The 63818-nt window shown below is 41.1% G+C and overlaps 2 protein-coding genes across 3 annotated transcripts; one reads left to right on the plus strand and one right to left on the minus strand.

The window, feature by feature from the left end:
- Positions 1–15761: 15761 nt before the first annotated feature.
- On the plus strand, positions 15762–39667 carry LOC139652457 (14-3-3 protein beta/alpha-1). 2 transcript variants are annotated; one of them, XM_071529542.1, is made up of 8 exons: positions 15762–15897; positions 22601–22761; positions 26702–26842; positions 30885–31008; positions 33381–33544; positions 34101–34196; positions 35887–35915; positions 38889–39667. In XM_071529542.1, the coding sequence occupies exons 2-8, from the start codon at positions 22609–22611 to the stop codon at positions 38932–38934; spliced, it is 753 nt and encodes a 250-aa protein (XP_071385643.1). In that variant the 5' UTR covers positions 15762–15897; positions 22601–22608; the 3' UTR covers positions 38935–39667. The 2 variants fall into 2 exon arrangements, with proteins under 2 accessions (XP_071385643.1, XP_071385642.1); XM_071529541.1 differs by lacking the exon at positions 38889–39667 and having other exon boundaries at positions 35887–38664.
- Positions 39668–46541: 6874 nt separating this feature from the next.
- tomm34 (translocase of outer mitochondrial membrane 34) lies at positions 46542–56612 on the minus strand. Its single transcript, XM_071529539.1, has 8 exons — positions 56355–56612; positions 55279–55427; positions 54519–54618; positions 53244–53396; positions 50826–50998; positions 48972–49119; positions 47513–47639; positions 46542–46657 (listed from the first exon to the last, which is right to left on the minus strand). Exons 2-8 carry the CDS (start codon positions 55406–55408, stop codon positions 46556–46558), a joined length of 933 nt encoding a protein of 310 aa, XP_071385640.1. The 5' UTR covers positions 55409–55427; positions 56355–56612; the 3' UTR covers positions 46542–46555.
- Positions 56613–63818: the final 7206 nt, after the last annotated feature.

The following is a 63818-nucleotide window of genomic DNA, read 5'->3' on the forward strand; positions in this document are numbered from 1 at the left end:
TGACACGTTCATTTTCCAGCATCTCTCTGAGCCTTACCAAGAACAGGCTGTTTCTGTCACTGTGTCTTTAAGGCCACATCCACACTGATACGTTTTTTGGTTTTAAAACGCATAGCTTTTACCCCTAGCGTCCGCACTACTCCGGTGTTTTCGGACCACTGAAACGGAGACTTTTGAAAAGGCTGCTGACCCCGTTTTAGTTCGACAACTGCATGATTGCGTTTTAGTCGGAAATGGAGCCTTTAGCAGAAATGGAGACTTTTGAAAACGATGAGGCAGACGCCCACGTGCGCTTCCTGATTGGCTCTTATCAGTCACGACGTGTCCTTCCCTGATTCGTCACGCCCCCTTCATCACGTGACCCTTTTCCGGAAGAAAACAAACGACATCAGCCTTGACTACTAGCGGTTAATTCAACATGGAGAACGAATTACAGGCGTTGCTGACCTTGTTGTCTATGCTAGCAGCTGTTGCGCAGTTAAATTCTGCATTTTATAAAGCTACTACTGCCTATATGCGCAGGAGGAAAGCTATTATTCGAGCGATTTGCGACAATTCCCGTGTCCAGCGGCGTCATCGGCCCTACATGGAGCGCCGGTGTTTTGGGTGAGGCCGGGAAGAACCAGTGCCTGGTGGGATAATTTTATCAGTGAAGTTGTGGTTCCTGAGGAATGCCGAGAAAACTTCTGAATGTCCAGATCGGCCCTGATCAACCTCAGCGAAAGACTATATATTATTATTATTATTGCTGTTCTTCCTCCGTAGTATTTTCTGCAACTAAGCAACCAACCGCAGAGTAGACAATCTGCTTCCTGTTTACACCGGCACGCACATGCCCAGTGTATGTGAATGGTCATGTGATATAAGCTTTCAGGCGTGTTAGTATGGACGGAGATTATTTCTGAAACGCTCATGTGGACGGAGATCGTTTTCGTTTTAAAACGGCAACGTATTAGTGTGGATGTGGCCTAAGGCTCATTAATATTAACGACCTCTCTGTTCTGATTGGCTAACCGTTTCAAGAGTGAAACGTGAGACACCGCGGCCCGGCAGCTACAGGTAGGGAAAACTCTCCGGTAATAAACAATGACAACCGCTCAACCGCTTTGAAAAAAACACTTTGTTAGTCTATTATTTCTTACAAAAATGATAATGAGCGAACCTTTGTGACGCCACAAAGTTACGGAAGTCCAAACGGCTCGTTTAGAGGCTCGCTTTTCTAATGTGGATTGTGTGGATTTAGTTGGCGACCGTGCGTTTTGATACTTTCACCATGTTTAGATAGACCATCCAACTCCTTTATCATCACAGAGGCAAGAGGAGTCCTGCTTGGAACTGGAAATAACTGTCATTCAACGGTAAGAAAACACTTCCATACACATCAGGGTTTCCGTTATCCAGTAATTACCGTTTTTTTACCGGTAAAATCTGTTGAAGTCCGACATTTAAATCTCTCCGGTCATAATGTCCGGTGAAAATAATTCCTTCTAAGCACAATTATTGGAACATTGGGCTCCTTGTTTTACTGAGACTGAGGGTGCTTTCACACCTATAGTCCGTTTGCTTTGGTCTGAATCAGTGGATGAGTTCCTACTTTGTTGCATTTTTCATTAGGTCCGGTTAGTGTTCACACGGTCCTGTTTTAAGCGAACCAACATTTGTAAACAAATGACACGCGGTCCTACATGCCGTTCATCTATTGGACAGAACATTTCCGAGAGAAAATCACTTCCTGTCAATCACATTGTCACGGACAACAATGGAGCAACAGCAGCGTATTGCGATTGCGACAGTAGCTTTGATTGAGCGCTTTCTGTGAGGAGAAATGATAACGTCACCTGATGTTAGCTGAGCAGCTGCTAGCTCAGTAATCAGCTGGTTAGCTCTTCTAGCAGACAATGTTGTGGAACAAGCAAAGGCTTACCAGATGTTTCCAATACATGTCCGGTATAATCCATACTGCCTTTATGATCGCTGTTACAGTAACGTAAATTCACTGATTACAACGTCCTATTTCTCCACCGGCACTTTCACTTTCTCCATATTTGTTGTTGCTAGGGGAAACGGCCAGCGTCAACGGATGTCAACATCCGTTTTCAGCCCACAATGCACTGTATTTTGGTTTGCTGCCTATATTAGGTCCTATAAGTCCGATTACGTTCTCACCTAAAGCGAACCGAACCGTGGTTCACTTGGAAACGGACCGAGTCCCGACTTTTCAGGAGGACCATGGTTCGCTTGTTTGGTCCGCACCAGAGTTCGAATGTGTGTTCTCACCTCTCCAAACGAACCGGACTTACAGAGTAAACGCACCATGGTTCGATTAAAACGGACCAAACAGGGTAGGTGTGAAAACCCCCTGAGTTACAGCAACAGGTTGAGTTCTACTCCCAGTCTGTCTCCAGACCTGCTCCCGATGAGTAGCTTTGAGTCTCTTTCAGTAAAGTAATAATACATATTGCACTACGTGAGTTGATTTAAGTGACATGAGACACAACTGGGGAGGATTTACTAAATTGTTTTGAATGTAGTGGAATGTATTAACCAATCAAGGGTGATGTGTGTGTGTCAGGTAGGCCTGCATTGTGTGTTGGGTGAAGGGAAGATGTCTTTACAGTTTATTTTCATGACTTTTTGCTGGGCTTTGCTTTTTACATATTTACTGCGTTGTTTTTCTGTGTTGTAGGTTGTGTATTTAGCAGTTGGCAATGTGTGATGATGGTTAACGGGACATGCACATTGCACTTTTGCCATTGCGTAATGGTGAGAGGGACACATAGTTTTTGGCATTTGGCATTGTGTAATGGTGAAAGCATATGGCTATTTGGCAACAAAATACATGTCAGGAACTTAGTAAAGTGCACATTTTCACAGTAGATGATCCTATTTTTCTATTTTGCATGGTAACATTGTGTGTGTGTTAGAGAGAGATAGCGTTATGCACGTGAGTCTATTGACGGGACTTATTTTATTTGGAATATAATATATAAGCAAAAGTAGCCTACTTTTCAATAAAAAATATTATAAATCTACATGCCTTGATGATGTCATGCTTTATATAGCCTGCCTTTAAGCTCAATAAACACAGATAATATTTGACCGGAATTTCTCCCATTTGTCCGGGACATTGAAATCTTCCAGGACACGTGGACCGGCACCAACCAGAAACCCTGATCCACATGCAGGTTTATTACACCTCTGTAGTTCGCCAGACTAACCCTCATAACTAACATTAAGCTGCAGGACGCTCATGTTTGTCTTCAAAGTCACTGAAAAGGTTTGATTCCTGCCACAGAAAGAGAAAGTGTGAAAATCTCTCTTGCAGCAGCCTCCCCTCCCCTCCGAGCACACACACACACACACACACACACACACACACACACACACACACTAAGCCAATATTTTCCGATTGTCATTTGTTATTGATGTACTTCAATCAGCACTTATTGGAGGCACAAAAAATGAGCAGCAAAGACTTCTGGGTAGCGTGAGATTAATAGTGTGTGTGTGTGTGTGGAGGGAGGGCTGTGAGTATGACTCACACACCTGGAATGAGTGATAGAGAGTTGAATGAGGAACCGAAATAGCTGGTCACACACACACACACACACACACACACATATATCCCAATATACTTGTGCATATATACACAAAATACACAGACATACACATACACGCAAACATGCTCACACCATCATACACACACACACACACACACACACACACACATCTACATATGTACACGCGTACACAAACACACATACACAATGAAACACAATCACCCATAATGCCTGTTTTTCTGCCTGTCTCTCTCTCTCTCCCTCTCTCTCTCTCTCTCTCTGTCCCTCTCTCTCTCTCTCTCTCTCTCTCTCTCTCCCACTCTCTCTCTCTCTCTCTCTCTCCCTCCCCCCTCTCTCTCTCTCCCCCCCCTCTCTCTCCCTCTCTCTCTCTCTCTCTCTCCTCAGAGTGAGTGATAGAGCGGAGGAACGGCTGGAATGAAGAATTGAACCAGCGCTCTCCTGGGAGACTCCAACATGTGATTGGGATTCAATCTGCAGCACACAGAGACCAGAGCCATTAACTAACATGTTACACACACACACACACACACACACACACACACACACACACACACACACACACACACACACACACACACACACACAGGCACAATCCCTGTAGAATCTGAATCCGATAGATTGATTTTACGCAGAATTGGATAAGAAAACAACAAACAGCTGATTGGTTGGTTTCCCGTCAGACTGTGGAACCTTTTGCACACTTGACCCAGGAACCTGACCGCTTATGTTCATACTATTAACCTTTAACCTTTAACCTTTATTCATCCAGGTCGGCCTCACTGAGATGAAGAATCATTGACAGTTTTGACAATCATTGACAGTTCGATCTTTCAAGAGGGAACTGGCCGAAAAAGATGCAACAACAAACATTTCATTACAGCGTCACACAAGTAGGGCTGCAACTAACGATTATTTTTTATTATCGATTAATCTGTTGATTATTTTCTCGATTAATCGATTAGTTGTTTGGTCTATAAAATGTCAGAAAATGGTGAAAAATGTGGATCAGTGTTTCCCAAAGCCCAAGATGACGTCCTCAAATGTCTTGTTTTGTCCACAACCCAAAGATATTCAGTTTACTGTCATAGAGGAGTAAAGAAACCAGAAAATATTCACATTTAAGAAGCTGGAATCAGAGAATTTTGACTTATTTTTCTTAAAAAATTACTCAAACCGATTAATCGATTATCAAAATAGTTGGTGATTCATTTAATAGTTGACAACTAATCGATTAATCGATTAATCGTTGCAGCTCTACACACAAGATTAACAAACAACAAACATTCAACGTTTCATTATAAGAGAAGGAGAAGAGTACTGTTCTGTCTGTCTGCCTTTCTGTCTCTCTCTCTGTGTTCCTGTCTTTCTGCTACTCTCTCTGTCCTCTGACTTGTCTCTCTGTCTTAGGCTGATGGCCCACTGAACACGAATTGGCTTGTGACCAATTCCGCCTCCGTTCATTTTCTATGGGATGCGAGGAATTCGCTGCGCTGAGCATGCTGGGATTGCTTGCGGCACGGACCAAGCTCGCGGCGCGGTGAAAAGAGCGGGACAAAAGTTGAGCTCAAGTTAACTTTATGCAAATTTACGCAGGGTTCGCATCTCGAGAGCCAATCACTTTCAAGGCTGCAGCACCGACACCTTGTCTGTACCAGGAAATTCGAAAGTGAAACTCGTGAAGAGTGTGAAACTTGTATCTCAGTTGATAATCTATCCATGTAAAAAAATATTTTTTTCAGCGACTCTCTTAGTTACACTAACATTGTTCTTGTGAAGCTGCTGTTTCCATTTGGGCAAAGGAGACAAGCCTACTGTAAACCGACGGACCTAGACCTACAGGACAATACAATCAGGGTCCAAAATTTACTTTTGGGCCCATCTGCCAATGGCAGGTAAACAGAGAAAATTTACCAGCCATACATATTTTTTACCAGCCATAAAACTGCAATGCAATATTTCATTTAAAGTGATTACTTTAAGTTCTTGGTATGCAAATTCATCTTTGGCCTCACAACTTTTATTCAAATCTTTTTCAATGAAAAATCAACACTAAATAAACAGGCATTACTTTGCTGCACCTTTTACTCATAGTGGCCTACTTTTCGTAGCCTGCTGTAGGAGCCAGGTAGAAGCAGTCTGCTAATCGCACTACAGAACAGCAGCCAGTTAATAGTAGACTGTTTTTACTCTTTGATTTGATTGGCTCATGTTATGATAGGTACGGTACAGTGAGTCTACGGCAAGTTTATGGTTTCTGCGGTGTGCCCGGTGTTCGCGGTGTGGAAGGCCCGCGCACGCCGCAGTCAGTTCCGAGGCTATGATTGGTTAATGGTTGCTATGTTAGTTGGTTACTAGGGAAGTAGTCCATTCGAGCAAACCGACAGCTGACAACCAGCAAAAATGGACAACTGGAGGAGATTCTGCGCTCTTCGTGAACACCACACTGCTACCACATTTACCATAAAATGCCGTGCCTCCTAGGAGAGAACGCAGAACACAGAAACCATAACTTTGCCCTCGCCGTCTAAGCACACAGACACAGCGATGTAAACATGGCAGTGCGTTGTGATTCCAAAATAATTTACCAGCCAACTGGCCTTTGACCCCATTTTATGTTTCCCCCAAACCCAAAATGTACCCACATTTGGTGCTTGGCGGGTGTTAATTTTGGACCGTGAATACAATGCAATTCAATGCAGTACAATACAACTTTATTAAGTAAATAAAGGGCTCTTGGGGGCTGGGGGAGGGGGAGGGGGAGGGGTCTCTCCCTCACCACACCAGTCATCACGCCCACATGTGGCCGGCAAGACGCGAGCCCATACAACTCCATCAGGTTAGGAGGTATCACCGTTACTCTCTCCACTGCCTGTCTCCCTCTCTTCATGTTTTCCTGTCTGTCCTCCTCCGTGTCTCTCTGTCTTTCAGCCGACTCTTCACCCTGTCCGCCTGTCTTCCTCTCTGCCTGTCTCTCCCTCCCTCCGTCTGGCTGTCTGTCTGTCTCTCCCTCCAGTCGGTCAATTTCCAATCCTGTCACCTTCGGACCAAACGGCCGCGCGGGGAGAAGGAGCCTCCATTGATTTTCGGTAGATCTCTCTCCCGCTGCGCTGCGAGCCCCCAGCAGGCCCTGAGTTATCGGACTTCATAAGCTATTGATTAAAACGCCTTCAGACGGATCGAGGACCGGAGTGGCTGGACTCTGCGTCACGGCCAGGCAGCTTTCAATCACTCTTATGGATGACGCCCGATTCAGATCCAGTTTACAGTCTGCAACTGCAGCCAAAGATGACTTAACCTCAAGAGGATCACGTGTTTCTGTTCAATTTACCGTCTTAAAGTTGCAGTGAATGATCTGTGACCTCTACTGGTGATCAGTAGGAATTGCAACAACATTGGCAGAACTTATCTCCTCCTACACAAGTCTCTGAAACAATAAAGTTGCATTTTCACAACAGAGCAATGTGTGCGTGTGTGTGTGAGAGAGAGAGAGAGAGAGAGAGGCTACATAATCTAAAACTTCAGTTGAGATTTTGTTTGGTTTTATTGTATTGTAGCTTTTGTTTTAGATTTCAGTTCGGTTTTTATTATTGTTTGAGTTTTCATGTCAGTTGTTGCATTTGTTTGGTCCCCTTTAGTATTTGTTTTTTATTTGGAATTGTCTTTCTGGTTTGTGCTTTTATTTTGAGTTGTCATTTAGTTGATATATTGTGCGATATAGGATGTCATTGTGGTTGGTGCTTTTATTTTGAAGGTATCAGGTATGGTGGCTATCAGTGTTTTCTTTTGTGTTTTTTCAGTTGCCACCTTGTCTCTTGACCAAGGTTATTATCATTAATGAAAACTAACGAAATAACGAAAACTAGGTGTGAAAGTTTTTTTTCGTTAACTGAAATAGAAATAAAAACGAGGCTTTACAAAAAAATGCCTTTAGATTTCGTCTTTGTCAATTTATTTCATACATAAGCCTAGTATTTTGGGTGGATATGAAATCTATCTTCTAATTTTTTTTTTCAATTTTTTTTTACCTTTTTGAATCTCGCCCCTGACAAATACCCCATATTACAAAAAAAGACTAAAACTAACACTGAAACTAATAAAAACTAAACTAAAACTAAGCATTTTCAAAAAATAAAAAATAAACTAAACTAGCAAACCCGCTTTAAAAACAAATTAAAACTAAACTCAAATTGAAAACAAAAAGTCAAAACGAAATAAAAAATAAAAACTAATGAAAAATGCAAAACTATAATAACCTTGCTCTTGACTCACCTTGCTGCTGCTCTCTGGCAGATTGGATCCCCCATGTGACTCCGGAGAGGAGAGTCTTACCTCTTCACAATCTCTGGACACCACCAGGCTGCTGGAGGCTGCAGTCTGAACTGATCTGAGGTCTGTGGAAGAGGTTTGAACTTTGCTAGCAAACCGTTTCCAACAACATTTGTGTTTCCAGTCTTTGTGTTGCAGCTGACATGGTGGTTTACTGTCCACAGTAACCTACACATCTACAAATAGCATGTAGACTGATATGTGTAGTTTTTTTTGTCATGACTTCCACTGTCTGCACTGAATGTGAGTTCTTGTCATCATCTCACTCGCTTATTAAAGTGTCTCTGCTGCTGATGATTGAAGTGCTTGGTTGACCTGAATAGAGCTGCTAAGCATAGACGGCCTCATACCATGTCTTCAAGGTCACCTGAGGAGAACACACACACACACACACACACACACACACACTCACGCACACACACACCGCCTGCGATTTCTCATGCTATTTAACTGTCAGATGGACTGTCTCAGGATCCAGTTCATCACACAGAGGACGACCTTCTGTTCCTCTTTGCAATTGAACAGTTTCCAAAATGAGATATCTTCCATTTGAATAATAATAAAAAAAAAAAAAATCCTGACACCTACTTTTACAAAATGATTGGTGGCATGGAAGTAAAATTCATTCTGGGTTACTCTGAAAGTTATGAGTCATCTTGAGACCTTTGCTGACAAAATAGCATTTTTTGATGGCAGAGTCGCTTCTTTTATAAATACTGACTGATGAATTTCGGTCAGAATGGATATATATAAAACATATTAGGATGAAACTGCTCAAGTGGAGGATGAAGATCTAAATTTACTGCACTTGTAGGTCACAGGACAGTTAAGCTGCCAGAGAAGAGACGAGCAGAACATGTTCAGCGTCTGCAGGCGGTTTGGGACAAAAAGGAAGCATCTGAAATCCTGTTGAATTTCTGAAATAACCTGCTGCCGAATACACAGTCATGTTATGGAAAAGAAAATATCATAAATGGAATGAAAACGCTGCCACAGCTACCCATATACCCCCACTGACCCACATACATGAAGTCTGATTATGCATAACCATACAGCCATGCACTCACAGATAGATAGAAAGATAGATAGATAGATAGATAGATAGATAGATAGATAGATAGATAGATAGATAGATAATAAAACAATAAAGCAATGATTTAGAATGTTAATAATCTGGGGTTCTAACGAATGCTGGTGTCAGTTATGTGCTCTATGTAGATATAGTTATGTATAAGGTATAAACATAATAATGAGCAATGAAGTATAAATTTGTACCTCTTACTCTCCCCTAGATCCTAAAATAAAAATATTGAAGATTTTAAGATATTCAAGAGTTTCTGATTTCCTACAAGAATACAGAACTGAAAGACTAGTCTTGTTTATTTATCTCGCCTTTTATCACAGTCAAGTCTCAAAGGGCTTGTCATATACCATACTGCATCATGTATACATACTACATATATATACACATCATATACATCTTATACTAGGTCATATACATACTTCATACTTCAATCGTTTGGACCCACCTGATTGAATGTTCTGTGTTTCTCATTCTCTTAAAGCCATTTTGATCTAAAGTCTTCTGCTTCAATGCTTGAAATTAGTTTCTCAGACAAATATAAATAGTGGAGTTGATCCTATGTATGAATTTCTTTCCAAAGCCTTTTGCCTTTCCATCAAGGCAAAGGGCGACTACTTTAAAGAATCTAAAATTTAAGATAGTTTGGATTTGTTTAACACTTTTTTGGTCGCTGCATAATTCCATTTGTGTTATTTCATAGTTTTGATGCCTTTACTGTTATTCTAAAATGTGGAAAATAGTAAAAGATAAAGACAAATGTGGTGTGTCCAAACTTGTGACTGGTAGTGTTTATATCATAGAACTTCAGTACGTGAGGCTGAGCTGCATTAGACTTTACCTCAGTCTCTGCTGCCATCTGGTGGCCGCTGCAGAGAAGTACAGCAAAAGAGACAGAATGGACACACACACACACACACATCTGAACAAGAACATTAGTTGAGCATTTGATTGGGCCGCTCGCCTTGTTAGAGTAAATATAAGTGATATGCACAGAAGTGGAGGCCTACACACACACACACACACACACACACACACACGCACAGTCTTACTTATGTCACTTTTGGGGTATTTACATAGACTTACATTCATTTCCTGGAGACTTACCCTAACCCTAACCATAACCATTACTTACCTAAACCTAACCCTCACCCTTACCCTAACCACTGACCCAAAAATCAGCTTTTTACCAATTGGGGACACAGCTTTTGTCCCCAATTGCACAAGCCATCGGTAATCAATTGTTTTGTGTCCCTGAAAGTGACTTAAGTCATACCCACACACACACACACATTTCTATATTTGTGTCCACATTATAGCAGTAATCTGCTGTTTACAGATAAACAGCAAGGGGCAGAGAAACAGCAATGGTGATTCTTATCCTAACTTACCTATTTTATCTGTAATTCAATTCAATGAGCTTTATTGGCACAAAGTACTATTCTGTATATATAGCCAAAGCTTTGGTAGTAATCAATAATGATAACATTAATAATGATAATAAAAAGTAATTTTACTAATGATTGGAATAACGGTAAAATAATAGTTGTAATAACAATATGTGTAAAATAGATAATGGATTATTAAGTATAGAATGGAACATTAAGTATAGAAGAGTATATCATATAGTATAGTATAGTATAGTATAGTATGGTATAGTATAGTATAGTATAGTATAATAGAAAATACAGTAAAATATATCAAACAAAAGAAAATGTAGCCTAGTGGAATATGCTGATGTATAATACGATGTATAATAATATTTTTTTCTTCTTTTTTTCTTTCTGTTACTCATTGTCTCTCAGGTTGTGGCTCATAAAGACTGAGCAGCAGTATGAACTGCAGTGAACACAATTTATGGAAATTGTGTTCACTGATCTGTGAGAACTTTTCACAGGGAAGGAGGAAATGCATCTTTCTTTCTTTCTTTCTTTCTTTCTTTCTTTCTGTTTTAATGTCATTTTACTAGACAAGTCCTGTATTTTATGTGTTCTATGAGAAGCACATTGAATTTGCCTCGTGTATGAAATGTGCTGTATGAATGAAGTTTTCCTCTTCTGTACTGCATGGTTTCCAGTTACAGCTGATAAGAGGGCAGCCAGGGGCGATTTGCATATCCGCAATGCAAATCAACAGAGAACTTATCATAAAACCACATGAGACAGGGACTCTCATTCCCAAATGCAACTCTCTGGCGGATGATGTAGGGCTTTTTTCCCTGAGCTACCAGTCAAAAGTTTGGACACACCACATTTTTCTTTATTTTTTACTATTTTAGAATAACAGTAAAGACGTCAAAACTATGAAATAACACAAATGGAATTATGCAGCGACCAAAAAAGTGCTAAATCCAAACTATCTTATATTTTAGATTCTTTAAAGTAGCCGCCCTTTGCCTTGATGGAAAGGCAAAAAGGCTTTGGAAAGAAATTCACACATAGGATCAACTTCACTATTTATATTTGACTAAGAAACAAATTTCAAGCACGTAAGCAGAAGCCTTTAGATCAAAATGGCTTTAAGAGAATGAGAAACACAGAACATTCAGTCAGGTGGCCTCTAATACTAGAACATGTAAAAAAAATATTAAAAAGTCTTTATTATATTGGCTTACCACTTACATTTTTAGTTTTTCATGCTGCATGTTCCAGTACTAGAGGCCATGATCGATCTTTTTTGACACCACCTTCATTTTTGATGGACAGTGCAGCGCTGATCGTATCTTCTGTTCTCCAGGGTTCATTTTATATCTGAGAGCTGTTGGTTATTGACTGTGCATGCTGCTAATGTAACTGAGTGCTGGACCCTCCATGGCAGATCTGCCATCTGTAAAGGAGCCAGTGGCAGCCATGTTGGCTCAACAGTCCCAATCCACTGCTGTTGTATTTACATTTTTAGCCCATTTACTTGTATACAATTATATTTTATTTTAACCTTTTTAATATACAAACTTTATGATGTCAAACATAGCTTGAAATTAACTGCTGTCCAAATCAAAAGCCGTGGATGTGACAATAAAGTGTTCCTGAGGATTATTGTTTGCTCTGGTCCGGATCAGTTGATGAGTTTGTAAACTTGGAGCGTTTCCCCCTTGGTTCAGTTTCTTTTCACACGGAGAAAAATCCAAGCGAACCAAAATGCATCACTACAAACCACGTGAGAACGTTCACTCCGCTTATTGGTCAGATGTGTCTGGGGCGGGAGCAGGAAAGTAAATACAGGAAGAAGGTCCTGTGTTCTGGACTAGTGCACATTGCTATGCAACATGGAGCAACGGCAGAGTTGGCATTTGCTCATAACTGCTGTAATTATCTGGGCAATATACCAGGCAACACTGTACCAGCAGAATGCAGAATGCACTTTGAGGAAGCATCTTGAAAATGCTATACTGGCTATACCTGCTGTACCTGCTGTACCTGCTGTACCTGCTGTACCTGCTATACCTGCTGTACCTGCTATACCTGCTCTACCTGGCTACAGGAGCCGTTTATCTCAAACTTACGGAGTAAACTGAGTACACCTGGTAGTTGGGTCGGATTGAGGTCGGATCACGTTCCCACCACAAACGAACTGCTCCAGAGTTCGTTTGGGACCGGACTGAGACCGCCTCCTCTAAAGGGTCTCGGTGCGGTTGTTTTGGGCTGCACCCAAGTGCGATTACTGTGTTCACACCTGCCCAAACGAATCGCACCAAGGGGGAAATATGAACCAGAGTCCGATCTAACCGGACTAAAAGTGCAGGTGTGAAAACGCCCTAAAACACTTGACTCAGATCAGTGAGATGTGGAGAAAACAGAAAGTTTGGCTTCATGTTTCCTGTGATTGATTCTCTGCTCTGTTGAAGTTTGTTACTCATACTGGACAAGGATGAACGACAGCAAATGGCTTCTAATGAAGGGAGGAAAACGAGCCTGATATCTGTAACTATGCTGACTGTGTGCAGAAACCAGGGAGAGGTAACTGTTTGAAAACTGTTTGAACCTCATTACCCAGAAATCCTGTACAGTGAGGTCAGTAAACCGTTTACCAACCGGCCGGTCTGTGAAGCTTTATACCAAAGGAAACCAAAGAGACGAGAGAGGAGAAGATCCAACGCTGGTGAGTCCAGCTTTCTCTGCTGACAGAGACAGAGTCTGGATTTCACTCTGAAGTTTCGACTCGTCACTGGAGAAGATTTCCCACCAGTGAGCAAAATGACACCAGAATTTAATTCGGGAGAAAAGGTCGAAGCTACAGCGGTCACACCTGAATTCCCCCGATGTTTTCTCTTCACTCATCACAACAAAAAAGGGCGTTCTGCTTTGTGTCGGGTGACATTTCAGACTGGTAGCAGAAGAGATCACTAGAACATAACTACCATGGTTCAATAAATTTCACTTTGTAAACAACCTCACATCAATATTTATTCATTGTTTAATATGTGCTTAGCTAAGTAGCTATCGATCGACTCTGATTCTATGCTATTTGATTAGCAAGTTAATGTAGCTTAGTAGCAGTCAAACGACTCTGATGTTATGCTATGTGGTTAACAAGCTAACGTTAACTGTCCCTGCAAACAGGCCCGTGTGTTTGGGCTTGTTGTGGACCCTGTGGGTCCGGGCCGACCCACACCAAACCCACACAGGCCCAGTGTGGGTTTGCCCAGGCGAGGCCCACAGCAGCATTTTTCCTTTAGGGCCCCTGTGCGCAAATTTCTGACTTTAATCTCAGAGAGTTTTTTTCTTTCAAATGTCATTTTTTTTCCTCACAAATTTCATTTTTTTCTCACAAATTTCTGACTTTAATCTCAGAAATTTCTGCGTTTTTTTCTCAAATTTTTCTGACTTTAATCTCAGAAATGTCTGTGTTTTTTTTCTCACAAATTTCTGAGTTTTTTTCTCGCAAATTTCAATTTTTTTCTCACAAATTTCTTACGTTTTTTTCTCGCAAATTTCTGGCTTCAATCTGAGAAATTTTGTGGGTTTTTTTCACAAAAGTTTTTCTCAGAATATTACCCCCCTCCCCCTGGCTGCGGTAAAAAAAAAAATCACCTACAATGGCCGTAATACTCTTCCATAGGAGAGCTTTGTCTGAACAGGCTCACAGCAGCAGTGATGACATCTTGTTGTTGTTTTCCTGTTGTAATGTAATGTAACATAGGCTAATGTAGCTACGTAGGCTACACTACAACAGGGAATATTATATAATATTATGGATTCCTCCATGCTGGATTTTTTGTTACATAAAATTCTTTCTTAGTGCAGCTTTAACAAGCAACTGTGGACAGAATTTATTCTTGGGTAAAACATTTCAGTTTTCTCTGCATGTTTCTGGCCAGTGATATCTGGAATTTTAATAATGCATTTTGCTGGAGGAATAAACTAAACCCTCTCAGTCAAACTGTTGCTTGCGTCAAAAACCCCCACATTTATTAATTTATGATGCCTCGTGCACGTTTTATTGAATTTTCACACACACACACACACACAGACACACACAGATGTACACGTGTGCGCACACGCAAACACACTCAGTGACATATGCAGTCACATGGTCATCACAAAACATCATCCACCTTCCACCCACATCACACGCACACGCACACACACACACACACACACACACACACACACACACACAGCAAACACAAAAAACACAGCAGGTTTCAAACAGACAATATTCAGCATACAGTCAATAAAGATGTATAGTTAAAAAGTCTGTGTCACTTTCAGCTCTTCTGTGAGTCTGGTATGGGTCGAGACACATTAACAGAAATGTAAAATAAAGGAAATAAATAAATATAATATAATATAATAATAAATATTGCACTCAATGACTCCTCAAACTAAGCACATGTGCGTATCAAACATGACGCATCTGTTTTCATTTCTTACTTCAGTGACCCGGCAGGTTGAGCCGACTGCTGGTCACATCCATTCACTCCCATTCACTATACTGTGTTTTGCATTAGTCAACACAGTCACCTGTTTCACCTGTTTCAATGTTATTTTATTCGTCTCCCCATGGATCAATTCATGTCAGAGGAGGGGGGCATTTCGAGGAGGCGGGGGGGCAGATTTTACTGACTTAAAAAAAAAAAAAAAAAAAAAAAAAACAACTAACAAAATTCAAGTTATGTGCCTGAAAAGCTGGCTGCCATTATTGGACTGGATTACTTGATTAATTGGTTGATTGATTGGATGATTGATTAGTTGACTGTGGTTGATTTGTTGCATGAATGAATGAATGAATGAATGAATGATTTACTGGTTATACCTAACTCAAACAATCACTCAATCAATCGATTAATCAATCAATCAATCAATCAATCAAGCAGGGATTGATCAATTAACTGCCTGACAGCTTTCTTGCAGGATTGATTGATTTGTTGAATGAATGAATGAATGAATGAATGAATCAATCAATCAACCAATCAATTGATTAATTGCTTTAATTGATGGATTAATTAATTAACTGGTTGACAGTTTGCTTGCTTGCTTGATTTATTGATTACTTTATTGCCATGAGTTAATATATTCCTTCCACAGCTCGTTGTGTGAGCTGCTATTTGTTAGAATGCATGACTGCTGTAAAATCACTGTAACCCACACAGGCTGTCAGGTGACACGATGGTGAACTCAGATACGACAGCGGCCTCATGGAGACAGTTGCTATGGCGACCGGCGCACGTCATCCTGTAGTGGTTGCCATGGTCCTCCTGACGTCAAAGCCCCTGCAAGATGCTTAGTAAACCCCGGGGCGCGGTCACCATGGATACTGGCGGGGGGAGGGGTGGGGTTTAGAGGAAGCGGAAGTGTCAGAGCAGGCGGAAGTGGTACTGCCCTGAATACCCTGAGCAGCGGACGGAGGACAGCTTGATAACTCCCATCGTTCAGAGAATAAAATCAGGATTCCCAGTACATTCTAAATGTGAGTTCACCTGCATATCAGTCGATTGTTGTCTTATACACGGGGTAAGAAGTATGGTTTTGGAGAAACGCCAGCCCAGCGGTGGCCCCATTCCCAGCCTATGCGGCGGAAGGTGCCTATTGTGGTTTGGGGCTGGGTGCAAGGACTTAGGCCGAGACGTTTGATTGAATAGCGAGAAATGACTCACAAAATACCTGCCTTTAGGCTATTGATGGTCTTTGTGCTGTATAATGGTGTATAACGGTTTTTATTTGAGACGCAGGCTCCGATTGATTCCATGAGGGTTCGTGGTCGCTCAGCTCCACAAGGAAAGGGAGGGTGAAGCACCCAAGTTTGGCCATTTTGACAGCTTAGCAACCCTGTCCGGCCGTCGTGAGAACAACCTAGATATATTAGCAGCCAGTGCTAAGCAGCTAGCAGGCTAACGCTGAGCTGCCGACCGAAGCAGCCAGCCGACATATCTCGCCATATCCGCGGCACAGAATAGAGTATTATCGATGTGGTTTGTGTATCGTGATTGATTATCAGACTGCTAACTACTAGCTGGCTCAGCACGGCCGTCGTGTAGTAGTGCGTGTGGCTGCCAACATCCCCCTATTTCCCGGGAGTTTCCCTTAAATGTGAGTTAAATTTCAAAAGCATTTCGGGCCTTTTAATCAGGTTTTAACGAGGAGGAACTGCGAATTGCAATATCTGTCGTATTTTCACACCTCGGTGTCAGCACATATGCAGCGCGATTCTGATTGAACTGGGTCAGCTCCCATTGAGCTTACCGTTAGCCGGGCTAACGGCCGCGCTGTGACGTTAGCCTGCTAGCTCGCGGTATCTCTCCATCTTAAAATTCCGCAAGGGAATGCGACAGAGAGGGCGTAGCAGGCCGACTACTACCCACATATTCAGGGCCTGGAGTGCGGCTAGCTGGCCCGAAACTGCGATAGCTCGCGTTAACGTGTATATTGAAGCGATGCGGGTCAGACTAGTATTGACGATTTTTTTTGGTGCGGTTAGCCTGTTAACCTTAGCAGCTAGCTAGGTGGTTGGGTAACGGCATTGCTAATGTAATGTTCAATGTATTGGTGGCGTGCCAGATTATTAGGCCAAGTTGGATCAATTTTAACCGAGCCGTGGGTCGCTGCAGCGATTAACTAACGTATATGAAAACGCCTGTAACCGTGATAAGCTGTATCTTATTAATTTATAGAGCTACTTGACGAATGCTAAAGCTTGCTAAAATCACCTGAATAGTCTTGACAGCAGGCGTAGCAAGGCTAACGTCATGGCATGGGTGTTGAAATGACAGTAACGTTACTGCATGAATGCCATGCTGCCGGATGCATGTTCTACTCAAAGGATTCCCATTGTATTAGCTGAAAAGCTTGCATTGTTTCCCTTCTATTTACAGTGCACATACTGTATATCCCTGTCTGTGCTTGGCTCTGCCCTGTCCAGCTGATCCCCACATGGAAATTATGCAGCTGAAAAACATCAGGCGTATATTACATCAAGTCAACCAAACTATAAACCAAAATTAACATAACAGGTGCGATAGAAAGTTGTTGACAAATAAAAACTCCACCTGCCCAAGAGCGGATAATGATTGGAGAATGGAGAGTCTTTTTTTTTTTTTTTTAAATTTACGTTGAACATTTGAGAGTAGGAGTACAAACATACTGATGCTGATGTTAGCTATTTGGGCAATACAAAGATATCAGATTTCCCCATATACTCAACCTTGACACCACAAGACATTTTAACATGTCAGAGATACATTTCGAGGGATTTCAGGTCTCTTTACTTTGAAGATCTCAGATCAACATAGTATCACAGTAACAGGCAAAGTAGATATCCGAATTTTATATAATGATCCCCCAAGCTAATAGTCTGAACCTATATTTTTCAGTAAAACAAATGGAACTGTACTCTTTTATCTGCAGATAGTTCATGTTTTCTCCTCAGCCTTTGCATCAGCAGTAGAGAAACTGTTGGTGGCTTCTGCCTACAGGATGTTACTCTGCAGACTAACTGTACAGAGGTGCAGCAGCAGTGGCAGTGCCACAGCTTAGGTGAACTGGGAATGACCCTGTTTTAAGTTCCTGTGCTAACATCTTTCCCCCTCAAGGCTGTCAGGTCTGCGGTCATGCTGCTGTTAAGATACCTCACACTTAATCATGACTTTTTCATTCTGCATTAGTTCAGCATTACTTAAAACGTTGGTCATAGCTTACATGGAGGACATGTGGTTGGTTAAAGTTAGTACATTCTGTTCTATGCGCCATTTAATGTGAAATTTTAGATAACACTACTAAATACTACTAAAGCTAATACTACACTGCACTTTCCTTATTACAGCGCTTTAAATTATCACGAAGTAAACATGACATGTTAATAGTCCACTGTAAGATCTATATAATAATGATAAACTCTAAGTCACTTGAAAGCAAGTTTGTAAAATGAGTTTCCAGTTTTGTCTCAAAAGAAGATTGTTTGCTCACCGTGTTTCCTCGGACAGGCTGTTCCAAAGTTTAGTCCTCTTGGTTGCAACTGGAAGATAAAAAATAAGATACGGGTAGATAAAGTCCTGCTTACAAAAGACCTGATTCCATTCTGCAGCCCTTGTAGCATGTTTCCTCACAGCTTACAGAGGAAATACTGAGTTTTGATTTGACTCCATTCGTTTGTTCTTTGCAGCTAAGGAAATGCAGCTAAGACCACCATATCATGTGATGGGTTAATGTAGGTAGTCTTCTTTTAATGCAAAAAGTTGATGAATTCTCCATTTAAAATAGTTTAAAAATAGAAATTGCTCAGTTGGGCTAGTATTATCTGGATATGAAGCAGTCGGAAGTCTTAAGAAATCTGAAAATTGCAGTAAATACAGTTAAATACAAATTATTCAACAGTTGCCACGTACAATTTCCCTATAATGGATGCAGAATATGCAAAAATTATTAATAAGGTTATTAAGTACAGTGATTATTCTGTTAATACTTTTAGAAATTGTTTGTTTTATAAGATCTAAAAATAATCAGCAGTCGTACAAGTTATGTATCCTGATTTTATTATCAGAACTTGTTTAGCTGTTTGAATATAAGATCTGTGTGTAGTGGATGCAGAAGTTCATTTATTGTTGAATCTGCGAATTCTGTTGCTAAAATCTGTGGACATAAATCCAAATATTTCAACAGTTTTTGGTCCAAGATATAGATGTAACAGATGCAGAAGTAAATATTTCTGGTGTCAACAGGGGTTAGAATGCGTAATTGAACTGCAAATAATACTTTATTTTTGCGGCTGTCATTTTACCCTAGATACCCGCAGGTCAGAGGTCAGGGTCAGCTACAGAGCAGCAGCCCTGGACTGTCTTGCTCATGGACACTTCAGCAGGGCGGCGGTTTGAACCCGGGTCCACTGGGTGAAGGACCGTCTCCATAATAAGTGTCGAAACTGAGAAATTAAAAATGAACATTGTTAATATACAGATTCTAAGTGTAGGAGATGTAGAAGTGTATTATTTGTTTAATTTATTAATTCTGGTGTTAAAATACATGTTGAGTGTTGAGGTTTCAGTATTAATGTAGATATTATTTATGATATTATTCAAGTTAATTAAATATGCTAATTCAGATGTTAAAGCTGTTAAAAGCCATTGTGGAGCTGGTGTCGTGTGAGATGTGGATGTAAAGGAGGTGGAGGCGAGGCAGTGCCCTACTTAGACCTACAGATTCATCTGGAGAGCAGAAACCCCTTGGGGGGGAAATAACTGGGAGCAGCCATTTCACTGGAATTGAAAGGGTTTTTGACAGTTTATAAAAGTGCCTTTTTGTCTTTGCTGGTTAGGTTTTTTTTTTCTTTGCGTTGTTAGGAGGCTTTAATGACAGTGAGATCATTATCCCACAATATTCTCTTGTCAAGCCAACACCAGTGCCGCTTTAAACCTTTCATTCCCTGCTAAGCTGCGGGTTGGAAGGAGCTGCTTCACCAGCCGGCTCCTGGTTTATCTCTTCAGGACAGTGTTTCTCGTCCTCAGGCTCGTGAGGTATCTTACGAAACGAGAAAAAATCTATTTGTAATTTACACATTTATCTTCGTTTTGTCCCCCGTGTGATGAAATCTAGCGGGGGACTATGGCTCAGCTGTTATTGGTGTTGTTAAACAGGAGATCTCAGGTAAACTCTAGTCTGGTTCTGATGAAACGTGGAAGCATCTTCACACCGTCTCAGCGTTTAAAAAGAATACACTGATCGGCCTAAAGAGGGCGCCATAATTACTGGTCAACATTTTAAACTGAAATGTGATTGTTTTTTCAAACGTATATATATTCGTATAGATAATTTTTTGGTGAAACTTGGAGGGATTAAGTATTTTGACGCTGTTGTGGCGTTTAAAAAAGAAAAAGACTGATTGGCCTGATGGGGGATGCTATAATCAAAGGACAAAATTTGAAAGCCCATAACCGCTACACCTCCGGTCTGATTTTGATGACACTTGGAGGATGCTGCATCTTGTTCCTAATTGGCCCAAAGAGAGCCTGCATTATTCATGGGGGTCATTTGTTTTATCTTTGTGATAAATACTTTTTTTAAATTATTATTTTTGGGGAATTTTTGCCTTTTTAATTGATAGCTGATGGGCAGGAAAGTTCGGGGGTGAGAGAGAAGGGGGATGACATGGGACAAAAGTCCCAGGCCGGATTCGAACCCACGACGTTGCAGTTACATGGTACGCGCCTCCAAGGTTGAGACCAGTGGTTCTCAACCTTGGAGTCGGGACATCCCAGGGGGTCGTGAGATAATGGAATAGGAAAAAACATATTCCTCCCATACAAATTAATTACCATGTCTATTTTTCAGATTTTTCTCAAATTTTTGCTCTGAAATACTGAATAGTTTTCCGCTTCTAGACCTCCTCTGATAATTAATGAAATGAGCTGAAAAAGGAAAAATCATTCTTTGAACTGTTTAGCACTCCACCTCACTTGTCACGAGACAAAAAGGTTGAGCACCACTGCCTTAGGCTACCAGCAGGATGCTCCATAAATACCATTTTCTTCCAATAATTAAGTGAAATTGCCTGAAAAGGGGAAAACAAAAACCATCATTGGTTGTCAGAGTTTAACCTTCTGGATGTTCATGACTGCAGTGATAGAGGTCAGAAGAAGGTGTCACTTTGTTGTTGTGAGTCGGAAAGACTGACAGCCACTCAAGTCATTTTAGGAGAATGAAAGTTGCTAAATTATAGTGGAAAAGGCTAATTTAATGGCATTACCCAGGGCGTGCCAGGGGGTCTCCAGACCTTGAAAGACCCCATGAAATGGCATCTTTACTTCCTTGATTTGGTGTGTGTCCTGATGAAACAGGATGTTGGGGCAGGACATAACACAGGGAGGGGAGGGATCATTCAAAAGCATAAAACCATGGAATATCAGTTAGGGAGAGTTTTTGTTTATGCCTACTGGTGCAGTATGAGGTCACCATTAAAGATGCACTTTTTTCCAGGTAGTAACTATTGACAAAATGTACTTATTGTAAGTCACTTTGGACAATAATGTAAGTAATGGGAGTTAATTCCAGGTGAAAACCCATATAGATGGGTATTAACATAGAGCTTGTGATGGACACTTTTATCCAAAGCACCTTACAGTAGGGCTGGGCGATATGGTTGAAATCAATATCATGATAATCATAAGGATTTTTCTCTTAATATATATCATGATATGGTTCATGTATGCAAAATCACGTTAAATAATCAAATTAATGTTCATCTCATTGAACCGAATGGTAATGTTAGGTGTGATGTCAAACAAAACAGAAATATTCAACTCACTTTATGAGAGTTTTTAAGTAAAATTTGCTTGTCATCATCAATTCAGACGGATAAACGATAATATTGAATTATCGCCCAGCCCTACCTTGCAGTACCGTGACTGTATTCAGGGTTAGCATGGATGGCCTCAGAGGGAATTGAACCCCAAACCCTGGCAGTCTTAGTGCCTCAAAGTAGTCGTCTATATACTTAGGCAGTCATTGTGCAACCTTCTAGTGAATGATATGGTAAAGTGAAACCATTCCTAACATTAAACTTATCCTTATTTTCCTGGAGACTTCCTGCAACCCTCTCAAAGACCTTTCTTCCTTTCCTTCCTTTCCTCATCTGCCTTCAGCCTCCCCCCCCCCCCCCCCTTCACCATGCTCCACTTGTATTTTTGGCCCTCGAACCTCACACTTCCCCAAAACTCACACTTTAGTCTCACACTTTAGTCTCTCACCCTATCATTTCGCTCTCTTTCTCCTTCCCTCCCTCTCTATCCTCTTCCCTCTTTCTCTTCCTCGCCTCTTATTCCACTTCCTCATCCCATTTTCCCCATCCTAATTTCTTGTTCCTTACCCCCTTCTCCCTTCATTTACTCCACTTCTCCTCGCTTCCTTCTCTCTCTCTCTCTTGTCTCTGTGTCTGTCTCCATCTCTATATGCAGCTTGATCTCTCTCTCTCTCTCTCTCTCTCTCTTCAAGCCTGGATGTGGATAAGAAAGATCAGATGTAAAAGTCCATGCAAACACTTTATCTTTCTGTCTTTCCCTTTTCCCCCTCCAGCTTGGAGATGGATGAGAAAGACCTGATTCCTGATGTGAAAGTCGACATAAACACTAACACTCTCTCTCTCTCTCTCTCTCTGTGTCTGTCTTCCTCTCTCTCCCCGCCTCTAGCCTAAAAGATGGATAAGAACGACCTGGTGCAGAAAGCCAAGCTGGCGGAGCAGGCCGAGCGTTACGACGACATGGCGGCCGCCATGAAGGCCGTGACGGAGCAGGGCCTGGAGCTCAGCAACGAGGAGCGCAACCTGCTCTCCGTCGCCTACAAGAACGTGGTACGGCATCCATCTAATGGCTTTTTTTTTTACTCTTTTGGTTGTTGTTGTTTTTTTTTATACATGCGGATTTTACCTTAAAAACGCCAGCGTTCACATGAAGGAGACTGACCTAAAAACTTCCTGCGGTTCTCTGATGCTGCGTTACTGTTTACTAGAACTGCAACAATTCATCGATTAATCGATTAGTTGTCAACTATTAAATTAATCGGCAACTATTTTGATAATCGATTAATGGGTTTGAGTAATTTTTTGATTCCAGCTTCTTAAATGTGAATATTTTCTGGTTTCTTTACTCCTCTATGACAGTAAACTGAATATCTTTGGGTTGTGGACAAAACAAGACATTTGAGGACGTCATCTTGGGCTTTGGGAAACACTGATCCACATTTTTCACCATTTTCTGACATTTTATAGACCAAACGACTAATCGATTCATCGAGAAAATAATCGACAGATTAATCGACAATGAAAATAATCGTTAGTTGCAGCCCTACTGTTTACGGTTATGCAGTCCTCGATTTTGAGACTTCACCAGCACCGAGTACCTGTGAATACTTTTTTGGGTGTTTTGATTTTGTTAATTTTGGCTAGCTAGCTTGTAGCTGTGACCAGAAGCTAGTGTACGTCACTCTTGTCGGTCACTCGGTAGGTTCGGTTTCTCTGTCAGTCCTAAAAAAAAAAAAACCTGCTGTGCGTGATCGAGAGACACAATACCTGTAAGTAGAGCTGGGCGATAATTCAATATTATCATTTATCGTCTTTCAGTGGAATCATATGGTGATGATATGGTGATTTTGGGATATTGTCAAAATTGATCATAACGAGCAAATGTTATTTATAACTCTGACAAAATTAGGTATGAAACATTTTAAGGAATAGGCTATTATTTGAAAATTTCAGTTTTGTTTGACATCACACCTAATATTACCATTCAGTTCAGTGGAATGAACATTAATTTGATTATTTAACATGTGATTTTGCATATGTATTGCAAAGTATATTGGTCCTGATTATTGTGATATTGATTACAACCATATTTCCCAGCCCCAAGTTTCTCAGACAGCCTCACTGGTGTCTTGGCTCACTTGGTAGAGCAACGGACTTTAATGCAGGAAAGTTTATCACAAATTACGTGATTGTTTGAAATTTTCAGGCGAAGAAATTTCCATTGTAAAAGTCTTTATCCAGGCTCCTTGTCACCCTCCCATTTAATTTTCCCATTTAAACATAATTTCATCATCATCAGTACTAGGACTACCAATTGCCCCTAAAAATTTAAATGTGTCTATAAATTCACTGAAATAAGTCAAATTTGACTGAAATCTCAATATTGATGATAAAATTTACATAAAATAGACACATGAAAGCAGGGCCAGATGAGCGGACAATGCGTTCTAAACAGATAGAGATTGGATCTGGAGTCGATTTACAATATGCAGTTTTTCAGTTTCTTTTGATTTGAGGTTTGAGTCGGTGTTCTGTTGAATCTTGCCTGTTTACTGAGAAGAATCCAAATGTCTTCCAAACATTGCTTGGGGGAGTAGTTAGGAGTAATGCCGTTGCTAGGCTGGTTGCTTTCTGCCATGTGTGCTGAAAAACCAAGCAGCAGGCTGGTAGAAGAGATGGTGAGAGAGACAGAGAGTCTGTGGAGCCGAGGCATGAGGAGCCGCGGATGTGTTCGGTTCAGTCGGCTGGTTTTTGATGCGTTTGACGGGCCGTTTGGAGCTCAAATCTGATTCTTTTTCACATTCGACTGAAATTAGAATGTTGATATTCGTTCCTACAGCCTTAATCAGTGCTCAGTTATTTTGTCTATGGCCCTCTCTGGCACAAGGCATAAGTATTTTCACCTGGAACTGGACTGATAACTATACTGGTGTCGGTGCACCTGCCTAATGAGATTTTAGAGCACACACATAATGACTGGTTACCTGTCAAAGTGGAGACGAGTGCGGGCGTCCTGGTGGATCAGTGGTCTAAGGCACGTGCCGTGTAAAGAACAACGTCCTGGGTCGGGGACACCTTTGTCGCATGTCATCCCCCCTTCTCTCTCTCCCAGTTTTTCCTGTCTCTCTCTACTTTGTACTTTCCAATGAAGGCGAAAACGCTCAAAAAAGAAAAAGGGCCACATGTAGCCACGGCCAGTATTTAGCAGCATGTGTCTTGTGGTAATTTGCCTCCCTGTCGGTGCACCTCTAAAAACAGCAAACAGACTAGTAAATCTAATCCAGTGAATTTATTTAAAACTTTCCAATTAGACTACGTTGTGGCTCCATCCTGTGACTTGGATCATTTGAGGCTTCCTACATTCCTTCTGCGCCGGCTAATTGCCCTGCAGGGATGCACGGTGGAGCGGATTTAAGTTGGATATAAGACGTATTGAGGTTGATTCCAATAGTTACGCCATGCTGTTTTCTTCAATGGAAGTGAAGAAAGTCAGGTTATTTAACAAGCCATTCCTGGTTTCTTCCTGGAGGTCTTCAGCTGCTGTAAATATGTATTTTACAACTCTGCTGAATGTGCTTACAGGTAGAACTTGGTAGGGATATATTGGTGAAGAAGTGGGCTGTTAACCTGTTTCCATGGTTATTGTGTGGTATTGCCAAAGAGTCTTAAACCTCAGGAAGACGGTCAAGACACACTCAATCCCGTTATACCTTCCATTCACTGAATAGGTGTGATAACAGATGTTTTTAACTTAAATCAAGCAAGTACTAAAGCACATTCTTAGTGACGGCAATGGTGGTTTCAGGACCAGGAAGGGTTTTATACAAAAACACACACACACACACACACACCTACACACACCCACACACCTGCCTTCCTTCATACCTGGAAGATGGCCAGCACTGCCCCAATTTAATGAAGAACAGGAACAAAGCATGTGCCCACTGTATGTAGGTGAGATGCAGCATCTTCCAATAAATTCAGGCTCTCTCATTCAGTCTGTTATGCGGATTTCCTGTGCTTCTTATTCATCTCAGGTGTTGCCGTTTATCTCTCTGATTCCCTCTCTGCTCTTCCGTCTCCCACCTTTTTCTCCTTCACCTCTTTCCTCTTCCTGCCCTCTTTGTCTCTCTCTTCTTCTCCTCCTCTCTTTCTTCTCCACCCAACCCTCCCCTGCCTCTCTTTCTCTGCCTCCTTCCTCTCTGACCTAGAAATGGATCTGAGCAGGTGGCATATCGCAATTTTTAGTTTTGAAATGTCTCAATATTGAAGTATTTAATGTCGCGTAGCACACCCACTGAAACTGAAAACAGGATTCGATCAGTACGGTTTTTGATGGCTGATACCAATACTTCTATTTTAGTTTTGAAGCTGCTGATGGCTGATATTTTGTGCTGATCTCTTTAAAATTTTTCATTATCATACCAAAAAATACTGGTATTCAGCGTTCTCCCCAGAACTGTATATGTCAGGGTGGAAAAGCCTCTGAAACAGCATTTAGACCATCATTGGACACTAAGACTAACAAAATTATTTTAGGGTTAGCAGCTCTTTAATGTAGGGTGATCTACCAAATCCATTCAATGGTAGGGAAACTCTGGGATACGTTTGTGCCTTAAAATGAAGACTTGATTTACAAAAACATTAGTGAACAATCGAATTAATAAATTTGAAAAGAAAAGAAAATTTCATGGCAGGTTTTACAGACAGTTTTTCTGTAGCTGTGGTCAGGAAGGAACCTCCATCGTATCGGCAATGGACAACATTGATTAGCCGATATCTGTTATTTAATAAAAGGACAATATTGTCCCAGTAAATTGGCAAACAGATATGTTGGTCTAAGCCTAGTTGAAAATTGTCATGATGTTGCAATACATGCAATGCCAAACATGCAGTAAAATATTTTTGTTCCCCAAATCGAGACGTAATAATGATGTTTGAAAAACTTGGATCTTGTCTTAATAGCTGTTTGTGGTTGTCGTTGCTGTAGGTGGGGGCCCGCCGTTCGTCCTGGCGCGTCATCTCCAGCATCGAGCAGAAGACGGAGGGCAACGAGAAGAAACAGCAGATGGCCCGCGAATACCGTGAGAAGATCGAGGCCGAACTCCAAGACATCTGCAAGGACGTGCTGGTAGGGAGAAGGAAGGAGAGGGAGGGAGGGTGGGGGGAGAGGAGAAATGAAATGACCTGCAGTGGAGAGGAGGGGAGGAGATGGTTAGCGGTTAGACTGGTCTGTAACCAAAAGGTCAATCTCGAGCAAAACACTGAACCTCCCACCTGCTCACTCAGCTCAGTCACTCTGAATAAGAGCTGAATGAACTGAAGCTCTGAATCAGCTAAACGTAAGGCAGGGCAAACTTTATTTATATAGCCTGGCACATTTCATACACAAGGCAAATTCACATAAAACATAAAAGATACATAATTTGTCTAGTAAAATTGCATTAAGAGAGAAAGAAAGAACAAAATAAAATTAGTAAGAAATATTTCTAGCATAGGAATGACCCTCTATGTACGACATATAAATAGCCGTCTTGGAACATAGGAACAAACCTCCATGTTTCTTAATAGGTCATATTTACAGGAACGACATCTCAGTAATTATGTTCTCATATGACCGAGCCTTTCAGTACTTACTTGCTCTAAACAATGTTCACATACACAAACAGTTCATTCTAGCTCTAGCCACCAACACTGTGAGTTCCTCCTTGCGTTGAGCTCAGAGAAACCTCACAGTGTGTGTGGTGGTGTTGTACAGAGATCAGTCGCCATCTTGGAACACAGGAACGAACCTCTCTGTTCCCTAAAGGGTCATATTTACAGAAGGGCTGGGTGATATATCGAAAATCTTACCAAAACTGTCACTGGTGCTCTCTCACTGACCAAATTTTCTACATGTCAGTTTGTGCGTTAAATACATTTGTCAAGTAGCCAACTTTGTATATGCTGTTTGATTTGTGTTGATTCAGTTAAAGCGAGAGTCGAGCTTCAAGCAGAGCTAGAGTAGAATCAGCTGTGTCAAGCCAGCTGAAATTCTCCCTTATTTGCTCAGATTTGAGTCGCTCTGTGGTTCAGAGATATTGTTGAAAAATATGGTTGTTGGCTCATTAGGAAAGCATAAACGATTGTGGCCTTGAATCTGCCACAGGCCTTGTGAAAACCCCTCAGGTCCCGATTAGGTTAGGACAGAACCAGGCTCAAATTGTCAGCGCCTGAGCAGACTTCTAATAATACCTTCAAGGTCAAACTGGAAGACTTCTACAGTGTTGCGCTGGTTGAGGACGGAGGGAGGCGAGGACGGGTGGAGACGTGCCGTCCATGAGGCAGGAGGAAGGCTGGAGAAGGGAGAGCTTTGATTGGACCAGGGGATAAAAATATATCCATGATCTTGACCCAGAAGGGCTTAGGTGTCGGTGGGCGTGTGGGATGCTGCCGTCCTCGGACTGCCGACTCGTTTACGTCGAGCTGAGCGGAGACTTCTGCAGGCATGATGACACTGGAGATGAGGCAACATGGGTCGAAGGAATGGACTCAACCAGTTTGGACTAAAAATATATCAGGGATATTCCTTGCCAGTCACATACGAGGAAGTAAAAGTGTGAATTCCCCAAAGAAAAACCATGGCACTCCGTTTGCAGGTACAAAAACATAAGAAGCCTTTTATTATGATACAAACAGCGACTAACGCGTATCGACCAAGAGCTGGACAGACTCTGCACTCTGAAGACCAGTTCTTGTAGCCGCTGTAATACAGTCTTTTTACATCGTTCGTACCTGCAAACGGAGTGCCATGGTTTTTTCTTTGGGGAATTAATTCCTTTACTTCCTCATTCATACTTTGACTGGAAAGGAAAGGAACTGACTGGAAAGGAAAATCCCTTGTATATTTTTTTTTGGTATTGTGCCCGCCAACCACAGAGCAGCCGTTTCTGCTGTCTTCTGCTACCTCAGATCCAAGAAGCGTTTCTTTCTTATTCTTTTTTCAGTTTGGACTAAATTAGTGCTGAATCAATTAGTTGATCGACACAAAATTAATGGATTACATTTTTGATACTCGATTAATCGTTTTAGTCATTTATCAGTAAAAATACCAAACATTTGCTGGTTACAGCTACGGTCTTGGAGTCCACACTGGTGGCATTAGCCCCACACCGGGAATACCGTTATTTTGTAAAATAAAAGCACATATTCAGAGCTTCCATGTTCAAGTTAGGCTACAAAATGATAAATGGACATACTAACAACATACTGATCATTAATCTGATCATTAATATGACAGATTAGGATGAATAGGATTAATTATTTGTCCTTAGCTAGTGACAGCAATGTGTCCAGTACAATCCAATGGTAGCCTAAAGAAGGGCAATATGCCAGAATCACTGCACTGCACTCACATTAACTCTGTGAGTGTTGAGCAGTGTTATAAATGGCTGATTAAAAAGTGTTACCGTTTACAAATGCTGTTAACGTGAGTTTGGAGAGGAATTTTAAGTTTCACTTTCATTGTAGTGACGCTGACTTTGATAGCGCTTAGACCCTCTAGTGGCGACAGGCGGTATAACCGGTATAGCCGGTGTTGGGGAGGGATGAAACTACCCGATCTGAGTCACCACCTGATCTGAGTCACGCATGCGCCGGTTGGGTTTAGGCAAGGAGTCCGTATGGTTGAGGTTAGGGTAAGATGATGGCCTAGGCTGTCGTTTTAAAGTGGCATGAGAGATCTGAGTCGTGCATCGGGTAGTGACTCAGATCGGGTAGTGACAAGGGAAACAACACCGGTGTCAAAATGGCACCACCGTGACAACTCTAGTAAGTAATGAATGTAATAGTTCTATAAGCAACCCATGTAAACAGCTTAATCAGAATATTGTCTTATATAGAATAAGGCCAATAGTCAGATTATTGCTGTCCATGTAAATATACTCATTGAAACAAAGCTGGTCTCAGTGAGAAGATGCTCTGGGGGAAAGCCGGTCCTGATCACATGAGGCGGGAACGGCCTTCCTCAGAAGAGCAGACGAGGGCCGCATCGATACCAGATACTAGAGTTAAGAGTATGACACATCCGTGCTGCGAGTTGGTGACACCCCACTGGCAAAAAAAATGTGGCCTCCTTTTTTTTGATAGAACAAGTCAACTAAGAAAACTTGGTTATTTATAGAAGTGGCTGAAGGTAGTGAGGGTTATGTAGCTACACACTCTTGTTCTTGCTGCCAGTTCTATTTATTGTCAAATGCAGGAAATTTGTTTTGCAGACAGCATCATTTACCATACACACAGAAAAAATGAACCAAAGTGGAGTGGCAGCTGATTAAAGAGGCTGAAATATTTGCAAAATAATTGAGAGTTAGCTGAATGTAGTCTAAATAAAGCATGTGAATGTGTTGTATCCCAAGTTGCAGGTGTGAATCCTTGAAGAACAGTAAGAACGTTTGAGAAGGAGTGAAATTTGAAAAAAGGGTGATGTCATTTCGGCTATGTACTCGTGAGCAACTGGGTTCATTGGTGCAACTGGATGAACGCTGTCTCTTACAACTGGAATGTGTAGTTATAAGGGTACGAAATATAGTCAAGTTTATTTATATAGCACATTTCACACGACAGGCGTAGACTCAGTGTGCTTCAAAATAGAAAGCAGAAAATAGGCAAAGATCATACATGACAAAAACATAAGATAGGAACATAAGATAAGAAGGTATGACATATATAAAAACATAAAAACGATAAAAACATCAGATAAGAAGGTATTACAATAAAAAAGGAATAAGATAAGAAGGTATTATTATTATTATTAAAAAGGGAATAATAGTAATAATACTGATTCTAAAATAAAAGTTGTCCCGTTAACCACACACTTTATATAGAGAGTAGAATTAGCTTTCAGTGGTTCTTTGTAGTTCTGTTAGTTTGAGTTTATGTGACATCATGTTTTAGTGAAGGCTGCAGTGGTAAGACTTTATAAGAAACACATTAATTCTGGCGTGTGTGGTGCATATTAATACCACTACAACTATTAGTACTAATCGCCATCTGTCATAGTTGTTGAAATTGCATTATTTAATCTCAGGTTTCCCCTCTGCAGTGGCAGTTCTTAGTGCGGTAGTCTACCACTGCTCCGCTGGTCTGTTTTGTGTTTCTGTTTGTGAACCCGTCCTGCCGTCCGTCTGTTTCAGGCTCTGCTCGACAGCTTCCTCATTGCCAACGCGTCTCAGCCGGAGAGCAAGGTGTTCTACCTCAAAATGAAAGGAGACTACTACAGATACCTGTCAGAGGTGGCCTCCGGGGAAACAAAGAAGGGTGAGTATCTGGTTTGAAGTTACTCAGAACCGACCGGTTACGTTTGGTCACTCGGCAGAGAGAGTAGATGTTTGGTTTTAGCACTCCAAGAAGAGTGGCGTTGTGTTTTTTTGTCAGTGAAAGAAGCGAGGAGTTATTAGTTACCAAAAGAAGAGCAAATACATGTTTTTTTTATTTATCATCGAAGTCTATTGATGCCTGAAGGGAAATTCAGAGGTCAGGGTCGGCTATAGCGCAGAGAGCTGCTAGAGATTCAGTGTAAATAGTCCTTTTTTATTACTCAAATGTTAGCAGCCCTTATTATTGCTCACAGTAAAGAGTCTTTTTATTGCTTATAGAAGAGTTAGTTGCTGCTTTTATTAGGGATGCACAGATTTAGGAACGTCCTGAGCTGATATCAAAGATCAGAACAGGATCGATTAAAGTGTGTTTTGAGTGATCCGTATCGGCTACGTGACGCCCGATCAAATCCCGATGCGTTTATTTATTTTCATCTCCTCCCACTTGCAGCAGTGAGGCACTTGGTGTGGAATAGGCGAGCCACAGCATCATGTCCACAGTAACACTAACAATACCACTGGTGTGAGAAACAGGCGACCAGTCGTCTCCACCATGCTCTCATTGGTTTACAGTAATTATATGAAGCTATGGATATTACTTTGACAATGATATTGATGTTTACAAATGAGACGTGTAGCATCTTTTTGAATGTCACACCCGTCAATTATTAACCTTTGGTTTGCTTTAACCGCTTTGACGTGTGTTTTTATCCCTGGGACTCTGCTGTAGTTCCTGTTGTTGAGGGGGGAAACGGACTGATTCAGACTGTTGCCAAGAGACAGTAACCCATAATAGTCCCATAATAGTCTGTTGTCACGGTTATCCATCCTCTGACTCTGATTGTCATGGAAATAAGCAAAGCCTCCATTGAATGGGATGTGATGACACTAGACTCAGACAGTGGCAGGTAGGCAGGTTGGCCTCGTGGTTAGAGAGGCCGTCCTGCACCTGAATGGTCACAGGTTTGATCCCTTGTGTCCTTGAACAAGACACTGAACCCTTCACTGTTGACTAACTGCCCTAAAACCATGTTTTCATACACTAAATGCTTAAGATGTAATGTAAAAAGTAACATGGAATTAACATTGGCTTTGTGCCATTGATGTACAATGCAATAGTATAGATAGAGGCATTAGAGAAAGGGTGTTTTTCAATTTCTCACTGTGCTCTTCTCCATCCGGAAATTAACTGGGAAAATCGGCCATTTTTACCAGCCAATTAGTTTGACTCTTTTTACCAGCCATTTAGATTTGGTAGATAATAGAGCAGAGTACTAAAATATGCCAAATACTGGGAAAATGCCGCTCTCTGGGATCCCCCCGTGCCCCCCCCCCAATTAATTTGCAATGCAATGACGGGTTTCACTGCATGACCACTGTTAGATGAACCCAGAACAGGGTTAGTAATACAATCTGCATCCTGTCTGCTTTACTAAACACACTTGGACTTCATGTCTTTTAGCAATTAATTTCCTGTTGTCCTGTTTCTTTTTCTGCCCATTTATAGCTTCAGAACTTTAATTGGCCATGTCCAGTAAGAAATGGACTGGGTTCGCCAACTTTGTTTCTTATTTTCTGTCTTGGATTCAATTCCCAGTATCATGAAAGCATCTTTTAAGTGTTAAATTTGGCCTGAAACCTGCAGATACCCTGCAGTGAGTGACTGCTTTGTCTAGTGACTGAAAGAGTTATTTTTCCTGCCCTGCCTAGTGTTCATAGTCTTCATATTACATAGCATGTCTTCTGAATAAACTACAGTTTCATTTCCTCAGTCATTGGTTTTGTTCAACAATATTAAAAATAAAAGTAAGTGGCAGTGCTTGTTTGAGTTTGTGAAAACAAATGCTACAGATGCTGTAGACGTTCTCTATCTGTCTCTTATCTTTCCTTCTCCTCATTCCTTCCATCTTTCCTCTCTCCCCCTTCATTTCTCTCTTTTCTCTTGTCAATACCATCGTCTGTCAAATACCCTGAACATGGAAACATTCAGACGCAGACGCTCCCAGACAAGTTTTCTAGATCAGAGTGTAAACAGCATGTTGTTGCTCTCATAGTGTGAGAGGGTTCGGCACGCCACGTCCCGATCTCCCGGTGCAGTCTGGGACGTCCCGATCATTTGTCATTGCTCTCTTAGCTGAACTCTTATAATGTGCAGATTTCAGATCATCCTAAAGCATGTGCGGTATTTTGATGGAAGATGGGATTCGGTCGCTCGATAAATGTCAGATGTCCTGCAGCATACGGTGGTGTATGTGCTCCTGCCATAAAGGTAATAGTGGGAGTTGTGTGTGTGTGTGTGTGTGTGTGTTGCAGCCACGGTGGACAACTCTCAGCAGGCTTACCAGGAGGCCTTCGACATCAGCAAGAAGGACATGCAGCCCACACACCCCATCCGGCTGGGCCTCGCCCTCAACTTCTCCGTCTTCTACTACGAAATCCTCAACTCGCCCGATCAGGCCTGCGCTCTGGCCAAAGCGGTGGGTGCACACACACACACACACACACACACACACACACACACACACACACACACACACACACACACACACACACACACACACACACACACACACAGTCACTAGGGCTGCCATGATAAGTCATTAGCACTACATACACTGCCTTATTTGGCTCTTGGTTGATTATATGGTGAATTGAATGTTGGATGTAATGACTCTTTTGATGTGAAAATAGAAGAAAAATTCAATAAACTTTTATCTGTTTCATTGCAAAAGTTGTTAATTGAACTAGATTTATTGAGATTTATATTTATTCGATTTATTGAGCAGCCGATCAAATACTCGGGTAAATCTGTAACAAAATGATCCTTAGTTTCAACACTAGTTGTCATGATACCAAAAGTTTGACTTGTGTGCCGTTGACTCTTGTGTTGCTGATGCCAAACTTCGGCTCTCCTGCCCATACTCACATAAGAACAGACGTCATATAAATGGAGCACATGATGTGAGGCGAACCTGATCTGTGTTTAAATAAATGAGTTTTCATCACATCGGTTTCATTCTGTCCGTCTCACAGGCTTTCGACGAGGCGATCGCCGAACTCGACACCTTGAACGAGGACTCGTACAAAGACAGCACTCTGATCATGCAGCTACTAAGGGACAACCTCACTGTGAGTACACACACACACACACACACACACACACACACACACACACACACACACACACACACACACACACACAAAGGAGCTGTCAACATCTGTTTTTAGTGCCTTACTGTGTTCTGGTTACATACCTTCGTTAGTTTCATTAAATTGCCAGCTCTATCATGTAGGAATTGTATATCATCGTATATCACAATTTTACTTTTCACACTTATATACGTATAATATTGACAGACAATATTGAAAGAACGCCTGCTGTCGTTGAAAACAGTCAAGATGTTTATGTTTAGGACTTGAGTTCAGGAATTGCATCAAAAGTTCTGGATGAGTATGGAAGTGATGCATCTGACTACACATTTCATGTAGCTGTTGAGAACATTAATCTTCAGATATTCAGTAATATGGCCTAGATGACTGTCATGTTGCCTGGCTGCTGTCAGTTCACATCATACTGAAAACTGAGCAAAATCTACAAAGCTAGTCTAGAAATAAAAAAGATCCACACGGAGTAGGTTTACATGCGCACTAATAATTAAATCTTAAACCAATTAAGGCAATATTCTTTTACTATTGAACCTGTCATGTCGCCTTTATCTTAACTGGGGTATGGTCATAACTGGAGTAAGCAGAACCCAGTTAACACACCTAGACTTCTGCTTAATCTTTCCATTTATTTGGACTTTAAAAACGGTCAAAGGTCAACAGACGCAACCTGGCTGTTGCAATGCATATAGACAAACTGGGTGATTAGAGAAATCACGTTACTTTAAACCATATAAACATAATAGAAATACTGTCTTAAGCTGATTGCTGCCAGTAATCAGGGCAGTGATGTGCATCTAAATTAATTCGCTTGATCTGGCTCTCAGTAGTTAGTTGTGTTTTTCTTCTTGGTGGATAACCGGCCAATCACAGACGAGGTGACATCACCTCCAGATGTCTCCAGCAGCTCCAGTGGAGTTTGATATGAGAAAATGTTTCAGGATGTAAAACCTCAGCGGTAAACGTCAGGTTTTGGTGTCAGTCCCTCAGAATCAAAGAGCGAGGGCTTCTTTCTAGAGCCGCCATTTTGCACAGAGAGACGTTCAACAATCATACAGGGAGAGATCCATCGTAGAGGAGGAGAGAGACCAGTTTCTCCACCTACAGGAGCAGGAGAGAGACCAGAATGCAATGCAGTATCAAGACATGATGTGTTTTTGAGCTGCCGTCATGTTGTCCAGCTAGCTATATATTCACACACCCATACGCTCACCTTTGATTGTTCCCGCCTCTTCTCCGGAGGTTGTTGAAAGGCATTCTGGGAAATGTAGGAAATCACTCACTGCAGTAGAAGTAGACGAAGCAGGTTGAAGGAAAGTGGGTTCACCAGAAAAGTAAATTTCTTTCATGGTTTGATGATAACTAACAATGTAAGAAGATCCGGGTGGATTTGTCCTTAAAAGTTGGTAAAAGTGTTGAATTCTGAATTGGAAAACATACAAAGTGGATCAATAGGATCAATAGGATAGATGATGGAGCACAATTTTGGTAAACAGATAAATTGATTGAAAGGTAGATTAATTTGATATGTCCATAGTTAGGTAATCAGCTTTAATAGCCAGAAAGGTTGATAAATAATTTGCATATATACATAGAGGTAGATCAATTGATGTGCTGATTGATTGGTAATTGATTTTTTTTTCTCCCCCTGCAGCTGTGGACATCAGAAAACCAGGGAGACGAGGCCGACGCCGGCGAGGGAGAGAACTAGAGCGCACTTCACTGTTAACCCACCCCCACTCTCCAACTTCCTCTCCTCCTCTTCCTCCTCCTCCTTCTCCTCCTCCTCTCTCTCTCTTTCTTCTCTTCCTCTCTTCTTACACATATACAGCTCAGTTCATTCCCTCCTCCTGCTTTTTTCAACCCAGCCTCCCGACTTCCCTTCTGTATAACCAACAGCATGAATAGTACCTGACCTTCACAAATGAAATGTGGGGTGGAAAAAAAAAACAAAACGAGCCCTACTCCTCCACCCCATCCTCCCCTCCCCTCCCTCCCTCCCTCCATCCCTCCGTCATGGCACTCCAAGGCGGGCCGGCAGACGAACCGCCGGCCGCCTCGTCTTACAACACCCAGGGAGGGTTTTAATCCAGAACCACAAAATAAATACCTGTCTCTGAGTAACGAGCCCACATTCCCCATTTTTATCCCCCCCACTCCCCCCGAATCTCTCTTCCATTCCTCCGTTCTTCCCTCGTTTTCTTCCCTTTGTTTCCTCCTCCCTCCTTCCTAACATTTCAGAAGACAGTACGTTCTCTCACCCCCCCTCCTCCCCCCTGCCCTCCCTCCCTTCCTCCCTCCCTCCCCTCCCTCCTCTCTCTAGCGAGTTAATGCATTTATATAGTTGTCCCTCCCTTCTCTTTTGGCTTTTCTTAGTGTACTGGCAAATGGCTGGTTTTATCCACTTTAAACAACACAAAAAAGTTGAAAAAAAGTTGAAAGTTGAAAAAAGGTTATTAAACTGTCCGTTTATTTTCAACAAACACTGTGATGCTTAGTTTTTCCTCCACCTTGTCACCGGAAAATAGAAGGCGAGTCAATTCTCGTCGATTAGCAAGAAACAATAATCAGTCGGGGGGGGAGGGGGAGGGGTGGGGATTGAAACTTTATTTTTTTTATTTTTATTTTTAGTAATTTTTGAGCGGCAGTGCAATTCTGCTGAGGTTTATACAGAAGGGTCATACAAGGCTGTATTGTGACACTGACTAATCTAAAAAAAAAAAAAAAACGAAACCCTACATTCATTTTACCTGCTGTGTAATCAGACTCACTCACCATGTTGTTGTTTTTTTTTTTTCATTGTTTGTTAATTAACACGGAACTAAAAATCAGATCCAACGGGACCCAGGGTTTGTTTTTCCACCATTCCACACATTTCCAGTTTTAAACTAAAAGATTGATTTGGAAAAGTAAAAAAAAAAAAAAAAAAAAAAGTACATTCCATCTGAGAGTTTCAGAAGATTTTAGACGTTTCCACCTCCTGTCCAGGTGCTGCTGAGCATCAGCACTGCGGTCCCACTCTGTTCCTTCACTTTGTTAACAAGCACGTGTTCACTTCCCTTTTTCCGTTGCTTTTTGTTTTTGTGTGTGTGTGTGTGTGTGTGTGTGTGTATAACAAATCAAACTCATGACTCACACCTTTTCTGGTTTTTGAAAACTGTAAAATTGTAAACATTTTTAGAGCTTAACTGTAAATCTGTCTTTTGGAAACGAAGAGATCTGTGGATGTTGTTCGTTGAAACCCGCTTGCAAAGAAACCCCCCTGAAGCCGTTACCTTCAACTGTTTTGATTTTGCTTTTATTTCTTTTTTGCATTTTGCCTAGATCATTTTCGTTCAGTTTTTTTTTTTTTTTTTTTCCCCTCTATGCCCCGACAGCCCCGTACTGACAAGTCTAGAAAAGTCGTACGTTTCCATTCACTGCTGAATGTTGCGATCTGGCGGACGAGAACGCACGCTTTCTCACACCGACCCCGTTCATCACCATGTGACTCTGCTGGAGGCACTGAGCGGGTGTTTGTTCTCTGTGCCGCGGCGTTTTAAAACTGCCGCTCCCTCGTTTCCACAAGTACGGCGTCATTAAAAAAAAAACGAAAGAAAAAAAACTCGGTATTGGCAGGTTGGCCCGGCGGTTAACGAGACACCGAAGCCGCTACCTGCTCGCTCCTTCTGGATGAGCGTGTCAGCTGGTCGCCCCGAAAACGTAAAAGTTGAGTTGTTAAAAAAAAAAAAAAAAAACGGGGAACTACTACTGTAAGACAGGAGAGTAGAGGGCTCGCTCTCTATTCTCTTATTTCCCTCAAGGTGTATCCCAATCCAACAATCTGACCGGTGTTCGAAGAAAGGTCAGGTGGAGGATAGGCCTTGTAGCCACGAAACCAGCTCAGTCTCAAAAGTAAACAGATTAATGGAAAAAAGGGACGCCGTAGTTTTTTAAGTGTTGCTTCTGGCGCCGAGGAGCCCGGCTCGATGTTTTTGTCTCCCAAGCAGCCAATCAGAAAAGACTTAACTCGTCGTCTTATCTCTGGAAGTGTCGACCTGCCTAATTGAGACCATCCTGTAGTTTGGTTCACACTCTGCGTATTCAGGCTCGATTTATCTTTAGCTCCTGGCTGCTTTTTTTTTTTTTTTTTTTTTTTATATAGAGAGGAGGGAACGTCTGATGAGCGGTTAGCGACACACGTCTGGTCTCTCCTCATGTCTGGTCTCTCCTCATGTCTGCGTAAACAGGGAAAAAAAAATCAAGATTCCGTGTCATTTTCAGATCTGATCTTTTGCGTTTTTATGTATATTTGAACTTGGGAGGCGGGGGGGGAGAAATCAGGTTCCTTGTGGTTTCTCCCGCTTGGAAGACTGTGAGAAGATCAGATCTGCAGCAGAGAGAGTTAAAAAAAAAAAAAAAAAAAAAAAAAAAACCCAGATGTGTGCCGGTATCAATCCAGCTTCTAGTGGACCGGACGCGGATTCGTCATTTTTTTTTTTTTTAAACACGTCACAACCGTCTGATTCGTGAGCACAAAATGCGTTTACTTTTTTCAGCACAAGCCTTGTTCACGACGACAACGGGTTGCGTTCAAAAGCAATGCAGATGTTTGTCGTTCCGAACTAGACAGGAGTTGAAAAATGTTTAAAAAAAAAAAAAAAAAAAAAAATGACGCGTCCGTCAGAAGAGCGCAGCGGAGCGGGTCGAAGTCCAGAGCTGAGAGCCGGTCCAGGACGCTTCCTCTCCCTCAACAGTAGAAATAGTTGATGAGAAATAGTCGATTTTTTTTTTTTTCCTCCCACTCAGTGTCACAATAACCTTGTCATTAACCACCTTCACATTCCACTCCGTAGGTGTAGAAACAGTCATGTGTCTCAGTCTTTTTTTTTTTTTTTTTTTCCTTTTTGCTGGGGACAAATGTTTTCATGCACTGAAGTTTAAAAAAAGAAAAAGAAAAAAAATTCCTCCCTGCCGCCCCTTTTTTCTCTTTAGCTGAACAAAAAAGGCAGTTATTCTACGCTTGATAAGGAAAAAAAAAAAAGAAAAAAGATCCCATGCAGTAGTGAATGTGGCACCGAGCCTGTCTGTATATCTGGTATCTCCAATCGTTTTGTTTTTACTGACCCAGTATTCTGCCTAAAAAAAAAATGAAGAAAAAAAAAAAGAAAATTTACAAAAAAAAAAAGTTTGCTTCTGTGACGGTTTTATTGCTTAGCGCGCACGTGGTTGTGAAAATTTAGACTTAGCTTAAGGACACCAAAAAAAAAAATTTAATAAAACGACAAAAAAAAAAAAAAAAACCCTCAACATCTTCCCTCCCTGGTTATTGACGTAATACTAGATTTGTGTATGTCTTTTAAAAAAAAAAAATCCAACTCTAGTTTCACCTTACATGTTATAAACAGGACAAAATGTAAAAGACAATTTAAAGTGAAATAAAGGTTTTATCAGTTCCGAATCATTCCTGTTCTGTTTATTGTGACGCCGGCCTGTTCCCACTCAGCATCACATGTGAAAATGAAAATGCAGGATTTCTGCGCAGGTCTGCAAAGTTTGGGAAATGATTTTTTTTTTTTTTTTATTCAAGGATATAACAAAACAACACACTGTCATATTGGATATATAGTCCCAGGACCCATAAGGAGTATAAGTGTACAGTCATTGGACAAATCAAAGACAAACACAACAAATCAGATCAAGTACATAGTGGAAAACAAGCAAACAACAACAAAAGATTATAATAATGATACAAAAAAACAAGATTAAAGCTGCTGATAACTCCATGTAGATAACATCAAGAAATGTTGGCACCCATTGTCTGATAGATAGATAGATAGATAGATAGATAGATAGATACATACATAGATACTTTATAGATACTTTATTGTCCTACAAGAGGAGATTTGGTTCCACCCTCTGTACAAAGCCTCACATACATGCTCACACACACACACACACACACCACAATATTCATACAAAACTGGAAGACAACAATACATTGACAAAAGACATTCAATGCAGTGAGTTCAAAGCTTCAATGGCAGAACGGTTTAAGCTCTTCTCAAAGGATAAGGCTGGTGTTTTTTTTAATGCTTTTCTTACCGTCAACAAATCCTATGAAAATAACTAAAATCAACAATGCGTTTGCTCTCCTCCTGTTACTTTCTGACTTCCCACGTTCCGTTTTTAGCCGTCAACCTGGAAGTCATTGGCTCCAATTGTAAGCTAAACTCCATGAAACACAGCTCACAAAGACATAGTTTACATTTTAAAAATCGTTAACTGTTACCATGAAAAGTCAGGCTGTTGTAGTTATTACCAAATCAAATTCAAATGGGAACAAATTCTTCATTACGCCGGGGACTATTTTCGGTGCTACGGAACTACTTTCCTGAGATGGCAAAGTGTTTACAGCCGGCTTATTAAGTTGTTTGAGGAAAAAGTCGTCCGGCCCGGTGCATGGTGATGATGAAATATGCTGCAGAGGCATGGCTCTGTGACGGGTTTTTAATCTTTTTTTTTAATACAATGGAGTTCTATGGCTGCATTGGGCACCGGCTACATGGACGAGACTTGTTGGCAAAACAAATTCATAGCTGATTTTGTTATTTTCATAGCTGTTTCATAGTTGACGGTAAGCAATGCATTAATAAACACCAGCGTTATCCTTTAAAGCGGCCCGTCTCCAGATGTTGGACCTGTGGGGGGAGGGGGGGGGGGTGCGCTGGTTTCCAACTGACAGCCACCACTTTCTTAGCAGCTGTTAAACCTGAGAAGAGCACCACAGTATACACTTCTGATATTTAGGAATACAGAACCAAGAAAGTTCATTCAAAATCAAAACAGGTGTGGCCACAGGTGAGTATGGAAAATGTTCTTGGCGATTCCTAAGTCCTTAAAGATTTGGGAAAGCATGAAAAAAAAATCTTGAGAAACTTTGAGGAAAGTCTGGAAATTCACCACCGTCCACTCTGCATCTTATTCTCGAGGAGCGATGGATCTGGACTTCCCCAGTAGAGTGGATCCCATCTCCCACTGTCTCCTACAGAGGAACTTCACTTCACCCAGTTTCCCTCTGAATTTCTTCCTCTTCTCCCTCCTGATATTCTCTTATCTTGAAGTATTAAAAACCCGCTCTGCCTCTTAATCCCTTTCCCAGCTCTTCTCTCTTAACTTGGTCACTTCAGGGTCAGCGGTTGCTTTTAATGTCGGTGCTCTGTATGAAATGAGGATTATCGCTGTCATGTGAAAACCCCCTAACTCCAATTTTGGTGATTTTTTTTTTTCACTTTGTTTTCCCTCCACTTGAAGCTTCACATGCTCTTCTGTTATATGTGTGGAGGAAAGTCGACCGTCCTTGGCCTGATAAAACCCTTTGAAAATAAAAAAAAAATAAAAAAGCTCCTGGAAAGTTGACATTTTTTGGAGATACGATGTTTTCACCTGACAGAGACGTTCTTCTACTGTTGAGCTTCAGCCAAATGCATTAAATGGAAATGCTGTTGCCCTTTCAGTCTGAGGCAAGAAAGGATGAAGATGCAAGAGATTGAGTCCCCCCCCCCCCCCCCCCCCCCCTTGCCTTGGTGCCTTGCTCAAGTGCCTCTCAGCAGCAGTTAAGTAAGGAGAGCGTTTCTAATTCTCTTCCTCTGTCCAGATTTCCCAGCCGGTCTCTGGATTTTAACCAGCGCTCTTCCAGTTGCAAGCCGGCCTCTCTAACCCAGTGATTCTCAACCTTTTTCATGTCAAGGACCCATAATTTAGTCCACATTAGAGCCACAGACCCCCCATTTGATGAGATTTTGTCTCTCGGACCCAAATCTGAGAATATTTTTATTGTCAGATATGATTTTGTTGACAACTCCATGACTGTCTGTATTGTAGCGACAGTGGTGTAGTGGTGCCTGGAGAAGTGGGTATACTCTTAATTTATGCCCCAATTTTTTTTTTTTTTTTTTTAAAGCGGGCCGTCCAGCCCTGTGTTATAAACAGTGACATGTAAGACTACTCTGCATATTTAGTTCACCCAAAAATGGGCCAGTAGGCTAGTGTTTGCACATTGTCACTTAACTTCTGCTGCTTGACTTCAGGGAGTAAGGATCATTATGAAATTAACATGAGCCACAGAAGAGGTGCAGATTTTGCTATCAATACTGGCCCACAGACTACAGGGTGAGACAACTACATAATTATGCATTTTGAGTGAACTATTCCTTATTCCTTAGTCCATCCACACATGAAAATTGGACAACTATTCTCTCACCTTGCATGTAGTCTATGGGCCAGTAGTTTATTTTGTGAACTGTCTCTTGGGAACAGCTGATTTGCAGCAGATAGTGTAGGCCAGAGTGTGCCACCATTATAAAATTAACATTATTTGTCAAGGGGCAGTTTGCAAAGGTTAATTTAGTTGACGAATAATTTTCATCATAGTCATTTTTTCATTGACGAAAACGAGATAACTAAATAAAAAATAATTTATGACAAAAACTATCACAAAATGTATTGACAATTTAGTCAACGAATAAAAACGAGATGAAAATGTTAGGGAGAGACCAGTCGGGAAGAGATCCAAACAGAAGTAGTCTCTCTGTGCGGTCTCTCTGTCTCGCTCACTCTCTCTCTCTCTCTCTCGCTCTCTCTCTTGCTTATGCAGCACACTACTGAATGATGCACATCAGAGGGGATTTAGAAGTGGAGTATACGCAGTGCTGACTGAAAAATAAGTAGGTAAAAGTTGTATACCTGAGTATACCTGCACTACACCACTGGGTAGAGATAACAGAGAAACTATGATCAGAACAGTCATTCTTCTACAGTCTCTGATTGTGTTAACTTCTTGTAAAGGAAATAATGCTGAAGTTTTCATCAATTTGCCTGGAACCCCCTCCAGGACCCCTGGCGGTCCCCGGACCCCATGTTGAGAACTACTGCTGTAATCTGCTGGCTCTCTGAGGCCAGATAACTGAAAAAACTGTCACAAACGGTCTCCAGTGTTTTGGGGGACAGATTCAAAATGTCAAATAGTGATGTGTTGATTTTTTTATTTTTTTTTTACCCTTTATTTAAGTCCACGGAGCACAAATAGTCTTTATCATCTCACTCTTTTTTTTTTTAGCTGCCTCATGCTTCCAGTTCACAGTTCCACACATCCATCCTTACTGGGAGCTGCCCAGTGGAACCACAGTGTTGTGCTGGTGCACACTGGGAGCTGTGGGACCAGGTGGATAACGGATATAGCACAACACCACAACGCTCTTATAAAACTCCACCGAAGCCCTCAGATTCAGTCTGGATTGGCGAAGAGGAGTTTCGATGGAGCTGAATGAGATAAACCAATTCCCATCATGCATCAGGATGTTGGCTTGAATCTTGAACACCCCCCCCCCCCCCCCCACACCTTCTCTCTTCATTTTCCATGTTCTTCTCAACAGCCTGAACACTTGTTCAACAGCCTGCTGAGTGCCTGCTGTGGTTTGATCGCTGACAACAAATGCTTTTGAGCTGGGAACTGTCTGATAATTTAACAAGATGGGTGAAAACACACACACACACACACACACACACACACACACACACACACACACACACACACACACACACACACACACAGGCTTCTGTAGGCAGCTTTGAAGAAATACATGGCTACACACAGGTCTTTTATACAAACTGGATCCTTGTTTTTCGTGTCTTTACTTCAATTTCACACCAGGTGAGAAAACACAATCATTCCAGGTTTGGGGATTTTTTTTTTTCCTATCGCTGGCTTCTCAAATATTAAACTTGGTTTTTTTTTATATATATATATATTTCAGAGGATTTACAAAAAGATGAAAAAGTAACCCAGCTAGTTTCCTGATAAAGAACAGAGAGCAGGCTTGTTTATAATCAAGGAAGCTGTCAGGCTAGAAACTATTTCCCACACAAGTATTTCCCTGTGCAGCGACAAGACAACACACACCTAGAACAAAACCAGGACACACACACACACTGCCAGGGCAACAGATTTTTTTTTTTTAAGGAGAAACAAATTTTGGCATAACACTTAATTTGAAATTGGACTTGTTTGGAGATGCGATCAGACGCTTTGGAGCAGAAACTCTTCTCCACAGCAGCGGACAGAGAGGATGAAGACAGGCACTGAAAGCAAGATGGACGCCAGCGACAAACCTCCATGGACAGGAAGAGGAAGGAGGAGGATCACCAATCGGGAAATTTAACTTGTTTCACCGTAATAAGACAGAAAATATGCAGAAAATAAGTTCACAGAACGAGAGAGTACTTTTGAAATGAGGGCTCTTATTTGAAGACGGTTTCACTTGATTGAACTAAATGTCTTTAAACTTTTACATTTCCAAACAAACAAAAAGAAACAAAAAGCTTTGATCCCAACAGTAGAAATGTAGCTGTAACTTTATTGATAGCCGCCAGTGAGACAAACAGACTGGATCCAAGGTAGAGAGAGTTTCCGACAGGCAGAGGGCGCTGCGGGTCGGTGGACGGCTCTGTCGGTTTGGGACATCCTCATAAATATTCATGAGTGGGCGGGGCCTTAACACTGACACAGAAAGTAGGCTTGAACAGGATAAATATTATCAACTGAATAAGCCAAATACTCACACATACTGAAAGCCTCGGGTGAACAGATTTTGGATAAATGAGGAACCTGCTATCAGACTGTAGTACAGAAGATGTGAAAAAAATGGCCATAAGCTTGGAATTCAAATGCAGAATAAATCTTAATTATCACAGAGGTTTGGCCTGATGCACAGTCTTGGGGCTTTTTTTTTTATATATACACAGTATTGTGCAAAAGTCTTAGGCACCCTAGATTTTTTATATAAATTTCTTAGAAGTCTTCGATGTTTATTTGTTTTCTGCATTAGTGTGTCAGTAGACTGCTGTTTATTGTAAATTCTTGATATTCAGAAACTTTTCATTTGATTAGTTTTGAAAGCATCTTCGCTTTATGGATTTCTTTAACATATGCCTAAGACTTTTGCACAGTACTGTATATGTACGTTTCTGGTTTTTAGATTCATTTATTTTTTTTTTGGAAGTGTGGTGGCTGATTTCTAGTTCTGCGTCGAAGGAGTCTCCGGCAGTGCGAGCATTTCTAGTTCTGTGTTGATTCTGATCAGATCACCACATCACTAGGTGGCAGTGTGGAGCTTTGCTAACACTGAAGTAACAACAGAAGAAGTCGTGGTGAAGCTCATCTGGTGTCTTTATAACTGGGAGACGATCTGTCGTCCAGATGAACATCTGAACCTCCTCAGCTCGTCTCTCTTCCTCTGCTCCATGTTGTCTTCGCTGTCGGCCCACAGGAGGATACAGGAGGAGGAGGAGGAGACACCGAGCGACCAATCACAGCTCTTGCCGTCATGCGCCTCCCTGTGCGCAGTTACAGTTTTGCAGAGGAGCAGAAAGCTACGGAGACTCTGAGGCAGAACTATACAGCCTGTACTTTGCCCCTTTATGATGCCGTTATCTTGTTTCTGTTGTCGTCTTTCTTTTTCACAGCCTTAATTGTTTTTAATCATTTAATCTTTTAACAACATTTGATTTGCAGAATTGATTTCTTCTACATAAATGGCCATAAACTTAAAGAAAACTCACGTTCTCATGGTGAGAGTTCAGTAAATTGAAGCTTTCTGATGTCTGTCATTAGCTCTCCGCTGCCTCAAATCGGTTCAGGAAGCTTTTATCTTTTTAACTTTCATCTGCAGTAGCTGCTTAAAACGGAAATTCACCAGCTACTTTCACTGTGTGTACAGATACCAACCAGCTAGACGTTTAGAAAACAACAGGAGTTACAAATGATGGCTGGTTAAGTAGACCAACTAACCAAAAAACCATTTAGCTGTTAGTAATTTATAATCGATAATGATAAAGGCTTATCCTACATCGGATTTACAAGTGTGCGGCCATAACTTCACATCTTCTAAATATTCATAAATACAGATGGAGCTGGGAGGTGAAACCGTTAACACATAAAATACAAACATCCCCAAGGCTCAAAGTGTCTGAGTCCGGTCTTCCTGGTAATCCCTCTGTTCCCACCGGTCAGAGCTGCGTTTCCCAGCAGCATCAACAGACCGAGTCCATGTTTGTTCTGCTGAGTCAGCGGGTCAAACGTGTGTTCGGTGTGAAGAGGCTTCTGGGAAACGCAGCCCGGTCTTCTGTGTTTTAGCGGTTGAATCGGCTGCCTTCCACAGCCTGCCTCTTTAAAACATCGTGACATCGTGACTCCTCCCCCCTCTCTCCTCCTCAGGCAGCGCAGTCACATGACCAGATGTGACTTCTTCCTCCAGACTCCCCCCCCCCCCCCCCCCCACGCGTCATCATTTCTTCTTCTGGACTTCCTGCAGCAGCTTGAGGGCGGCGCTGTTCTTTGGTTCCACTTTCAGCAGGCTGTTCAGGTCCTCCACGCAGGCTTTGACATCCTGCAGGAACCACAACGACAAGTTAAAAGGGAAAGCTGACTAAAATATGCAAATTCTCAAAACGTTTTTTTGGTTAGTTATAGGTAATAACTGCAGGAATCTGAAGTCGTTTCTACGCTGAGAAAAGCCTATCAGTTGTCTTCTGAGCAACCAAACGAGTCGTTTTGCTCAGTGACAGAGAAGACTTGAGACTTGACTTGACTTGGGTTCTGGTGACTCGGGACTCGACTCTGACTTGTACTCTGATGACTTGAAAAGGTTTCTAAAGTCTTGACTTGAGATCTTGTGTTTGTGTAAATGACTCAGATTGAAAGTGATGAGATTTGTTCCAGCAGATGACTGAATTTAAATTCTGTTTTCTGAATTTGTATGGAATGATTGAATTTATTGAAGTTGAAACTGATTATAGAAATCAAACTCATGATGCTCTTACCAAGTTTTTATCCTATTAAAACCATATTGCATTGAAAAGTCCTAGATATTTAGTTTTCTTTAAGATATTAAATTGATTTGTTCTGACTTGACTTGCTGTTCTACATTTAGACTTGAGACTTGATTTGAGACTTGAGCCTCAAGACTTGAGACTGACTTGGGACTTGAGGGAAGTTAACTCAGTCCCACACAGCTCTAGCAGGATAAGGAGCAGGAACAGCTCTTCTCCTCGCTTCTGAAAACATTTTGCCTCTCCGGCTTCCCAAACCTCCAGTCAGGAGAGAGCGTCTGTGCTGAATACAGATGAAGAGCGTCTGCCTGGGAAAACTTTCTGCGGACACGTTCAGGAGTTTAACCCGACTCCTGATTAGACTGTGAGGAAAAAGCAGAGTGAAGCGCTGCAGTGAGAATCCCGGCTCCCACCTTGAGCTCCTTGTGAGCCTGGGCCCTCCTGTAGAGAGCCTTAATGTTGCTGCTGTCAATCATCAGAGCCTCATCACAGTCTCTGACAGCCTCTCTGTACTGCTTCACTGACAGGTAGCACAGCGCCCTGCACACACACACACACACACACACACACACACACACACACACACACATAAACACACACACAAAAATTAGAATCAGAACCTCTGACAGCATGTAAAATAGAACTCATAGCCAAAGAAAACTGTTTTTAACTTGAACCCAAAACAGACATTCACAAGATATACAGCAGTGCTGTATATCTCCAACGATAATCCAGTCGATTAATCAATTAGTCAATTGACAGAAAATAAATTAATTATAATTTTGATTTGATTAATCTCATAGATCTTTTTTTTTTATATTAATCATTTAGTCTATAAAATGTCTAAAATAATGACAAACGCCCATCACAAGTTACCAAGTCCAAGTCTGACAAGCAGACAAAAAACCCAAAGTCATTCATTTTATAATCATAAGCTGTAACCAGAAAATGTTTGGTATTATTTACCAGATAAATGACTAAAACAATTAATCGATTATCAAAATTATAATACTGAAATTATCATTTCTGTCGATCGACTAATTTATTAACCGACTTATCGTTTCAGCACTAAAAGGGATAAAATGATAGATGAACAGACAGGTAAATGGATGAATCATGAATGAATGAATTCATATGAATAAATGGATTTTGTAGGTGGAAGGACAGATGAACACACTGATAAATAAATAAATTAATAAATTAATAAATAAATACAATAAATTGATGAATGAATCGATGGATAAATTGATAGATTGATCAATAAATGGATAAATTAATGGATGGACTGACGGATGGGTAAATGTATAGATGAATCGATGGACAAATGGATGGATAGATAAAAAGATGGATGGATAGATGAATAGATGTTTTAATAGATGGATGGATGGATAAATAGATAGATGAATAGAGGTATAAATACATGGATAAATGGATAGATGAATAGATGTATAAATAGATGGATGGACTGATAAATGGATAGATGAATAGATGTATAAATAGATGGATGGATGGATAAATGGATAGATGAATAGACAGATAAATGGATGGATAGATGAACAGATGTATTCATAGATGGATGGATGGATAAATGGATAGATGAATAGATGTATAAATAGATGGATGGATGGATAAATGGATAGATGAATAGACAGATAAATGGATGGATAGATGAACAGATGTATTAATGGATGGATGGATGGATAAATGGATAGATGAATAGACAGATAAATGGATGGATAGATGAACAGATGTATTAATAGATGGATGGATGGATAAATGGATAGATGAATAGACAGATAAATGGATGGATAGATGAATAGATGTATAAATAGATGGATGGATGGATGATGGACAGATGGAGGTGTGGCCCACCTGTTGGTGTAGGTTGTGACCTCAGCAGCGTTGTATTTCAGGCTCTGGCTGTACTTCTCTATGGCTTTCTTCTGCTCTCCTTTCTTCACCAGAGCGTTTCCTTCCTCCTTCAGGACCTGGCCTTTCTTCAAGTCCTGATCACTGACAGCTGACAGGAGGGGGGGGGGAATGAAACATAGGAAACACAATGACAAGAAGAAAAAGGAGAAGGAAAAAGAGGCAGAGAAGATCAGTTTTCACCAGAATCTCCCTTCAAACATTCTTCAGCTGCTCCTGACACACATATCCAGTAAATACATCTACACACACATACACAGGGAATAAACCCATTACAATATTATTAATTACAATATTATGAATCAATATCAATATATATATATAGATAAATATATATATCTCAATATCCACTCCCTATGGAAAGGCAAGGCAAGGCAGCTTTATTTGTATAGCACATTTCATACACTGAGGCAATTCAAAGTGCTTTACAGAGTAATAAAAAATACAGTAAAGGTAAAAAATGTACAGTTAAAAAGTGCAAAAGAGATCCACAAGATAAAAGACTTAAAAAGTAAACTAGTGTAGTTCAAATCAAGTGAAATTGAAAGATCAAGGAAAATACAGTGCAAGAGGATTAGAAAAGTGAAAAGTGCATTAAAATCACATTTAAAAGAAAAATAAAAAAGATATAAATAAATAAATAAATATAACAGTGCAGATGAGTGTTGCCCTAGATTTTTCAAAAAGCCCTGGTGAACAGAAACGTTTTAAGCCCTGATTTAAAAGATTGTAAAGTGGAGGCAGACTGCAGATGGTCTGGAAGTTTGTTCCAGGCATGAGGAGCATAAAAACTAAAAGCTGCTTCTCCATGTTTTGTTCTGACCCTGGGAACAGTAAGCAGACCAGCACCTGAAGACCTGAGGGGTCTGGAGGGTTCATAACACTGAGGGAGATCAGAAATGTATTTTGGTCCTAAACCATTTAGTGCTTTATAAACATGCAACAGAATTTTAAACTCTGAAAAGAGAGTTCCTGGACACATTTCACAATCTGGGGAGAAAAATAGGAAATACAGTTTGATTTTTATATACAGCATCTTTCTTTCATATCAGTCCAGAGCTGTGGAGGATTTCTGAACATCCAGATCCAAAATTCAGCCTTTCTCACGTCACACGCCACAGATATCACTACAGTGTAAATACAGTTTAACAAACAAGTGTATCACTACTTCTGCCTGAAACGTTTTAAAGCAGTGTGCCACTGAAATAATGTAGGCAGAGTCCCGATAGATGATAAACATAAACACAAATTTCTCCCAAATATTAAAACCCAATGTTAACGTCTTCCTGGGTTTATTTCAAACTTTGGACAAACAGTAGTTGTGTGTAAACGCAGGATGGTTTGCAGCCTCGTTACTTTCATCTGCCACGGACCGATGGCTGCGCCTGATTGGTCGAACACACCGCTCGCTGGGCTGCGCTTGGGTTTCTGTCTCTCGTTTTCAAACTGGAAAAACATGGCGGCTGGTTCGGAAACTCTCTCTTATTTCACCGAAACAGTTCATCGAAATGTGTTTCTAAAAAAAATATCTGAGGCGAGAAATCGGCCGTGCGGCTGCTGAATCTTTCTTCACTTTAGATCGACAACAGCTGGTTTAAAAGTTTGTTCACGAGGTTTGAGAGAGGCGGTGAGCCACACTGGACTCTCCTCATTTGCATAAAGTAGACTAGACCTCAACCAAGACGCGTTGCACAGCCGCTTACATGGAAAATGAATGGGAAGCATGCAAATGACGGCACCTGTGAAAACATACCACAAGTGTGTTTAAATCCTCAGATCTAAACTCTTCCTTCCTACCGGGTTTGTGTGTCTGCCGGGTGCCGTTGTGTTGCGGAGCCGGGTTCGTCTGGGCTGCGGTCCCGCGGGCCTGCTGGGCCAGCTTCTCCCTGACGGCCAGCGGGACGGTCGGGATCGGAGGAAGCTTCTCCCTCCATGACGGACCGTCCACCTCCGTCAGCACCTTCGTCATCCTGGGAAACAGAAAAAAAAAAAAACCACAGAGATAAGGATCTGAATCTGAATCACCTCATTTGCCAAGAGGACTGAAACATCCCTGTGTGCTTTCACAGCCATCCACTCCAGCTACAGTTTCTAGACTAAAGAAATAAACGCATGAAAAACAATGAGGGATAAAAGTGTCTATCATTAGAGTTAACGCTCTTGACCATTCAAAGCTGGGTGACCAACTGGACCAATTGAATTAACAGTGTTTTACACACAGAAAGCCCAACTGGGTCAAAGTTATAGATTCATTTTGTTCGTCACACCCAAAGCCACACTGAGCATTCTGGTTTTGGCTTCATGGCTCTAACTTGAAGGATGCATACATCCTTACAGGTGACTTACAGGTGTAACAACACTTAAAACAAACCCTTAAAACAAACTAACCCTAACCCTGGAAAAATATAATTTATTGAGCTTTGAGAATTTAAAAAAATTTCAAATATGCTTGTTTTATGTATAAGGCTTTGCATGGGCTTTCCCCACCTCCTTTAAATGAATTAGGAGGGCTGACAGTGGCATTGGCAGCAGGGCCACCACTAGAGGGGACTGTGAGGAGCCACACAGGCACACCACATTTGGACAAACTGTGCTGTCAGTAAAGGGAAGTAAATATTGGAATGGCCTACCACTGCAATAAGGGAGTGCCCTACATATCCCACTTTTAACTGGTGTTAAATGCAGACAAATCCAAATTCATGCTATTTTCAAATGGAAAAGAGCTTACCATCTAATCTTCCTAAGATCTCAACTACTCAAGGGGTTGAAATTGAAATGGTCACAACATATAAGTATTTAGGTATTATTATTGATCAGAACTTGCCATTCAAATCACACATTGAAAGCCTTGTTTCCAAGCTGAAACTTAAATTAAGTTTCTTTTTTAGGAATAAATCCTGTTTCTCCCTCCAGGCAAGGAAACACTTGATTTCGGCAACTTTTTATTGGACTACGGTGATCTGCTCTTTATGAATGCACCTGACCAGTGCCTAAAAAAGCTGGATACTGTATACCATTGTGCTTAACGTTTTATTACTGGCTGTGGCAATCTCATACAACACTGTACTCTGTATGCTGCTGCTAAGTGTCCGTCTCTGTATGTCCGCAGACTTTCGCATCGGTTGGCTTTTATATATAAATCTCTCCTTGGGCTGGTTCCTCCTTATCTGTGTACATACATGTGTAAAAAACAAAATCAATATGGCCTGCGCTCTCATGATATTCTACAGATGTTGGTCCCCAGAGTTAGAACAGAGTTAGGCAAAAAAGCTTTTAAACACGCTGCCCCTTCTTCCTGGAATAATGTACAGAAGGACCTGAAATTGTCAGAGCTGATTACTATGGGGGAATTTAAGTCAATTTTAAAGGATCGAGAAAATACCTGTTTATGCATCATAACTGGATTTTTGTCCTTGACCTTGTATTGCATGATAACTGGATACTGTGTTCTCTCGTCTGCAGTGTGACAGTTGTATTTGTCGGTCTGTATTGTTGTAACAATGTTTATGCTGCCCTCTTGGCCAGGTCACTCTTGAAAAAGAGATTTTAATCTCAATGAGACTTTTACCTGGTTAAATAAAGGATATATATATATATATATGAGACCCATCTCAAACAATGGCTCAAGGCAGACCAGAACTGTGATCACTTTTAACCTGACATGTTGTACAATGTATTTTTTCATTTTCTACTTGTGTATTTGTATATTTGTATTTGTATATTGTCACTTGTAATGTTTCTGTTTTTGTTACCTGCCTAGGGACTACGAAGGTAAATTCGCATTTTTGCTAACTCCGGCATGTTTACATCTTGTATCTTTACACTAATATTTATTAACGTGCTCTGTCCCTATCAAATAAACACATTAAATAAAAAAATTAAATACATGAAAACAATATATCTCTGTATGTGGGATGTAATATGAAGACAGAAGAAATTCACAAAGCTATGGGAGAAAAAATGCCCCAAAAGCAGTTAATACTGGAGTTACAATGGGGGGAAATGCTCTTAAAAAAACAAAATTGTTAGTCTCTTAAAGTCAAATGTTTCGATATCTCCCAGTTGGTGTCATGAATCGTGCAAGTATCTCAACGCAGGCAGCAAACACTGCAGCGAATCAAAATGATCAATTACAATCTCTGTAATGGATCGCGGAGAAATTTTCACAGGTTCCGATCTAAGCTGGTGGTATCGGCCGCCCTGCAGCTCGGCTACCTGTTGGTGCCGTCGTGCGCGGCCGGTATGTTGCAGTCGACCTGCAGAGCCGTCTTGTAGTCGATGTAGGCCAGCCTGTAGCGCTCCAGAGCCTCGTAGGCAGCGGCACGACGCAGCAGGGACTTCACACCGAACGGGACCAGCTCCAGAGACCTGGGACGGGTCCACGGTTACAACAATGTGGTTAAGCAAATTATTATGGACAAAACACATAAATAAGATAGTTGCTAAGATGGGAAATGGTATTTCTGTTATTAAAAGATGTGCAAATTTTTTGACACAAAACTCAGCTAAACAGGTGATTCAGGCTTTAATATTGTCCAATCTTAACTATTGCCCAGCAGTATGGTCTAATGCAACAATGGATAAGATAAAGAAATTACAAATGGTACAAAACAGAGCAGCGTGTATAGTGCTCCGTTGTGAATACAGAACGAATGTTATTGCAATGCATAATTGTCTAGCTTGGTTATTTGTTAATAACAGATTACTCTATTCATTACTTGTATTTATCAGAAATATCTCTGTTACAAAAACTCTGTTTATTTTGTATAAGAATTTATCTCTCAGTTTAGATAGACATGACCACTCTACCAGACATGCTACAGGAGGAAATTTTACATTACTGAAAGCAAGGACAAACACAATCAAACAAACGGTCATGTCACCGATCTATGCATGAATGGAATTTACTCCCTAGACATATCACACAAGAAAACAGTAAAATTCGATTTAAAATTTTAGTAAAACAGCATCTTTTGACCAGAGACATTGAAAAGATGAAGAAACTAGTTTGGCTAAGTTTTGAATAAAATACAAATATGAGTTTGATTGTGTTGATATGTCTTGTGGCCGTGGAGGGTCTGTGGACCGGGAAACTGTAGTGAAACGGACTAATTTCATGTATTTTGATTATTGTATTGAATACTAGCGTGAAATGGACCGTATTATGATTTGAAATGTGTCGGGACACTGGAGTGAAACAGACTATTTCATATATTCTGATTATTGAATTGTCAGGAGCTTGTCTTGTCTGTGCGTGTGTTCTAGTCTTTGTCCTGTTTGTTTTGTAATGTTATGTGTTATGATGTAAGTGTAATGGTTGCATTGTCACTATGTAAAGTCTGTTTTGTGGACCCCAGGAAGAATAGCTGCTGCAATGCTGTAGCTAATGGGGATCTTAATAAACTAAACTAAACTAAAACTATATAGTGCAAAACGATAGAACAGTAGGACACATAAAATGAAAAGACAGATAAAAATAAATGCACTTACACATTGCAGTCTTTCACACATTCTCCACAGTTGCCGTCCTTCAGGTAGCTGGCCGCACGGTTCGAGTGCAAAATACTCAAATCCTCTGGGCTCTTTTTACCTGGACAGGAAATAAAACTCTTTTTGTTTCACCGACCTGGGGACGCAATGTCAGTCCAAACCATTCTGCTGTCCGGTCAGAAGACAGACAGAAAGACACGGAAAAAGACACTGATGATAGACAAGACAGCCAACAGATATTTCAATAAATAAAGAGACTGACAGACCAACAACTGTCATTTACAACAGTCACAAAACTACAGACAGGAGACAAATAACAAAGCCACAGAGAGACAGACGATGGTTAACAGGCCGTGAGAGAGAGACAGGTGACAGACCATTAATTAATAGGTAAGCAGACAGACAGGTGACAGAGAGAGAGGTTACTTTGAAAAGGACTGTAGCTACAAGTCACCAGAAGTCCATTCATCTCCTACAGAGCTGAGCGACCTGAGAAACTCGCCCGATGTGTGAACGCTCAACAAGCTTCTCGCCACGGCTGAACTTCCCACGGTCACCAGCCATAAGCCATAAGCCATAAATCAGACTTCCGTGCTTACTTGTTTCCCTACCGACTGGCTTCCAGTGAAGGCCAGAATTGATTTTAACGTTTCAAAGTACTTAACGGTCTTGCACCAAAGAACATTTTAGACTTGCTTGTGTGTCATGAAAACAACTAGAACCTGTCAGGAATACAATGAGACAGACAGGCGATAGTTACCGGACTTGTCCAGCTCTCTGATGGCCTGGCTGTAGAGCTCAGCAGCCTCTCCATACTGGCCCGTCTTGAACCGCTCGTTACCGGCTTGTTTCAGCTCCGTCCAGGACTGGGACCTGCGCTTCTGAGGCATCTCTTCAACTTACTGTGAGCTGAAAACAAAGATGGACAACACTGGTTAGAACCAGGAAATTAAAATTCCTGTTTATTTGTCTGTCAACTGACCACAGTGGAAAGTGGATTAAGACTTTAATAGCCAGTTGAACTGCTGGTGGACACTTAACACACCTGTATGAGAGGTGTTATGTCTAGTCCAGTGTCCACAGCATGTCTGCTTCTATCCCTCTGCACTGTCTGTAAGGTGCTGTCCTGTACCATGTGTGTCAGTTATCAGTGTCTGTGCACCAATGTTACCAAGACAATGTCTTGTAATGTTACATCTATTTTATGATGCAAACCAATGTTGTGTCCACCAACTGCTCTGTGTGCTGACTAAGGGCCTTTGAGCAAGACACTGAACTCCTACCTGCTCACTCGGTCGCATTTTAATGTCAGCTTTGTAATTTAAAGTAATTCTGGATTTCTTAGCTAGAAAGGAAAAGACTGGTTGAGTTTAACCTGGGTCCTGACAAAATGGGCAGTAAGTAAAATTAAAGGATCTATCAGATACAGCTAGGAATAACCAGTATTTATCTGGACTTCATTCTGGTTACAACATGTAGGCTATGCCAAATTATCCAGTTAAGTCTGAGCTAACGTTGGTTATGTTTGGTAACTACCTAGCTGCCTGTAGTTAGCTAACGTTAGTTTGGTGAGTTACCGTCGTGCTATTTATTACAACTAAGAGCCTAGCTTGAAAGTTTGATATAACGTTAACGTAAGCCTGGAGTGCGTTTAAGAATCAAGAGGCATCCGGTCTATGTTCCTGACTGTCTTTGTTTTATTCGGGTGGTTTGTCTGTTAGCTACCTCGCTAGCAAGGCTAGTCCAAGTGATGTTAGAGTGCCGTTTTAACTTAGCTAGCAAGCTAACCATAGTACCTTTGCTGGCGAATGCTAATATTAGCAAGCTCACACTTACCGGCTGCCGGTTAGGAGATAATGCTAAGGGCTAGCAAGGCTGCTACTGGCGGTGTTCCTCCTCTTCAAAACAAATGACTCAGTCGAAACGGATGACGCTACCTAGAATGATTTTCACCCCAAATTCAGTATGTTATTGATGTAAAATATGTATTTGAAATGTTGTTCTCCTCTCCGTGTTCATCTCTCTGACCCACGCTTCCTCTGCTTTCCTCTGCTCTAGTCTGCTGTACTGTATCTGATGGGAGGGGGCGACCGGGGAACTTACCAGTTGGCTCTAGCAAGTTCTCAGACTGTGTGTAGAGGGAGGGGGGAGGGGGGAAGGGGGGAGGAGGGGGGGGTGCAACTACGGTATCACTTTCGCTTCGTCTTAATGCTGCGTTCAAGTCAAGTATCGTGTGAAAGGTGACGTAACGCGCCCTCTGGCGGCCATATTGGAGGTCCTCAGCTCCTGGGAACAACGGCTGATAACAGGTGATTGCGTTTAGAAACTTATGACTCGGCCGTCACTGATACATCTGATCGATGATCTTTGGTTGCTTCTGATCAGTTTCTGCCACACTTAACACACATGCACTTAATGAGTGATAGCCTATATATGACATTTCAGTGTCAACTATGATCAACAAAATCCAGCAAGTAGTTGTGCTCTGACCATCAGATGACTTAGGCCTACATGATGAAAAACATTCATTTTGTTCATTTTATTTAAATCAAACGAATCAGTCCCTACACTTCACTACAGGTAGCCTATTTCCTTGTTGGTGATGTTCAGAATTGAGGAAATGTAAAGAATGGACGAGTCCATCACCAAACCATGTGTTACCAGAGGTTGTTACCAGCTGAAAGCTGAGGTGAACGGTCTTTATTTTCTAGTAGTATTTACCAGCTGACAGCTGAAATGAAGAGTACTGTCTTTTCAAGTAGAAAACTCGTATCTACCATCTTTCCCATAGGACTTGAATGCAGCATTAGACAGAGAGCAGCAGTTTGGTTTCTATTTTGGAGAAAGGACAGCTAGCGAAAGCTACACGTTACACGTTTTTTTGTGTGATGACTTTTCATGTCTAAATGTAATCACATAAAGGTAACAGTAAGATTAAATTGAAGAGTCTCAAACTCTATATCCATTTTTGGAAAAATCTAGCACTTAATTCTAACTTTCTAACAATCCATTTACCTCTACAATGTTTCACAGTAAGTCTTTGTTGTCATAAATGTAGGCTTATGGTTTAATGTATGTAGTTATCTTATAATGATATGACTAATTGCCATACAGTATTTAAACACAGGCAAAAAAAGGCACACAATCAGAGTCAAATTAGCATAATTTCTGACTTATAAAATAAAACAATAATAATTTTGAGGTATAAATGTGAATAGGAAATTATTTAATTGCTTTGTTCACAATATCACCCATTCCCTTGTTAAATCATATGGTAAAATAAGCAGAGATGTCCGTTCTATTTTGTGTTCATGGTTGGAACTCCCATTGTGATTACACAGAACAAGTGATCTCCCTAATACAGTATAAGGAAATTATAAAGGGTGGTGGTGGTGTATCCCCTGGGTTCCTGCGGCTTTTTACGACCACATTACACCAGTTCTAAAATCCTTACACTGGCTACCAGTCACTCAGAGAATTGATTTCAAAATCTTGCTGCTTGTCTACAAATCACTCTGTGGCTCTGGGCCCAAATACATCTCTGACATGCTTCTGCCATATGAACCTTCTAGGACCCTTAGGACATCTGGGGCTGTCCCAAGAGTTAGAACAAAACACGGTGAAGCAGCGTTTTGTTATCATGCAACACAGACCTGGAATAACCTCCCAGATGATATTAGACAAGCCCCGACTCTGACCACTTTTAAGTCAAAGCTAAAAACTTTCTTATTTTACACTGCCTACTCTACCCTGTAATGGCTAAAAACTTATCTTTTCAGCTTAGCTTTTAAATAGCCTTCATTTTAACTGTTTCTGTTCAGGATCCCAACAGAGCTGACACGGGCAAGTACGAACTTTCATTGGTCTTGTCCAGGTAATGCTTACTTGCGCATGAGTGAACACTATATGTGGGGGGGGGACAGAGCTTTACCCTGTATGATTCTCATCCATCTGTGGATGGTGAGGTTTTTGACCAAGAGGAGAATCTATGATTCTCGTCTGCCTTAGGCAGTGAGATCTGACGTAAATATCAGATCAAGAGTAGAATCAGGAAGGACAGGGGAAAAGAAAATTACAGAAAAACATATGGGTTCACTCACAATGTGCATCTAAAAGTGGGAGTATTTCTTGTGTTCTTTTATCTTTCTATTTCACTTGATTTGAACTGCACTAGTTTAATTTTTAAGTCTTTTATCTTTTGTATATATATATATTTTTTTTTTGCACTTTTTAACTGTAAATCTTTAATTTAAAATTTACTGTATTTTTATCACTCTGTAAAGCACTTTGAATTGCCCGAGTGTATGAAATGTGCTATACAAATAAAGCTGCCTTGCCTTGCCTTTTTAAAGGAAGAGCAACAGATTTACTGTAATTTATACCTGGAGGTAGAACTGAAAACTTCAGATCACCTCCAAAACAGCAAGGAAAGACACTAATGCATTGGTCAGGAATAGCAACAAATTGTCTGCATACAAAGAAATCTTATGCTCTCTAAGTTTGTTCTAATACCAGAGATGTCAGAGTGAGTTTCTACTTTCTTTGCATCAAGAGATTCCACTATTCACTAGTAGTACTGAATTATTACCAACAACTGTCGCATATAGACTAGGACTGATGGCCCTAGACAAACGCTTTCCTTTGTTATTTGGCAAAAATTTTGGCCTCCACCTTAATAACGAGAGTGGTTTATAACAGGGGTGGACAAGCATGTCACAGGGAGCCTTGAGTATGCAGGTTGTTATTCCAACCATAGTTCCTCCACTTTGGTATACACTTGGTGCCCGAAGGGACTTTGGTTTTATTTGATGGGAAGGGCAGAGGGGTGAGATTTTCCATTTCCCAGGAAGTAAAAGTAAGGAGATTTTTTGTAATTTTTTGGCATCAACTGTCAAATAGGTGTATGGTATGATAGATAGAATGAGCTAAAAAGATGTAAAAGTCATTTTTCTTGTGACATTGAGCGACCAGACGATTGCTTGCCGCACAACAATGACCATTGAGTAATGACCGGACCCTAATGTGGATCTAAGACTTATAGGTTACGTTCAAATCAATAGCTATCATCCTTATGCCGCACCCTGCATGGATACATTTTTGTGTTTGGGAAAACTGGCCCAGGGAGAAGATCTTGGCACTGGGAACACAGATGTCAGCATTTTAAATCATAGTGTTCTATCTGCCACTTAGGAGTTATGGCAGCTTGGTGAAAATGTGTCTTTTTCCTTGTGCAATGTCCTTCACAGGTCCCTGGTGGCTGATTGGAATCATTGCTGCCAAAACTGGGGATGTACTACAAAGGCAAACTAGAGTCTAAAGGATTTTAAGCTCATAGAAAATTGTTCCCAAATGTTCTGACACATTTTAATTTTCATTTATGAATGTGTGAAATAAATTTGCATTAATATCAATTGTGTGAATGTAAGAATTTAAGATTTGTCTTTGTTCACTCATCTGCCCATGGACTACAGATGAAAATTAGCCCTTGGCTAATTCTGGCACATTTTACAATTAATTGCTGGAGAATGGAGAGGAATTTGGATGGGACCCCAAATCGACTGAGTACGTCCCAGAGTAGCTTTCGGTTGACTTTGTCGAATGCCTTTGACAGATCAATGAAAGCCATGTACAGGTCTTGCTTGTGCTCTCTGGACTTCGTTTTTTCTTGGGTCTCGTCTATATACATTTAATACAACAGTACTTCTGGCGGCAACCAAATTAGCTGCACTAAAAAGCCAGCTAGTTGACTAGCTATGGGCCTAAAACTCAGCTGTCTACTAGTTAGGTAGCACACAACTTAACTAGTTAGTTAGGTGGCATTTGTTCACGGGTCGTCTGTGTGAAAGGGGTATAATATAAAGGGGTAGCTAGCTACAGTGGGTTGAATAAATGTTAAAACAGCATGCCATAGTCATGACGCTTAAATCAAAGCTACTAGCTAACTATCAGTGCTATTAGTTCAAAACTACTATTTGTTCAAAACATGGGAGGCTAGCACTTGCTAGCAACCGCCTTTTTAAGGCATGTGAAAGCTCCAAAATTCACCAGTTGGATATTAACTGGTGTATTTTATGTTGTAGAACAAGCACCGAAAATCTCTTAACTTTATGTTAATCACAGACCTTATGTCAGGGATCTAACCAAAACCCCATTCAAAAACCGACCAAAGATCGAGCCAAGGGAACCCATGACTTACTTCCTGGGGCACTCTATAATCGTTCTTTAATCAGTCGGTTAACGCAGGGTTTTAAAATGAGGCTGAGCTTACCTACATACATTCCTTCCCAAGTCACATTAGAACTGCTGAATTCTGAAGCCGTATTCATTGCGAAATAATTATTTTGCTAACAACAAGCTAACAACGGAGTGCATGTAATTTCTCGCTCAAGCTTGGCTGATACTGTTGGGGACTGCCCATCGGTCCGAAGGCCCATTATTCCAAAAAACCCCAATAGTTCGAAAAATGTCCCATTGGACCGAAAGCCAGACTCCGTTAAAGGACACATTTTTCCTTGCCCATACACATATTTAGTCATCCTTCAACCTAACAATCCACAGAATGTGAAACGTGAATGCCTCTGCATTGTTGTCCTAGCCTCCTTCCTGGGAAAACATGCCAGAAAACAAGCCGTTTTGATTTGGCTCCCCTTGTGACTTCCCAAGGGGAGCGATTTGCATACGGCGACCTCCAAGGTGGATAACCACTCCCACTCCCCTCTGCTCTCTGTGCGCTGTTGGCCGCCATTGTTTTACTTCACTACTACAGCTCAGAAGATGTCAGCCAAGAGCAAAACATGCTAAATGTTCTGTTGTTGGCTTCAAGACTGAACACAAAGCTCTACACTGCCTCACAGCATCAGAAGATAAAAAGATTGTTTTTACAATAACGTTCTGACTACAGTAAACTTAATCCAAATTTGCATGTTTGTGCTCACCGCTTTACCTCAGACTTGTTTTCATGTTTATTTTTTTAATACAGTCTATGGTGCTTTGTTGCTAAATCAGTTGCCTTGTCTGGAGAGAGGTGTCCGCTAATGTAGCTTGAGAATGAGAAATGAATACGGTAGTTTATGGTGTTTCAGTCCGTTAGCATCGGGTAACGTTAGTGATTTAGCTCCAGTCCCCATGAGACGGAGTTTGATGCGGGCCTGTGATTACGAGGAAGCCTGCTGGCCACAACGACAACAGTTAGCAGTCGTCTAGTTAACCAGGTCCCGAAAGGACAAACCTACTATGATCGAGGTTAGGGGCTAGTGCCGTTAGCGGCGTGCTAATCTAGTGTTAGCGTTAGCTAAGGTTAGCTCCTCTGGCTCACTTTGCGGACACATCTCCTTACTAGACAGCCACACCTGAAACGTGGCGAAACTCGAACAGTACTTTGTTTATCGGGGACTCTGGTCACCGCAAACATTTCACTTCCAACGCCAAATGAATGGAAGGGAGTTACTGGCTGATGACATGTAATATTTCACGTTCTGTCTTTGCACCTAGTCTGGTAACTCTAGTCTGGTAACTCTAGTCTTGTAATCAGCTGGGGAAAAACCTAGAGAAACTAGAAAGCCTGAACAACGAGACTACAATAAATGCTACCTTTCTCGAGGTTGTAATGTCCTATTTTTCTTGAGACTCTGTTTAGAATCAACTACATAGTAATTATGAGGCTGTAGTTTGTGGTAATGTTACTGGATTGCAGTATATTGTAAGGCGTAGGTATTACTCATGATGCAATATCCTGAAAAATATTTGAGATAATTGGTTGCATTAAACATTGCTATTCCCTGCTATGAGGCCAGCACATCTCAGACAGTCATTAAATAAATATACAAATGTTATAACAGAAACAGATAGACACAGTTAGAAACACATTAGAAACAGTCAGAAAGAGAGTAGAAACAGCAGGGCTGGACAGGCTCACTGCTCCCTCTGGTGGTGAGTCTGAAACCTGCAGGGAATCTGAGGAACAGATTTGAATCAAATAGAAAAAGGTAGAAACAGATAGAAACAGAAACAGAGTAGAAACGCATTAGAAACAGACAGAGAGGTGGAAACAGAAAAAGATTAGAGAGATAGAAACAGAGTAGAAAATGATTAGAAACAGAAACATTAGAAACAGATAGAATCAGATAGAAGCAGCAGGGCTGGACAGGCTCGCGGTGAGTCTGAAACCTGCAGGGAATCTGAGGAGAAACTACAACTCCATAATGTGAGAGGATTCTTCTAGAAATCAGAAGGGAGAGGTTTTAGAAAATATTCCTTCATTTACACAAATCTAAACTGGAGTCAGAGCCTGTTATGATTCCTTCCATTGACTTTGTTGGCCTGGTGAGTGATGTTTTCTGAGGTCCTGCTGTTTCTAACAACAATAACGATCAGAATAACTCTCTGTAACTCACTGTTCATTTACAGCAGATCTCAAAGTGCAAAGAGAAAAGAACATCAGATCAGAATTAGATCAGTACTCTGTATCAGCAAGTACTCCAGATGAAGTACTCGTACTTGTAGTCAGTCACCATCTCAGCTCTCTACTGTGTCTCTAAGACCAGCAGGTGGCGCTGTTTCCTAATTTCTCAGCACCTGAGTCCACTGAGCTTCTCTTTCAGCCAGCAGCATTCAGCAGGTCAAGAGAAGAGACTAGAAGAGGAGAGGAGAGGAGAGAAGAGAAATCCTTCCATTTACGTCTCTTAGTTCCTGCTTTCCCGCTGAGCAACATTTGTTGTTTTTAATTCAACAGCAATATTAATAATATTTATCATCAACTTGTCAAAAATCTCACTTAACTCACTGTAATTCTCTTTTCATTCAAATAAAATCTTCATGTGCTGAAAGGGCAAAACGATTCAGATCAGTTAGATCATCAAACACTCCATGTTAAGTCCCACACTTTGTCACCAAAATGAAACGGCTGCATCACAACTCTGCTTCAACACAGTAATATATACAGTTCAGTAATACAGTTATATTCAGTGATATACAGCAATATATTCAGCTCTACTGTGTGTCTCTATGGCCAGCAGATTGAGCTGTTTTCTCACAATTCTCAACACCTGAATCCACCGAGCATCATTTTCATCTAGCAGCATTCAGCAGGTCAAGAGAATAGAATAGAATAGAATAGCATAGGAATAGAATAGAACAGAACAGAGCATTAGGTCTCAACAGATGCTGTTGAAAGCGTGTTGACTTCCTCCACTGCAGACAGGCTGGAACACACTCAGCAGGACGGACACTTTTTTTTCCTCAACCACTTTTTGTGGGTTACCAAACCAAAACCTCACGAGATGGAGGTCGCGCACTATCGCA

Source organism: Centroberyx affinis, unplaced genomic scaffold (genome assembly GCF_046629955.1).
Source record: "Centroberyx affinis isolate AG114_WGS23_722 - 3 ecotype Tasmania unplaced genomic scaffold, CSIRO-AGI_Caff_v1 ptg001798l_1, whole genome shotgun sequence".
NCBI lineage: Eukaryota > Metazoa > Chordata > Actinopteri > Beryciformes > Berycidae > Centroberyx > Centroberyx affinis.

Excerpts from the sequence above, each read along its gene's own strand:
- tomm34 (XM_071529539.1), bottom strand. The coding sequence starts at position 55,408 with ATGCCTCAGAAGCGCAGGTCCCAGTCCTGGACGGAGCTGAAACAAGCC. Across the intron at positions 50,999-53,243 it reads GCGCACGACGGCACCAACAG|GATGACGAAGGTGCTGACGG; the intron begins GTAGCCGAGCTG and ends TCTGTTTCCCAG. Across the intron at positions 47,640-48,971 it reads GTCACAACCTACACCAACAG|GGCGCTGTGCTACCTGTCAG; the intron begins GTGGGCCACACC and ends GTGTGTGTGCAG.
- LOC139652457 (XM_071529542.1), top strand. The coding sequence starts at position 22,609 with ATGGATAAGAACGACCTGGTGCAGAAAGCCAAGCTGGCGGAGCAGGCC. Across the intron at positions 22,762-26,701 it reads CCGTCGCCTACAAGAACGTG|GTGGGGGCCCGCCGTTCGTC; the intron begins GTACGGCATCCA and ends TCGTTGCTGTAG. Across the intron at positions 26,843-30,884 it reads ACATCTGCAAGGACGTGCTG|GCTCTGCTCGACAGCTTCCT; the intron begins GTAGGGAGAAGG and ends CGTCTGTTTCAG.